Source organism: Oncorhynchus keta, chromosome 2 (assembly GCF_023373465.1).
Source record: "Oncorhynchus keta strain PuntledgeMale-10-30-2019 chromosome 2, Oket_V2, whole genome shotgun sequence".
Classification (NCBI taxonomy): Eukaryota; Metazoa; Chordata; class Actinopteri; order Salmoniformes; family Salmonidae; genus Oncorhynchus; species Oncorhynchus keta.
Genome location: NC_068422.1, coordinates 78582789 through 78654877, shown reverse-complemented (window position 1 = coordinate 78654877; position 72089 = coordinate 78582789). Strand labels below are relative to the sequence as shown.

General features: G+C 45.3%; 1 protein-coding gene across 1 annotated transcript; it reads right to left on the bottom strand.

Moving 5' to 3' along the window:
• Nucleotides 1–17651: 17651 nt before the first annotated feature.
• LOC118362659 (protein naked cuticle homolog 1-like) lies at nucleotides 17652–58908 on the bottom strand. Its single transcript, XM_052484696.1, has 10 exons — nucleotides 58582–58908; nucleotides 58422–58454; nucleotides 58009–58142; nucleotides 33377–33434; nucleotides 28301–28407; nucleotides 28040–28135; nucleotides 26172–26319; nucleotides 23702–23783; nucleotides 23361–23521; nucleotides 17652–22834 (listed from the first exon to the last, which is right to left on the bottom strand). Exons 1-10 carry the CDS (start codon nucleotides 58604–58606, stop codon nucleotides 22296–22298), a joined length of 1383 nt encoding a protein of 460 aa, XP_052340656.1. The 5' UTR covers nucleotides 58607–58908; the 3' UTR covers nucleotides 17652–22295.
• Nucleotides 58909–72089: the final 13181 nt, after the last annotated feature.

The following is a 72089-nucleotide window of genomic DNA, read 5'->3' as shown; positions in this document are numbered from 1 at the left end:
CAGTAGTCTAGTGTGAGGGGTTATGGCAGGAGAAACAGTATTGCAGTAGTCTCGTGTGAGGGTCATGGCAGGGAAACGGTGTTGCAGTAGTCTAGTGTGAGGGGTTATGGCAGAAACGGTGTTGCAGTAGTCTAGTGTGAGGGTTATGGCAGGAAACAGTATTGCAGTAGTCTAGTGTGAGGGGTCATGTCAGGAAACAGTATTACAGTTGTCTAGTGTGAGGGTTATGGCAGGAAACAGTGTTGCAGTAGTCTAGTGTGAGGGGTTATGGCAGGGGAAACAATGTGCAGTAGTCTAGTGTGAGGGGTTATGGCAGGGGAAACAGTGTGGCAGTCGTCTAGTGTGAGGGGTTATGGCAGGAAACGGTATTGCAGTAGTCTAGTGTGAGGGTTATGGCAGGGGAAACAGTGTGGCAGTCGTCTAGTGTGAGGGGTTATGGCAGGAAACGGTATTGCAGTAGTCTAGTGTGAGGGGGTCATGGCAGGGAAACGGTGTTGCAGTAGTCTAGTGTGAGGGGTTATGTCAGAAACAGTATTGCAGTTGTCTAGTGTGAGGGGTTATAGCAGGGGAAAAGGTATTACAGTTGTCTAGTGTGAGGGTTATGGCAGGAAACAGTATTGCAGTTGTCTAGTGTGAGGGTTATGGAAGGGGAAACAGTATTACAGTAGTCTAGTGTGAGGGTTATGGCAGGAGAAACAGTGTTACAGTAGTCTAGTGTGAGGGGTTATGGCAGGAGAAACAGTATTGCAGTAGTCTCGTGTGAGGGTTATGGCAGAAACAGTGTTGCAGTTGTCTAGTGTGAGGGTTATGTCAGAAACAGTGTTGCAGTAGTCTAGTGTGAGGGTTATGGCAGGAGAAACAGTATTGCAGTAGTCTCGTGTGAGGGTTATGGCAGAAACAGTGTTGCAGTAGTCTAGTGTGAGGGTTATGGCAGGTTGCAGTAGTCTAGTGTGAGGGGTTATGGCAGGGGAAACAGTGTTGCAGTAGTCTAGTGTGAGGGTTATGGCAGAAACAGTGTTGCAGTAGTCTAGTGTGAGGGGTTATGTCAGGGAAACAGTGTTGCAGTAGTCTAGTGTGAGGGTTATGGCAGGAGAAACAGTATTGCAGTAGTCTCGTGTGAGGGTTATGGCAGGGAAACAGTGTTGCAGTAGTCTAGTGTGAGGGGTTATGGCAGGGAAACAGTGTTGCAGTAGTCTAGTGTGAGGGTTATGGCAGAAACAGTGTTGCAGTAGTCTAGTGTGAGGGTTATGGCAGGAAACAGTATTGCAGTAGTCTAGTGTGAGGGTTATGTCAGGGAAACAGTGTTGCAGTAGTCTAGTGTGAGGGTTATGGCAGGGGAAACAGTATGGCAGTCGTCTAGTGTGAGGGGTTATGGCAGAAACGGTATTGCAGTAGTCTAGTGTGAGGGTTATGGCAGGGAAACAGTGTGGCAGTCGTCTAGTGTGAGGGTTATGGCAGGGAAACGGTATTGCAGTAGTCTAGTGTGAGGGTCATGGCAGGGGAAACAGTGTTGCAGTAGTCTAGTGTGAGGGGTTATGGCAGGGAAATGGTGTTGCAGTAGTCTAGTGTGAGGGTTATGGCAGGGGAAACAGTATTGCAGTAGTCTAGTGTGAGGGGTTATGTCAGGGGAAACAGTATTGCAGTTGTCTAGTGTGAGGGTTATAGCAGGGGAAAATGTATTGCAGTTGTCTAGTGTGAGGGGTTATGGCAGGGAAACAGGTATTGCAGTTGTCTAGTGTGAGGGGTTATGGAAGGGGAAACAGTATTGCAGTAGTCTAGTGTGAGGGTTATGTCAGGGAAACGATATTGCAGTTGTCTAGTGTGAGGGGTTATGGCAGGGAAAAGGTATTGCAGTAGTCTAGTGTGAGGGTTATGGCAGGGAAACAGTGTTGCAGTAGTCTAGTGTGAGGGTTATGGCAGAAACAGTATTGCAGTAGTCTAGTGTGAGGGGTCATGGCAGAAACAGTGTTGCAGTAGTCTAGTGTGAGGGTTATGGCAGGGGAAACAGTGTTGCAGTTGTCTAGTGTGAGGGTTATGGAAGGGAAACAGTATTGCAGTAGTCTAGTGTGAGGGGTTATGGCAGGAGAAACAGTGTTGCAGTAGTCTAGTGTGAGGGGTTATGGCAGGAGAAACAGTATTGCAGTAGTCTCGTGTGGGGTTATGGCAGGGGAAACAGTGTTGCAGTTGTCTAGTGTGAGGGGTTATGGCAGGGGAAACAGTGTTGCAGTAGTCTAGTGTGAGGGTTATGGCAGGAGAAACAGTATTGCAGTAGTCTCGTGTGAGGGTCATGGCAGGGGAAACGGTGTTGCAGTAGTCTAGTGTGAGGGGTTATGGCAGAAACAGTGTTGCAGTAGTCTAGTGTGAGGGGTTATGGCAGGGGAAACAGTATTGCAGTAGTCTAGTGTGAGGGGTCATGTCAGGGGAAACAGTATTGCAGTTGTCTAGTGTGAGGGGGCAGGGGAAACAGTGTTGCAGTAGTCTAGTGTGAGGGGTTATGGCAGGGGAAACAATGTGCAGTAGTCTAGTGTGAGGGGTTATGGCAGGGGAAACAGTGTGCAGTCGTCTAGTGTGAGGGTTATGGCAGGGGAAACGGTATTGCAGTAGTCTAGTGTGAGGGGGTTATGGCAGAAACAGTGTGGCAGTCGTCTAGTGTGAGGGGTTATGGCAGGGAAACGGTATTGCAGTAGTCTAGTGTGAGGGGTCATGGCAGGGGAAACGGTGTTGCAGTAGTCTAGTGTGAGGGGTTATGTCAGAAACAGTATTGCAGTTGTCTAGTGTGAGGGTTATGGCAGGGGAAAAGGTATTGCAGTTGTCTAGTGTGAGGGGTTATGGCAGGGGGAAACGGTATTGCAGTTGTCTAGTGTGAGGGTTATGGAAGGGGAAACGGTATTGCAGTAGTCTAGTGTGAGGGGTTATGGCAGGAGAAACAGTATTGCAGTAGTCTAGTGTGAGGGTTATGGCAGGAGAAACAGTATTGCAGTAGTCTCGTGTGAGGGTTATGGCAGGGGAAACAGTGTTGCAGTTGTCTAGTGTGAGGGTTATGTCAGGGGAAACAGTGTTGCAGTAGTCTAGTGTGAGGGGTTATGGCAGGAGAAACAGTATTGCAGTAGTCTCGTGTGAGGGTTATGGCAGGGGAAACAGTGTTGCAGTAGTCTAGTGTGAGGGTTATGGCAGGGGAAACAGTGTTGCAGTAGTCTAGTGTGAGGGGTTATGGCAGGGGAAACAGTGTTGCAGTAGTCTAGTGTGAGGGTTATGGCAGGGGAAACAGTATTGCAGTAGTCTAGTGTGAGGGGTTATGTCAGGGAAACAGTGTTGCAGTAGTCTAGTGTGAGGGTTATGGCAGGAGAAACAGTATTGCAGTAGTCTCGTGTGAGGGTTATGGCAGGGAAACAGTGTTGCAGTAGTCTAGTGTGAGGGTTATGGCAGGGGAAACAGTGTTGCAGTAGTCTAGTGTGAGGGGTTATGGCAGGGAAACAGTGTTGCAGTAGTCTAGTGTGAGGGTTATGGCAGGGGAAACAGTATTGCAGTAGTCTAGTGTGAGGGGTTATGTCAGGGGAAACAGTGTTGCAGTAGTCTAGTGTGAGGGGTTATGGCAGGGGAAACAGTATGGCAGTCGTCTAGTGTGAGGGGTTATGGCAGGGGAAACAGTATTGCAGTAGTCTAGTGTGAGGGGTTATGGCAGGGAAACAGTGTGGCAGTCGTCTAGTGTGAGGGGTTATGGCAGGGGAAACAGTATTGCAGTAGTCTAGTGTGAGGGTCATGGCAGGGGAACGGTGTTGCAGTAGTCTAGTGTGAGGGGTTATGGCAGGGGAAATGGTGTTGCAGTAGTCTAGTGTGAGGGGTTATGGCAGGGGAAACAGTATTGCAGTAGTCTAGTGTGAGGGGTTATGTCAGGGGAAACAGTATTGCAGTTGTCTAGTGTGAGGGGTTATGGCAGGGGAAAATGTATTGCAGTTGTCTAGTGTGAGGGGTTATGGCAGGGGAAACGGTATTGCAGTTGTCTAGTGTGAGGGGTTATGGAAGGGGAAACGGTATTGCAGTAGTCTAGTGTGAGGGGTTATGTCAGGGGAAACGATATTGCAGTTGTCTAGTGTGAGGGGTTATGGCAGGGAAAAGGTATTGCAGTTGTCTAGTGTGAGGGGTTATGGCAGGGGAAACAGTGTTGCAGTAGTCTAGTGTGAGGGGTTATGGCAGGGGAAACAGTATTGCAGTAGTCTAGTGTGAGGGGTTATGGCAGGGGAAACAGTGTTGCAGTAGTCTAGTGTGAGGGGTTATGGCAGGGGAAACAGTATTGCAGTAGTCTAGTGTGAGGGGTTATGGCAGGGGAAACAGTGTGGCAGTCGTCTAGTGTGAGGGGTTATGGCAGGGGAAACGGTATTGCAGTAGTCTAGTGTGAGGGGTTATGGCAGGGGAAACAGTGTGGCAGTCGTCTAGTGTGAGGGGTTATGGCAGGGGAAACGGTATTGCAGTAGTCTAGTGTGAGGGGTCATGGCAGGGGAAACAGTGTTGCAGTAGTCTAGTGTGAGGGGTTATGGCAGGGGAAACGGTGTTGCAGTAGTCTAGTGTGAGGGGTTATGGCAGGGGAAACGGTATTGCAGTAGTCTAGTGTGAGGGGTCATGTCAGGGGAAACGGTATTGCAGTTGTCTAGTGTGAGGGGTTATGGCAGGGAAACAGTGTTGCAGTAGTCTAGTGTGAGGGGTTATGGCAGGGAAACAATGTGCAGTAGTCTAGTGTGAGGGGTTATGGCAGGGGAAACAATGTGCAGTAGTCTAGTGTGAGGGGTTATGGCAGGAGAAACAGTATTGCAGTAGTCTCGTGTGAGGGGTTATGGCAGGGGAAACGGTATTGCAGTAGTCTAGTGTGAGGGGTTATGGCAGGGGAAACAGTGTGGCAGTCGTCTAGTGTGAGGGGTTATGGCAGGGGAAACGGTATTGCAGTAGTCTAGTGTGAGGGTCATGGCAGGGGAAACAGTGTTGCAGTAGTCTAGTGTGAGGGGTTATGTCAGGGGAACAGTATTGCAGTTGTCTAGTGTGAGGGGTTATGGCAGGGGAAAAGGTATTGCAGTTGTCTAGTGTGAGGGGTTATGGCAGGGGAAACGGTATTGCAGTTGTCTAGTGTGAGGGGTTATGGAAGGGGAAACGGTATTGCAGTAGTCTAGTGTGAGGGGTTATGGCAGGAGAAACAGTATTGCAGTAGTCTAGTGTGAGGGGTTATGGCAGGAGAAACAGTATTGCAGTAGTCTCGTGTGAGGGGTTATGGCAGGGGAAACAGTGTTGCAGTTGTCTAGTGTGAGGGGTTATGTCAGGGGAAACAGTGTTGCAGTAGTCTAGTGTGAGGGGTTATGGCAGGAGAAACAGTATTGCAGTAGTCTCGTGTGAGGGGTTATGGCAGGGGAAACAGTGTTGCAGTAGTCTAGTGTGAGGGGTTATGGCAGGGGAAACAGTGTTGCAGTAGTCTAGTGTGAGGGGTTATGGCAGGGGAAACAGTGTTGCAGTAGTCTAGTGTGAGGGGTTATGGCAGGGGAAACAGTATTGCAGTAGTCTAGTGTGAGGGGTTATGTCAGGGGAAACAGTGTTGCAGTAGTCTAGTGTGAGGGGTTATGGCAGGAGAAACAGTATTGCAGTAGTCTCGTGTGAGGGTTATGGCAGGGGAAACAGTGTTGCAGTAGTCTAGTGTGAGGGGTTATGGCAGGGGAAACAGTGTTGCAGTAGTCTAGTGTGAGGGGTTATGGCAGGGGAAACAGTGTTGCAGTAGTCTAGTGTGAGGGTTATGGCAGAAACAGTATTGCAGTAGTCTAGTGTGAGGGGTTATGTCAGGGAAACAGTGTTGCAGTAGTCTAGTGTGAGGGGTTATGGCAGGGGAAACAGTATGGCAGTCGTCTAGTGTGAGGGGTTATGGCAGGGGAAACAGTATTGCAGTAGTCTAGTGTGAGGGGTTATGGCAGGGGAAACAGTGTGGCAGTCGTCTAGTGTGAGGGGTTATGGCAGGGGAAACGGTATTGCAGTAGTCTAGTGTGAGGGTCATGGCAGGGGAAACGGTGTTGCAGTAGTCTAGTGTGAGGGTTATGGCAGGGGAAATGGTGTTGCAGTAGTCTAGTGTGAGGGGTTATGGCAGGGGAAACAGTATTGCAGTAGTCTAGTGTGAGGGTTATGTCAGGGAAACAGTATTGCAGTTGTCTAGTGTGAGGGGTTATGGCAGGGGAAAATGTATTGCAGTTGTCTAGTGTGAGGGGTTATGGCAGGGGAAACAGTATTGCAGTTGTCTAGTGTGAGGGGTTATGGAAGGGGAAACGGTATTGCAGTAGTCTAGTGTGAGGGGTTATGTCAGGGGAAACGATATTGCAGTTGTCTAGTGTGAGGGGTTATGGCAGGGGAAAAGGTATTGCAGTTGTCTAGTGTGAGGGTTATGGCAGGGGAAACAGTGTTGCAGTAGTCTAGTGTGAGGGGTTATGGCAGGGAAACAGTATTGCAGTAGTCTAGTGTGAGGGGTTATGGCAGGGAAACAGTGTTGCAGTAGTCTAGTGTGAGGGTTATGGCAGGGGAAACAGTATTGCAGTAGTCTAGTGTGAGGGTTATGGCAGGGGAAACAGTGTGGCAGTCGTCTAGTGTGAGGGGTTATGGCAGGGGAAACGGTATTGCAGTAGTCTAGTGTGAGGGGTTATGGCAGGGGAAACAGTGTGGCAGTCGTCTAGTGTGAGGGGTTATGGCAGGGGAAACGGTATTGCAGTAGTCTAGTGTGAGGGGTCATGGCAGGGGAAACGGTGTTGCAGTAGTCTAGTGTGAGGGGTTATGGCAGGGGAAACGGTGTTGCAGTAGTCTAGTGTGAGGGGTTATGGCAGGGGAAACAGTATTGCAGTAGTCTAGTGTGAGGGTCATGTCAGGGAAACAGTATTGCAGTTGTCTAGTGTGAGGGGTTATGGCAGGGAAACAGTGTTGCAGTAGTCTAGTGTGAGGGTTATGGCAGGGGAAACAATGTGCAGTAGTCTAGTGTGAGGGGTTATGGCAGGGGAAACAATGTGCAGTAGTCTAGTGTGAGGGTTATGGCAGGAGAAACAGTATTGCAGTAGTCTCGTGTGAGGGGTTATGGCAGGGGAAACAGTGTTGCAGTTGTCTAGTGTGAGGGGTTATGGCAGGGAAACAGTGTTGCAGTAGTCTAGTGTGAGGGGTTATGGCAGGGGAAACAATGTGCAGTAGTCTAGTGTGAGGGGTTATGGCAGGGAAACAGTGTGGCAGTCGTCTAGTGTGAGGGTTATGGCAGGGGAAACGTATTGCAGTAGTCTAGTGTGAGGGGTTATGGCAGGGAAACAGTGTGGCAGTCGTCTAGTGTGAGGGGTTATGGCAGGGGAAACGGTATTGCAGTAGTCTAGTGTGAGGGGTCATGGCAGGGGAAACGGTGTTGCAGTAGTCTAGTGTGAGGGTTATGTCAGGGGAAACAGTATTGCAGTTGTCTAGTGTGAGGGTTATGGCAGGGAAAAGGTATTGCAGTTGTCTAGTGTGAGGGGTTATGGCAGGGGAAACGGTATTGCAGTTGTCTAGTGTGAGGGTTATGGAAGGGGAAACGGTATTGCAGTAGTCTAGTGTGAGGGTTATGGCAGGAGAAACAGTATTGCAGTAGTCTAGTGTGAGGGGTTATGGCAGGAGAAACAGTATTGCAGTAGTCTCGTGTGAGGGTTATGGCAGGGGAACAGTGTTGCAGTTGTCTAGTGTGAGGGGTTATGTCAGGGGAAACAGTGTTGCAGTAGTCTAGTGTGAGGGTTATGGCAGGAGAAACAGTATTGCAGTAGTCTCGTGTGAGGGGTTATGGCAGGGGAAACAGTGTTGCAGTAGTCTAGTGTGAGGGGTTATGGCAGAAACAGTGTTGCAGTAGTCTAGTGTGAGGGTTATGGCAGGGGAAACAGTGTTGCAGTAGTCTAGTGTGAGGGGTTATGGCAGGGGAAACAGTATTGCAGTAGTCTAGTGTGAGGGGTTATGTCAGGGAAACAGTGTTGCAGTAGTCTAGTGTGAGGGTTATGGCAGGAGAAACAGTATTGCAGTAGTCTCGTGTGAGGGGTTATGGCAGGGGAAACAGTGTTGCAGTAGTCTAGTGTGAGGGGTTATGGCAGGGGAAACAGTGTTGCAGTAGTCTAGTGTGAGGGGTTATGGCAGGGGAAACAGTGTTGCAGTAGTCTAGTGTGAGGGGTTATGGCAGGGGAAACAGTATTGCAGTAGTCTAGTGTGAGGGGTTATGTCAGGGGAAACAGTGTTGCAGTAGTCTAGTGTGAGGGGTTATGGCAGGGGAAACAGTATGGCAGTCGTCTAGTGTGAGGGGTTATGGCAGGGGAAACGGTATTGCAGTAGTCTAGTGTGAGGGGTTATGGCAGGGGAAACAGTGTGGCAGTCGTCTAGTGTGAGGGGTTATGGCAGGGGAAACGGTATTGCAGTAGTCTAGTGTGAGGGGTCATGGCAGGGGAAACGGTGTTGCAGTAGTCTAGTGTGAGGGGTTATGGCAGGGGAAATGGTGTTGCAGTAGTCTAGTGTGAGGGGTTATGGCAGGGGAAACAGTATTGCAGTAGTCTAGTGTGAGGGGTTATGTCAGGGGAAACGGTATTGCAGTTGTCTAGTGTGAGGGGTTATGGCAGGGGAAAATGTATTGCAGTTGTCTAGTGTGAGGGGTTATGGCAGGGGAAACGGTATTGCAGTTGTCTAGTGTGAGGGTTATGGAAGGGAAACGGTATTGCAGTAGTCTAGTGTGAGGGGTTATGTCAGGGAAACGATATTGCAGTTGTCTAGTGTGAGGGGTTATGGCAGGGAAAAGGTATTGCAGTTGTCTAGTGTGAGGGGTTATGGCAGGGAAACAGTATTGCAGTAGTCTAGTGTGAGGGGTTATGGCAGGGGAAACAGTGTTGCAGTAGTCTAGTGTGAGGGGTTATGGCAGGGGAAACAGTGTTGCAGTAGTCTAGTGTGAGGGGTTATGGCAGGGGAAACAGTATTGCAGTAGTCTAGTGTGAGGGGTTATGGCAGGGGAAACAGTGTGGCAGTCGTCTAGTGTGAGGGGTTATGGCAGGGGAAACGGTATTGCAGTAGTCTAGTGTGAGGGGTTATGGCAGGGGAAACAGTGTGGCAGTCGTCTAGTGTGAGGGGTTATGGCAGGGGAAACGGTATTGCAGTAGTCTAGTGTGAGGGGTCATGGCAGGGGAAACAGTGTTGCAGTAGTCTAGTGTGAGGGTTATGGCAGGGAAAACGGTGTTGCAGTAGTCTAGTGTGAGGGTTATGGCAGGGGAAACGTATTGCAGTAGTCTAGTGTGAGGGGTCATGTCAGGGGAAACGGTATTGCAGTTGTCTAGTGTGAGGGTTATGGCAGGGGAAACAGTGTTGCAGTAGTCTAGTGTGAGGGGTTATGGCAGGGGAAACAATGTGCAGTAGTCTAGTGTGAGGGTTATGGCAGGGGAAACAATGTGCAGTAGTCTAGTGTGAGGGGTTATGGCAGGAGAAACAGTATTGCAGTAGTCTCGTGTGAGGGGTTATGGCAGGGGAAACAGTGTTGCAGTTGTCTAGTGTGAGGGGTTATGTCAGGGAAACAGTGTTGCAGTAGTCTAGTGTGAGGGGTTATGGCAGGAGAAACAGTATTGCAGTAGTCTCGTGTGAGGGTTATGGCAGGGGAAACAATGTTGCAGTTGTCTAGTGTGAGGGGTTATGTCAGGGGAAACAGTGTTGCAGTAGTCTAGTGTGAGGGGTTATGGCAGGAGAAACAGTATTGCAGTAGTCTCGTGTGAGGGTTATGGCAGGGGAAACAGTGTTGCAGTAGTCTAGTGTGAGGGGTTATGGCAGGGGAACAGTGTTGCAGTAGTCTAGTGTGAGGGGTTATGGCAGGGAAACAGTGTTGCAGTAGTCTAGTGTGAGGGGTTATGGCAGGGGAAACAGTATTGCAGTAGTCTAGTGTGAGGGGTTATGTCAGGGGAAACAGTGTTGCAGTAGTCTAGTGTGAGGGGTTATGGCAGGAGAAACAGTATTGCAGTAGTCTCGTGTGAGGGGTTATGGCAGGGGAAACAGTGTTGCAGTAGTCTAGTGTGAGGGGTTATGGCAGGGGAAACAGTGTTGCAGTAGTCTAGTGTGAGGGGTTATGGCAGGGGAAACAGTGTTGCAGTAGTCTAGTGTGAGGGGTTATGGCAGGGGAAACAGTATTGCAGTAGTCTAGTGTGAGGGGTTATGTCAGGGGAAACAGTGTTGCAGTAGTCTAGTGTGAGGGGTTATGGCAGGGGAAACAGTATGGCAGTCGTCTAGTGTGAGGGGTTATGGCAGGGGAAACGGTATTGCAGTAGTCTAGTGTGAGGGTTATGGCAGGGAAACAGTGTGGCAGTCGTCTAGTGTGAGGGGTTATGGCAGGGGAAACGGTATTGCAGTAGTCTAGTGTGAGGGTCATGGCAGGGAAACGGTGTTGCAGTAGTCTAGTGTGAGGGGTTATGGCAGGGGAAATGGTGTTGCAGTAGTCTAGTGTGAGGGGTTATGGCAGGGGAAACAGTATTGCAGTAGTCTAGTGTGAGGGGTTATGTCAGGGGAAACGGTATTGCAGTTGTCTAGTGTGAGGGGTTATGGCAGGGGAAAATGTATTGCAGTTGTCTAGTGTGAGGGGTTATGGCAGGGGAAACGGTATTGCAGTTGTCTAGTGTGAGGGGTTATGGAAGGGGAAACGGTATTGCAGTAGTCTAGTGTGAGGGGTTATGTCAGGGGAAACGATATTGCAGTTGTCTAGTGTGAGGGGTTATGGCAGGGGAAAAGGTATTGCAGTTGTCTAGTGTGAGGGGTTATGGCAGGGGAAACAGTGTTGCAGTAGTCTAGTGTGAGGGGTTATGGCAGGGGAAACAGTATTGCAGTAGTCTAGTGTGAGGGGTTATGGCAGGGGAAACAGTGTTGCAGTAGTCTAGTGTGAGGGGTTATGGCAGGGGAAACAGTATTGCAGTAGTCTAGTGTGAGGGGTTATGGCAGGGGAAACAGTGTGGCAGTCGTCTAGTGTGAGGGGTTATGGCAGGGGAAACGGTATTGCAGTAGTCTAGTGTGAGGGGTTATGGCAGGGGAAACAGTGTGGCAGTCGTCTAGTGTGAGGGGTTATGGCAGGGGAAACGGTATTGCAGTAGTCTAGTGTGAGGGGTCATGGCAGGGGAAACAGTGTTGCAGTAGTCTAGTGTGAGGGGTTATGGCAGGGGAAACGGTGTTGCAGTAGTCTAGTGTGAGGGGTTATGGCAGGGGAAACGGTATTGCAGTAGTCTAGTGTGAGGGGTCATGTCAGGGGAAACGGTATTGCAGTTGTCTAGTGTGAGGGGTTATGGCAGGGGAAACAGTGTTGCAGTAGTCTAGTGTGAGGGGTTATGGCAGGGGAAACAATGTGCAGTAGTCTAGTGTGAGGGGTTATGGCAGGGGAAACAGTGTGGCAGTCGTCTAGTGTGAGGGGCTATGGCAGGGGAAACGGTATTGCAGTAGTCTAGTGTGAGGGGTTATGGCAGGGGAAACAGTGTGGCAGTCGTCTAGTGTGAGGGGTTATGGCAGGGGAAACGGTATTGCAGTAGTCTAGTGTGAGGGGTCATGGCAGGGGAAACGGTGTTGCAGTAGTCTAGTGTGAGGGGTTATGTCAGGGGAAACGGTATTGCAGTTGTCTAGTGTGAGGGGTTATGGCAGGGGAAAAGGTATTGCAGTTGTCTAGTGTGAGGGGTTATGGCAGGGGAAACGGTATTGCAGTTGTCTAGTGTGAGGGGTTATGGAAGGGGAAACGGTATTGCAGTAGTCTAGTGTGAGGGGTTATGGCAGGAGAAACAGTATTGCAGTAGTCTAGTGTGAGGGGTTATGGCAGGAGAAACAGTATTGCAGTAGTCTCGTGTGAGGGGTTATGGCAGGGGAAACAGTGTTGCAGTTGTCTAGTGTGAGGGGTTATGTCAGGGGAAACAGTATTGCAGTAGTCTCGTGTGAGGGGTCATGGCAGGGGAAACAGTGTGGCAGTCGTCTAGTGTGAGGGGTTATGGCAGGGGAAACGGTATTGCAGTAGTCTAGTGTGAGGGGTCATGGCAGGGGAAACGGTGTTGCAGTAGTCTAGTGTGAGGGGTTATGGCAGGGGAAATGGTGTTGCAGTAGTCTAGTGTGAGGGGTTATGGCAGGGGAAACAGTATTGCAGTAGTCTAGTGTGAGGGGTTATGTCAGGGGAAACGGTATTGCAGTTGTCTAGTGTGAGGGGTTATGGCAGGGGAAAATGTATTGCAGTTGTCTAGTGTGAGGGGTTATGGCAGGGGAAACGGTATTGCAGTTGTCTAGTGTGAGGGGTTATGGAAGGGGAAACGGTATTGCAGTAGTCTAGTGTGAGGGGTTATGGCAGGAGAAACAGTATTGCAGTTGTCTAGTGTGAGGGGTTATGTCAGGGGAAACGGTATTGCAGTTGTCTAGTGTGAGGGGTTATGGCAGGGGAAAATGTATTGCAGTTGTCTAGTGTGAGGGGTTATGGCAGGGGAAACGGTATTGCAGTTGTCTAGTGTGAGGGGTTATGTCAGGGGAAACAGTGGTGCAGTAGTCTAGTGTGAGGGGTTATGGCAGGAGAAACAGTATTGCAGTTGTCTAGTGTGAGGGGTTATGGCAGGGGAAACGGTATTGCAGTTGTCTAGTGTGAGGGGTTATGGCAGGTGAAACGGTATTGCAGTTGTCTAGTGTGAGGGGTTATGTCAGGGGAAACAGTGTTGCAGTAGTCTAGTGTGAGGGGTTATATCAGGAGAAACAGTATTGCAGTAGTCTTGTGTGAGGGGTTATGGCAGGAGAAACAGTATTGCAGTAGTCTAGTGTGAGGGGTTATGTCAGGGGAAACAGTGTTGCAGTTGTCTAGTGTGAGGGGTTATGTGAGGGGAAACAGTGGTGCAGTAGTCTAGTGTGAGGGTTATGGCAGGAGAAACAGTATTGCAGTAGTCTCGTGTGAGGGATTATGGCAGGAGAAACAGTTTTGCAGTAGTCTAGTGTGAGGGGTTATGTCAGGAGAAACAGTATTGCAGTAGTCTAGTGTAAGGGGTTATGGGAGGGGAAATGGTGTAACAGTAGTCTAGTGTGAGGGGTTATGGCAGGAGAAACAGTATTGCAGTAGTCTCGTGTGAGGGGTTATGGCAGGGGAAAAAATGTTGCAGTTGTCTAGTGTGAGGGGTTATGGCAGGGGAAATGGTATTGCAGTAGTCTCGTGTGAGGGGTTATGGCAGGGGAATCGGTGTTGCAGTAGTCTAGTGTGAGGGGTTATGTCAGGGGAAACAGTATTGCAGTAGTCTAGTGTGAGGGGTTATGGCAGGGGAATCGGTGTTGCAGTAGTCTAGTGTGAGGGGTTATGGCAGGGGAAATGGTATTGCAGTAGTCTCGTGTGAGGGGTTATGGCAGGGGAAACAGTGTTGCAGTAGTCTAGTGTGAGGGGTTATGTCAGGGGAAACAGTGTTGCAGTAGTCTAGTGTGAGGGGTTATGTCAGGGGAAACAGTATTGCAGTAGTCTAGTGTGAGGGGTTATGGCAGGGGAAACAGTGTTGCAGTAGTCCAGTGTGAGGGGTTATGTCAGGGGAAACAGTATTGCAGTAATCTCGTGTGAGGGGTTATGTCAGGGGAAACAGTGTTGCAGTAGTCTAGTGTGAGGGGTTATGTCAGGGCAAACAGTGTTGCAGTAGTCTAGTGTGAGGGGTTATGGCAGGGGAAATGGTGTAACAGTCGTCTGTCTAGTGTGAGGGGTTATGGCAGGGGAAACTGTGTTGCAGTAGTCTAGTGTGAGGGGTTATGGCAGGGGAAATGGTGTAACAGTAGTCTAGTGTGAGGGGTTATGGGAGGGAAATGGTGTAACAGTAGTCTCGTGTGAGGGGTTATGGCAGGGGAAACTGTGTTGCAGTAGTCTAGTGTGAGGGGTTATGTCAGGGGAAACAGTGTTGCAGTAGTCTAGTGTGAGGGGTTATGGCAGGAGAAACAGTATTGCAGTAGTCTAGTGTGAGGGGTTATGTCAGGGGAAACAGTGTTGCAGTTGTCTAGTGTGAGGGGTTATGTCAGGGGAAACAGTGTTGCAGTAGTCTAGTGTGAGGGGTTATGGCAGGAGAAACAGTATTGCAGTAGTCTCGTGTGAGGGATTATGGCAGGAGAAACAGTTTTGCAGTAGTCTAGTGTGAGGGGTTATGTCAGGGGAAACAGTGTTGCAGTAGTCTAGTGTGAGGGGTTATGTCAGGGAAACAGTGTTGCAGTAGTCTAGTGTGAGGGGTTTTGGCAGGAGAAACAGTATTGCAGTAGTCTAGTGTGAGGGGTTATGGCAGGAGAAACAGTATTGCAGTAGTCTAGTGTGAGGGGTTATGTCAGGGGAAACAGTGTTGCAGTAGTCTAGTGTGAGGGGTTATGGGAGGGGAAATGGTGTAACAGTAGTCTAGTGTGAGGAGTTATGGCAGGGGAAACTGTGTTGCAGTAGTCTAGTGTGAGGGGTTATGGCAGGGGAAATGGTGTAACAGTAGTCTAGTGTGAGGGGTCATGGGAGGGAAATGGTGTAACAGTAGTCTCGTGTGAGGGGTTATGGCAGGGGAAATGGTGTAACAGTAGTCTAGTGTGAGGGGTTATGGGAGGGAAATGGTGTAACAGTAGTCTCGTGTGAGGGGTTATGGCAGGGGAAACTGTGTTGCAGTAGTCTAGTGTGAGGGGTTATGGCAGGGGAAATGGTGTAACAGTAGTCTAGTGTGTGGTAATAATGACAAGCGAACCTGGTGAGCTTTTTGTTCACATTGCCCTTTAAAGGGAACCGAACCTTGGAATTCAAGCGAACCAAACTCAGACCACCTCTCAAGATGGTCTCAGTTCGGTTAGTTTCTGGGCTCTTTTTAGGGGTTTTAGTTCCTTTGGAATGTTCACATTCCACAAGAAATTAAGCAAACTGCACTGAGTACACAAAAATATATTATAGGTCACAAAAATACATTATATCATATTTTTTCCATTAATTGGTATTTTGACAAATTACATCAGATCTTTTCTCCTCAGATCTTTTTCAAAGCTAATCTGATTGGTCAAAAAAATATTTGAATTGGGCTTCCTGTATAAATGCAGCCTTAGAGTAACCAGAGGTGTACATACAGTTGAAGTCGATAGTTTACATACACTCAGGTTGGAGTCATTAAAACCCCCTTTTCAACCACTCCACAAATTTCTTGTTTAAAAAGTTATAGTTTTGGCAAGTCGGTTAGGACATCTACTTTGTGCATGACACAAGTAATTTTTCCAACAATTGTTTACAGACAGATTATTGCATTTATAATTGACTGTATCACAATTCCAGTGGGTCAGAAATTTACACACACTAAGTTAAGCACGGGGGTGGCAGCATCATGTTGTGGGGGTGCTTTGCTAGAGGAGGGAGTGGTGCACTTCACAAAATAGAGGCCTTCATGAGGTGGGGAAAATTATGTGGATATATTGAAGCAACGTCACAAGACATCATTCAGGAAGTTAAAGCTTGGTCGCAAATGGGTCTTTGAAATGGACAATGACCCCAAGCATTACTTCCAAAGTTGTGGCAAAATGGCTTAAGGACAACAAAGTCAAAGTATTGTTGTGGCCATCACAAAGCCCTAACCTCAATCCTATAGAACATTTGAGGGCAGAACTGAACAAACGTGTGCGAGCAAGGAGGCCTACAAACCTGACTCAGTTACAGCTCTGTCAGGAGGAATGGGCCAAAATTCACCCAAATTATTGTGGGAAGCTTGTGGAAGGCTACCCAAAACGTTTGACCCAAGTTAAACAATTTAAAGGCAATGCTATCAAATACTAATTGAGTGTATGTAAACTTCAGACCCACTGGGAATGTGATGAAAGAAATAAAAGATGAAATAAAGCAATAATTCTCTCTATTATTATGCCAATTCACATTCTTAAAATAAAGTAATGATCTTAACTGACAGGGAATTTTTAATTCCCCTAAAACAGGGATTTTTTACTAGGATTAAATGTCAGGAATTGTGAAGCTCTTCCTTGGAGCTCTTCCTCAGCTGAATGAACAGAGCACCATCCTGCCTTCTTTCCAACGTGTTCTCCCCATGTCTCTCAGGGGCCATCACAGAGTAATGGCTGTATTACAGTGGTCTGTAAATGACCAGGGCTCTATAATAACCCTTTGACCTGGGTTCATCTGAATGCTCACACACGGAGCACCAAACACACACACATAGAGAGAGAGAGAGAGAGAGAGAGAGAGAGAGAGAGAGAGAGAGAGAGAGCAGAGAGAGAGAGAGGCAGAGAAAGGGGCCATCACAGAGTAATGGCTGTATTACAGTGGTCTGTAAATGACCAGGGCCCTATAATTACCCTTTGACCTGGGTTCAGCTGAATGCTCACACACAGAGCACCAAACACACACACATAGAGAGAGAGAGAGAGAGAGAGAGAGAGAGAGAGAGAGAGAGAGAGAGAGAGAGAGAGAGAGAGAGAGAGAGAGAGAGAGAGAGAGAGAGAGAGAGAGAGAGAGAGAGAGAGAGAGAGAGAGAGAGAGAGAGAGAGAGAGAGAGAGAGAGAGAGAGAGAGAGAGAGAGAGAGAGGCAGAGAAAGAGCCAAAGCAAGCAACTGAGCCAGATATTGATCTGAGGTCAGTCTAATTATTCCTGTGGTGATATCTCTCTTGTGCTCATCATGCTAAACCAACCTGCCTGCTCTACTCTGCTTTGCTCGGAGAGGATTAACAGGAGATGACACATACATTAGACGACAAAAAGGAGAACAGAAATTCAGCAGAGCAAATACTTACAGTACAGGGCAAATCAAACACCTTAGAAATTATAGCAGTGCAATTTCCAATTTGTGCGTTAGTTAATAAACATAATACCAGAGTTCAAAAAGACATGTCAAAGTCAAACAAGTCCAAGAATCCAAATAACTTGGAAAGACTGATCTTAGATATTGCTGTGTTTTCTATACCCACTCCTGGCTAACACATCTCCATGTAGACCCTGCAGTGGGCTGGGGATACGATTGATGTACTAAAAGATTAAATGAAGAAAGGGAGCTTTGGAAATGGTTTGATGTGTCAGTGTCGGAGGGATAGATACTGTTTATCATGATGCCGACTTCTCCAGACACATAAACTGGTTGATTTAAATGGGCTGTATTTGGGAGAGAATGGCAGGTCACGTTGCCGAGAGACACGTTGCCGTGGACACTCTGTGCTCGTCCCAATGAGAGATAAGAGCTTAAGCTGCATATCAAAGGGTGTGCATGTAGAGAGCGTGGCACGGAGGACAGCTGTTGCCAGCCAGATTTGGGAGCCCACCGAGGCTCCATGGGGTGGGATGGAAAGGATCATCCCCCCTCCTTCCCCAATCCCCTGTCCTCCGACTCCCTCATCCCCACATGTTCCCACATTCAGCCACATCAAACAAACGCATACATGGCACATCAAAACACACACTCACACAGACTAACGCACACACAAGCGGATAAAACAGCCCGAAATAAACACAAACGCACAAACACCACAATGAGGAAATGTATGCAGAAAAAACACCACGGGCACAGAGGTCCAGCAGAAACAGATTCCAAGACAGATAGGCGACCTGCGGTGGTTTAGATCACACATACACACTCCCTCCCTCATCCATATTCATCCAACACAAATACGCACAGTACAAAGCCACATAAAGGAGTCAGCAGACGTATTCTAGGGAACAGGTTCATACTTTAATGAAAGGGGTTCTCCCTTGGCACAGTTCTGTTATCAAATAAATAAAGCAATTAATCAAAAACCGTCTATATAAACTAAACAAAGTCATGAAAAAGCCATTAGGGAAAAGAGAGAAAGGGTCTGGTCTGCTATTGAGGAACTGAACAGCAAGTGTTAGACATGTTTCATTTACAACAATCACCAAGAAGAAGTGAAGGAAGTGAGAGAGAGAGAGACAACTACCCTTCCCTGATAGCACTGATTGGCACAGCGGATACTGTAGAGAAGTGACAATATAGTAGGCAAGTGTGATAGCTTGGCAAAAATACTGTATATCTGCTCAGTCATTCAATTATTATAAATACGTTTATTCCTTCTACACGATACTGGTATAACCTTTCTGCAGTCCATATACTATTTACATTAGTTTAACATGGAGATACATTAATTTTACAAAACTTAACTTAGTGGTGGAATACAGTGAGAAAATTAAATTCAGTCTTGTCTGTAAATACCAAAACTGAAATCATTTACAGATGGAGAAGTGGTGCAATACAGTGAGAAAATTCAATTCAGTCTTGTCTGTAAATACCAAAATTGAAATCATTTACAGAAGAAGAAGTTACAGTTTAGCATTCTGGAGCAGAACTTTAGATGCCGGTGAAGCTGGAGTGTCCCTTTAAAGAGGCACAGTGCACTACTTTTGACCAGACCCTGGGCCCTGTTCAGAAGTTGTACATCATATAGGGAATAGGGCTGCATTTCAAAAGCAAAACAGAGATATCTGTTCCAGCGGCTGCCCCACTAATACCACAGTACTCTAGAGGCACATGGCACCATTCATCTAGTGTCTGTAGTGTTGGGGGAAGATGGCGGAGGGATTGTAAGTTTAACTGAGGATGAGAACCCAAGCAGATCCCTGCCTATTAGCCATGGTGTCTGTCTGAGGGGATCACTGCAGACACCTTCACACACACACACACACACACACACACACACACACACACACACACACACACACACACACACACACACACACACACACACACACACACACACACACACACACACACACACACACACACACACACACACACACACCTAATGAGGACCCCCATGAAGGGAGACGCAAGCCCTCTGCCTCTCACTGGCTTGATATAGTCCCCAATGCAGCCACAAGCCATTTCCACCTGAAGCATGTCTATCCTATGGGCAGGTGCTAGTATCAACACCTGTACTGTTTAGCTGTGGTGTTGTCATGGTGTGAAGACAACAACATGAGTTACAGTAATGCGATGGGCCCTGTCAGGTGGGGTGCTGCCATGCTAATCCAGACAGATGCTAGTGCCAAGCAGATCGCAGAGCGGCAGCATTCTAGGGGAAAGAGGGGCTGTGGAATGGGGTGCAGCTGCGTTCCCCTTGGGGGTGACTGTGTCCCGTGGTGAGGCCAGCCTGACTGGTGCCTCTGCTAATGCACAGCCTGCAGCTGTGTGAGGGAGTGCAGCACTGGAGCTCAGGACAAGCCTGGAATGCACCAGATTCCCCCAAATGACCCAAAACACACACTAACGGAAACTTGTAGTAAAAGCTCTAAACCTAGACATGACCCAGAGTGGAAAGCTGGCTTTGATGTCCACACATCTGGTGTAGGGGAATTAGTGAACTCTTCACACCTACTCACAACGCATAGCCAGTAGCAAGGTCTATTAGCTCATACTGACTACCAATGTTCCCTCTCAGATGCGCGAGAGAGCAGGCATGCAGCTCCCCCAGGACTGCCGTGCAGAAGAAATATCAGCCCGCAAAGAGAAGCAAACTGTCTAGAGTTTTCCCCCATTAGTTAACACGATCAACCTTTCCGTTTACTGTGGGAATTGTGATCGAATCAATGCAATATTAGGCACTTTCAATGCAACATACCGAAACAAAACCATGCAAGAGATGTGTTGTAGGCAGAACGCATCGGAGTAGGATTTTATTGCATTGACAGGCACAACATAGGCCATACTCTACACAGACAGGTGGACCATAACCAATCAGAGCTGCAGTAAGCCTATATGCAAATAGACCATTGCCATATATGGATCTGTGCCATTTACTTTGAACTGTTTATACAGCATGAGTGGTGGTGAGTAGATGAATTTGTTATGAGATCAAAGCCAGAGCTGCATTTAGCAACATGTGTACCTGTGGTCATATCCTTCGCTAGTTAGTGAGTTATTAGCCCAGTTATAGATCATTTTTAGTCAGCAATGGGGGAGTGATTGCTTCCTACAAGAGCACAAAACATGTGCATTTCTAGACATCTTTGAAAAGCAAGTCAGGTAAATTGCTTATTTATCTTAAAGGGGCAGTGTAGCCAATAGGCAGAGGGTGGAATATTTTTGCCTGATTCTCTGTAATAATGGTATGTGAATAATGATGCTTTTCATTATATAAAGTAGATTCTTGCATCAAACACAACATTTTCAGTCACCTCCTTGTCTGAAGGACAAGTGGATAAACAGGTTAATGTCAAGCCCTGCATGTAGTATTCAATAGTCTCATAGAATGTAGCCTACATTGAACACCACACACTGTCTGCTACTGTAGGCTTAACGATAGAACAGCTATTCCATGTTAACATATTATGGGGTGAATTGTCTCCATTGTTTTTGATGGTTGGCCAGTCAAGTAGGCCTACATTATTATTAAAAAGCCACAGTAGCCTACTTGACCACTGTTAAAGGTGTACCCTGATCGGGTACAGCCTCAGTGTTCACATTAAACGTGCTTCGTAAGTTGCACCGAATTTTCACAATGTTCAAGTTTGCTCAGCAGGCCTGAAATTTGCTCAGGGATGAAAAAAAATAGAGGGAACATTGCTGATTACAGTATTTTCCTCTTTACCCTGACCAGATGATACTCAGTCAGGAGCTCCTGGACCCAGATGCAGGCATACCATAGTGACCTGTCCTAAACAGTGGTGTATGGCTCTGATGGTTCAACTAGGGTGGGAGAAGATCTGAGAGGTCCTGTGTGGTTGGAGCTGCCTACCCGACAGCAGGCCTTCAGCAGGGTGAGTTATGGTCCTGGTGGAGCCTGCGGGCAGACCCTGGTGTCACCTCGCACCAGAGGAATGAGACAGACAGCTGAGAGCCTCCATCCCAGTCCAGCCAGCATCATAAACAGAGCCTTGTTGCCTGAGTGCTGGGGACACATGGCGTGATGGCGGCCTGGTGAAACAGGTGCTGACAGCTGGGGACAGGGGGATGCCTCATGAGGGGACAGCGGTTAGGGTCATGTGTTATGATCAGACCTGGAGGATAATGGGACTGCTGTGGATTGTCAACCACTACATACTTATGATTCAGCTATTGAGAAAGAGCCTTACTGTAAATTGCTAACCACAACGATTAGACAGACACTGTTCAGAAGGCAGAGATGTACTTGAGAAGGTGTACACTGACCATTTGTGTGAAAGAACTGGGTGTGGTGATATTAGGTGGTGATATTAGGGGGAGTCAGAGTTGTATCTTTGATGGTCTAAATTGAATACATAGTGGTCTTTCAATAGGGTACATCGGGAAAATGGGGTTGAGTGAGAAATAAATGTAGATTGTTGATACAAACGTCACATTATAAATAAAGATTATAATGTTGATAATATATACAATATGTAGGTAAAAAATGTAGGAGCGTTTCAACACTACATTACTGCAGATTGTGTCATCTTTAAAAAATAAAACAAAATGTAACTGAAAAATAGCATCTGATTATTAACAATAATAATAACACCAACAATTCCATTAATAACACTAGAGGTAGCAGCTGATTACAGTCTTCTATTCTCACTGAACATTTCAACATCGTTCTCTCAGGGAGGGTCCTGTATTGCATGTGAGATTCAGGAGCTGGATGATCTTGTCTTCATCATATCCAGCCGATGCCTGTCAGCCCTCTGTTCTGACAGCCCAAAGTGTCTCCAATGCAACTGCACCCACAAGTGCTTTTCAAGTGGTTTTCAGTGGCGTCACAGCAGACAGGTAACACATGCTCTCACACACACTGTATATTCATACACACAAATCTCTCTCGCTCTCCAAACCAGACCCTCACCTCTCATTCCCCAAAACGTAGAGGTATGTGAGGATGGCAGTGCCAGTATGGCTTCGTAAAGTCACCTAGTCCATCAGAGTAGAGGCTTTCAGAGAAACAGACAGACAGAGAGGGATGAGAGGAGTCCTCTGAAGGATTTACAGCCAAGTCTCTTTTCTCCTTCTGTTCCTCTCAGGCTCCCCTGTTACATCCCTCTGCCGTGTCCTGCTCCTGGTTCCTGGCACACCTGAAGACCAAGACACTGTCCCGCTGCCTCACAGGGACTCTTCATGCCTGGACAGCCCCATAATAACCCTCTTCACCCTGCACCTCCCCCTGTCTGTCCAACTCCTCTTGATGTCCTGTCCTCTTAGCCCACAGGGCCATGCAAGACCCAACTCCCCCTAACAGTGACACAGTTCTGGCTGTGCTGTTGCTGTGCTGTGTGGGAGGGGCCTGTCTGTCTGTCTGTAGGGTCTACTGGCCTGGCAGTGGAGCCAGGTTGAGGTCGGGCTGTGAGAAGGTGCTCTGGTGCAGCAGGGCAGGGAGCTGGCAGGCTGCCTCAGGACTGGTAGAAGTGGTGGTAGTGGTGGTGGTGTTCATGGTGGTGATGATGCTCGTGCCTTTGAACCATCTGGGCCAGCCCTCCTTCATAGAGGAGCACACTGGGTAGGACCCTCACCTGCTCCTTCTCCACCACAGGCCCCACTGGAGCCCCCAGGGCCTGGTACTGCTGCTGGCCCTCCCTGGCCCTCTGCTTGTGCCTGCGGTAGGGGGCTGAGGACTGGTGAGGGGGGGCCTGGCTGGGTAGGGCCGGGGGAGGTGGGGCCCCTCTGCTCCTCATCACCCTGCCTGTGGTGGTCTGTGTGGGGTGTGTCCGGCTGTGGGTCTTGGGGGAGCGCAGGGCGTGTTTACCTGAGTCTTTACTCGGTCGTGGGGGACAAAGGGTGTCAGGGCCTGGGGCGGCGCTGCTCTCCATGGCCACCTGTGAGCGACGGTGGTGGGAGTAGGTGTGGCCGTTCTCTGGTTCATGAGAGCGAGACCTGGTCTGGTTCGATGGTCGGGTCTGTGGCTCTGCTTTCACAGGCTCTGTGGTGGGGGCTGGAGAGGAGAGAAATACAGGTCAGGATAAATAACCCATGATGGGTCAATTGATACATCACTAACTTCATTGAAAGACTGAGAACTCATAAACGTTAATATTACCAGTTCCAATACTATTTTACTTTTCGCATTTTTTCTGCTTTTTTTTTTTCACGGGACAAAGAGTATTTTCTTCTTTGAACTAGAGGGTGTCACACTAAAACAAAAACTCCCCGTCAACACAGACATTTAAACAAAAGCAGCCCCATATTAAACAACATTTAATTCACTTCATGATGAAGCCTGGCCCCTGAAGACATATCGTATTGTGCCCCGGTGGGTCCAGATGTTTTACTGGCCAGACCTGCCTGCCTGTCTCCCTCCAAGCAGGTGCTGGGGTAATGAAGGCCTCCCTCTATCTGGACACAGCTTCAAAGTACCCGGGTGCTGTGATCGGTCAGTGCCTCTAGTCTCCAATCTCTCCATCATCACCCCCCGCTGGCTTTCTAGTCCCCCCCCACCCACCCACCCCAGACCAGCTCACCTGCTCCAAAGCGGGATGTGTAATTCTCGATGCCGGCCAGGTCGAGGTAGTGGTTCCTGCGCTCCAGGTTCTCATCCACACAGTGGCGCTGGCAGCCCTGACTTTGACCCTGCTGGGTCAAAACCTGGTGCTGGATAGTGTGGTGGTCACTGTGATGGCGCCTGGAGGGTAGAGAGATGCACCTTTACAACAGCTTGAAGCAGTATTTTAGCTCTTTTAGATGCATTGCAAAACATACATTCTGTCGGTGTCAAAAGAAATGTTGTTATTGGTGTCAAAAATGCACAGATACACATTAATGTCTTGTAAAACCTTGATGCAGGCTGTAAAACATCTGTTACCTGAGGAGGGCTCGAGACTTCTTCTCTGCACTTTTAAGGTCTTCAATGCACTTGTCAGTCTTGGTTCTGGGGTGGGGCATGTCTGTGAGAGAGTGAGCAGGACATTATCAAAAAGAGCAGCCACACACACGCACACGCACGCACGCATGTCTATTTCTCTCAGAAGAAAGAAATCTTTGTTCACAGCCTTTTACTTTGAAGATCTATAAAAGAGAAAAAACAACAATGCTTCATTTATTTACTCCAGGCCTCATATAAGACAAAGAAAAAATATATACAGTACCAGTCAAAAGTTTGGACCCATCTACTCATTCAAAGGTTTTTCTTTATCTGTACTATTTTCTACATTGCAGAATAATAGTGAAGACATTAAAACTATGAAATAACACATATGGAATTATGTAGTAACCAAAAAAGTGTTAAAACGATCACAATATATTTGAGTACTTCAAAGTAGCAACCCTTTGCCTTGATGGCAGCTTTGCACATTCCTGGCATTCTCTCAACCAGCTTCACCTGGAATGCTTTTCCAACAGTCTTGAAGGAGTTCCCGCATATGTGGAGCACTTGTTGCTGCTTTTCCTTCACTCTGCAGTGCAACTCATCCCAAAACATCTCAATTGGGTTGAGGTCAGGTGATTGGGGTGGCCAGGTCATCTGATGCATCACTCCATCACTCTCCTCCTTGGTCAAATAGCCGTTACACAGCCTGGAAGTGTGCTGGGTCATTGTTCTGTTGAAAAACAAATGATATCACATCTGGTTTGCGCTTAGTGGGACTGGCGTAATGCTGCAGAATGCTGTGGTAGCCATGCTGTTTAAGTATGCCTTGAATTCTAAATAAATCACAGACTGTCACCAGCATAGCACCTCCACACCACCTCCTCCATGCTTCAGGGTGGGAACCACACACGCAGAGAACATCCGTTCACCTACTCTGTGTCTCACGGCGGTTGGAACCAAAAATCTCAAATTTGGACAGGTTTCCACCAGTCTAATGTCCATTGCTTGTGTTTCTTGGCCCAAGCAAGTCTCTTCTTATTATTGGTGTCCTTTAGTAGTGGTTTCTTTGCAGCAATTCAACCATGAAAGCCTGATTCACACAGTCTCTACTGAACAGTTGATGTTTCAATGTGTCTGTTTCTTGAATTCTGTGAAGCAATTTCTGAGGCTGGTAACTCTAATGAACGTATCCTCTGCAGCAGAGGTAACTCTTCCTTTCTTGTTCCGGTCCTCATGAGAGCTAGTTTCATCATAGCGCTTGATGTTTTTTGGGACTGCACTTAAAGCAACTTTCAAAGTTCTTCAAATTTTCCTGGATTGTCTGACCTTCATGTCTTAAAGTAATGATGGACTGTCGTTTCTCTTTGCTTATTTGAGCTGTTCTTTTACCAAATAGGGCTATCTTCTGCATACTCCACCTAACTTGTCACAACACAACTGATTGGCTCAAACGCATTAAGAAAGAAAGAAATTCCACAAATTAACTTTTAACAAGGCACACCTGTTAACTGAAAAGCATTCCAGGTGACTACCTCATGATGCTGGTTGAGAGAATGTGCAAAGCTGTCATCAAGGCAAAGGGTGGCTACTTTGAAGAATCTAAAATATGAAATATATTTTGATTTGTTTAACACTTCTTTGGTTACTACATGATTCCATATGTGTTATTTCATAGTCTTGATGTCTTCACTATTAAATAGTAAAAATAAAGAAAAACCCTGGAATGAGTAGTTGTGTCCAAACTTTTGACTGGTACTGTATATATAACCCAGAGTTTATTAATGAAGTGTGATATGTTGTGGTTTGAAATTAGCATGAAGACAGCTGAAATTAGCGTGAAGACTGACAGCTAATGTTTCGTTTTCAAAGCCTGCTTCTTTTGAATCCCTTGACGTTATAAATAGACACAACAACAGGAAGTAAACAAACAGGGCGTTATATTTTGTAGCAATTTAAAAGAAAATCTCAATACTTGCTTACCAAGTCGTCATTTAGAAATGTTACATGGAATGTAGCTATATTTTACCGACAGCTCTGAGAAGTGGGGGGTGAGGGAGAAGAAGAAACACTTTGGAGAAAAATAAAATGGTTGTGGTTATCAAAAGGAGTTGGTGCATCTCTTAAGGTTTCTTTCAGAGTATTTGAAGGCACTGGGGGGTTCTCAGCTCTGTCACTACTCCCATCATTAAAAATGAACCCCATTGTGCCGGAGAGATGGAGCAATGGATGAAGACACGGGCAGAGAGAGAGAGAGAGAGAGAGAGAGGAGTCTGACATGCCTGAAGCAGGTGCCTTTCCGCATGACAACAAACAAGACTCTGGATGTGCTGACAGCAGAACAGTCAAGTAGGGGAGCCCAAAGAACACCGCTCTCTCCCCTCCCCTACCTCTTCTTCCCCCTCTGTCTCCCCATCCTCCCTCCCTCCCCCTTCCCAGCCCTGTGATCCTCCCCCAGCCTGGTGGTTACCTGCGGCGCCCTGAGTGCAGCTCCGCCAGCGCTGGCTGGAGTCGGGGGCCACAGACAGCTTGACCCGCAGTGTCTTGCTGCTGCTGGGGGAATGGTTGACCGATGTGTCCACCACCTCATAGATGGTGTGGAGCAGGCTGGTGATGTCCTGAGGGGGAGGGAGAGCGCGAGATGGTCTTTGTTAGTGTACAGCCAACAACTCAGTTACTGTAGTCTGTCTAGCATGTTTACAGGCAAATAGGAGAGATGAAGAGAAGTACATGCTGTTGTCAGTTGTTTTATTTCAGTATTCTCCCTGTAAAGTGATCAGACAGAGAGTACAAATATAGGATAAATGCATGACAAGATATGTCTGGGAGGTGGGAGGAGAAGTGCTAAAAGATTAAATGATGCACAACCCACTCTATAGCAGCTCTGCTCTTAATAGAGCCTCCATTACCCTTTCTCTCTGTAGGCTTTCTGTGTAACTTTGGAAATGGTTCAATTAAGAGCTTTTAAAAGTATTTTCCCTCTCAATATCTCTCTCTTTCTCGCTCTTTGAATGAGTCGAGTAGCTGAGAGCCATAGCACAGACCTTTGCCTCAGGGCTAAGAGTCAGACATAGACAGAATAAGAAAGAGAGAACATAAGAGGGAACATCCTGTAGGGTGGGATTCCTGTAGAAAGGCTGAAAAACATCCACACACAAAGTCAGTGAGCATAGAGCAGACATCTGAAATCTGCACTCGCTTAAGTCTTTAAAAGCCTGTTCAGGAAGAGAGCAACATGAACATCCACAGATGGATCAATAGCATAGTATGTTTAATTATATATATTTCAAGTCTTGTTAGAATCTTCCCTCTGAAGGTAATTACTGCATTTCTACTAATGTTCCCTGGACTGTCACTGGCGAGAAAAGGGGCTTACAAAACCACTCAGAAATAGGGACCTTTTTGGGCCTGTTAGCCTAGCTTCTGCTCTCGCTCCTCTAAAACGTCCAAATGCCTGCATTCCTATTGCCTTGCCTCTCTCTCAATGCAACATAAAGGCCTATTATGAGCTCTTTGGGGACTGGCTCCAGATACCGTTTCAAACGCTAAGATGTAAAAAAAAAAAAAAAAAAAAAAAAAAGCTTCCTATGTCACTTTTAGTTTTCCATTTTTTTCATACGTCTGAAGAAATAAAGAAAGGGAGCTGGAGAAGAAAGCTATTTCCTTCTTCTTCTTTTTGTGTGAGCTGCCACCTGCCGTCTCATGTGCCGCGGGGCCATGGGCGATGCCAGAGAAACTGGAGATCCAACCATCCCACCACACATAGGACGGCTTCAGTCTCTTCACACCGTTTCAACTCAGCTCTCCAAAAATACAGGCCTCTCTGACTGCACTGCTCAGATCTTTACAAGGCAGCAGCCAGCCACTAGGTATCTATCGCAGGGAAGGAAAAAGTCTCTTTGGTTCCTAGTGGCTGTATTATTGAAATTGATGAATGTAACTTCATCTGGTTGTGTCTCCCTTAGTCTGTGTATGTGTGTGTGTGTGTATGTATGTATGTATGTATGTATGTATGTATGTATGTATGTATGTATGTATGTATGTATGTATGTATGTATGTATGTATGTATGTATGTATGTATGTATGTATGTATGTATGTATGTGTGTGTGTGTGTGTGTGTGTGTGTGTGTGTGTGTGTGTGTGTGTGTGTGTGTGTGTGTGTGTGTGTGTGTGTGTGTGTGTGTGTGTGTGTGTGTGTGTGTGTGTGTGTGTGTGTGTGTGTGTGTGTGTGTGTGTATGTGTTAGTTTGAAAGAGGAAAAGATCATGGCGGGTAAAGTAAAGTGCCCTGTTATGTGTTAGAGTCTGTTTGAATATAAAATGTGTTTGAACCCTCACCTCTCTGGTGACCTTGCCATTGTTGTCAAAATCATACAGCGTGAATGTCCACTCCTGTCTGTTGTCTTCCTCTACAGAGACGGCACACTCAAGCTCCTGAAACGAATCGCATTGCAATATAAGTATCAATACATTCACGACTGTGTGTGCATGTGTGCCTCCTTCCATCCCTGAAAGAGTATTATATTGTCGCTCTGGTTTTTCCCAGAAGCACTAATAAATGGTCCATGTTGGTGGTTCACAGTTCAACTTCACACTCACTTCCAACTGGAGCTGTTTCTGTGTTCCTGTGGGCGCCTGGTTCGCTCTCCCCTGCATCTTCTCCTCCACACAGCAACTGTCCACCGTCTTCTCCGGGGGCAGAGCCACTGTAAGAACAGACACGCAACCAAATGATCAAATACAAGTTTACTGGTCGCGTACACAGTTTAGCAGATGTTGTAGCAGGTGCAGTGAAATGTTAATGTTACTAGCTCCTAACAATGCAGTAAATTGTCAAATAAAATGTAAGGAAAGAAAATAGAAAAAAAAGACAAGAAATCAACAACGGTGGGACGAATCTGATTAACAACCCAAATAGCACTGTAGCAGTAATCAAATGCAAACTATAGGGATGTACACCGGGAGAATGTACACAAGATCAACTAAGAATGATATGTACAGCAGTAGATATGCACAGCAGTAGATATGCACAGCAGTAGATATGCACAGCAGTAGATATGCACAGCAGTAGATATGCACAGCAGTAGATATGTACAGCAGTAGATATGCACAGCAGTAGATATGCACAGCAGTAGATATGTACAGCAGTAGATATGTACAGCAGTAGATATGCACAGCAGTAGATATGTACAGCAGTAGATATGTACAGCAGTAGATATGCACAGCAGTAGATATGCACAGCAGTAGATATGTACAGCAGTAGATATGCACAGCAGTAGATATGCACAGCAGTAGATATGTACAGCAGTAGATATGTACAGCAGTAGATATGTACAGCAGTAGATATGTACAGCAGTAGATATGTACAGCAGTAGATATGATATGTACAGCAGTAGATATGTACAGCAGTAGATATGCACAGCAGTAGATATGTACAGCAGTAGATATGATATATGTACAGCAGTAGATATGCACAGCAGTAGATATGTACAGCAGTAGATATGTACAGCAGTAGATATGTACAGCAGTAGATATGCACAGTAGATATTAGATATAGTAGATATGTACAGCAGTAGATATATGTACAGCAGTAGATATGTACACAGCAGTAGATATGTACAGCAGTAGATAGATATGTACAGCAGTAGATATGCACAGCAGTAGATATGTACAGCAGTAGATATGTACAGCAGTAGATATGATATGTATGTACAGCAGTAGATATGCACAGCAGTAGATATGTACAGCAGTAGATATGTACAGCAGTAGATATGTACAGCAGTAGATATGTACAGTAGATATGTACAGCAGTAGATATGTACAGCAGTAGATATGTACAGCAGTAGATATGTACAACAGTAGATATGTACAGCAGTAGATATGTACAGCAGTAGATATGTACAGCAGTAGATATGTACAACAGTAGATATGTACAGCAGTAGATATGTACAGCAGTAGATATGTACAGCAGTAGATATGTACACAGTAGATATGTACAGTAGATATGTACAGCAGTAGATATGTACAGCAGTAGATATGTACAGCAGTAGATATGTACAGCAGTAGATATGTACAGCAGTAGATATAGATATGTACAGCAGTAGATATGTACAGCAGTAGATATGTACAGCAGTAGATATGTACAGCAGTAGATATGTACAGCAGTAGATATGTACAGCAGTAGATATGTACAGCAGTAGATATGTACAGCAGTAGATATGTACAGCAGTAGATATGTACAACAGTAGATATGTACAGCAGTAGATATGTACAACAGTAGATATGTACAACAGTAGATATGTACAGCAGTAGATATGTACAGCAGTAGATATGTACAGCAGTAGATATGTACAACAGTAGATATGTACAGCAGTAGATATGTACAGCAGTAGATATGTACAACAGTAGATATGTACAACAGTAGATATGTACAGCAGTAGATATGTACAACAGTAGATATGTACAGCAGTAGATATGTACAACAGTAGATATGCACAGCAGTAGATATGTACAGCAGTAGATATGTACAGCAGTAGATATGTACAACAGTAGATATGTACAGCAGTAGATATGTACAACAGTAGATATGTAGATATGTAACAGTAGATATGTACAACAGTAGATATGTACAACAGTAGATATGTAGATATGTACAGTAGATATGTACAGTAGATATGTACAACAGTAGATATGTAGATATGTACAACAGTAGATATGTACAACAGTAGATATGTACAACAGTAGATATGGACAACAGTAGATATGCACAACAGTAGATAGATAGATATGTACAACAGTAGATATGTACAACAGTAGATATGTAGATATGTACAGCAGTAGATATGTACACAAGATATGTACAGTAGATATGTACAACAGTAGATATGCACAACAGTAGATATGTACAACAGTAGATATGTACAGACAGTAGATATGTACAGCAGTAGATATGTACAAAAGAACCCTGTGGGAGTAGATATGTACAACAGTAGATATGTACAGCAGTATATATATTACAGTAAGCCCCAACTACATCAAGTAAGTAAGCCCACCAACATCTCCTACTGTAACATGTCACAGTCCTTTCATATCCTCTCATCACATCTGAATCCAACTAAAACCTCTGAGATGTTTCAGACCTGGGTACTACAAATAAAAAAGAGACTGATAGGCCAAGGGCAGAGGCCATGAATACACAGAGTCACTCCATGGGTCCAAGTAGTGCACTATTTACGGAATAGGGTGGCATTTCATTGGGACGCAGTTGGTGGCCATTTGGTTTTGCTTGTGCTCCTGCCTGACCAATCAAGAGATGGCTGGGTTACTGCGCATGCGCGCACACACACACACACACACACACACACACACACACACACACACACACACACACACACACACACACACACACACACACACACACACACACACACACACACACACACACACACACACACACACACACACACACACACACACACACACACACACACACACAGTCCCTCCCCCCTGTTGCACTTTGAAGTTCCATTCTGAAACCTTTTGGCCGAGGATCAGACCAGACGGCTGTAAAACAGAATCACTAATTAATTAAGCCAAGTCAAATCTGAAACAGCGTTTGTTGTGGTCGCCAAAGGAGCAGACAGACAGACACAACAGCCTCGTTCTCTTTCCTCTGTATCTAAGCAGATCGATCATGTCTGTCCCGTCTCCTGTCCTCTCGGCTGCAGGCACAATGAAAGGCTACATCCTGGGGAGCAAAAACTTTTTGGAGGAGGAAAATTGAACCCTGTCTTTGATCATCACAGATGCTCAAAGGTACCATTGTGCCATGCGAGGGGGCAAATCTGTAACAAGCCCAATGTGGAGATGGTGATGCTTATCTCCAGGCTAATGAAAAGACCCAGAGGAATACTGTTGGCTATGTCCAAGAGGGCACCCTATCCCCTATGTAGACATAATCTGCTATCTCCCTCTCAGACCTCTCAGACGTCACTGAAATACAGTAGGCCTGCTCTTCATGAGTGGAACTAAATGCTGGCAGAGGATTGGCTGGTGATCTGATGGGAGTGGAGGAGGGACTGGGCTGGCACTCTCAAAATGCCATCATGCCTGATCCAACAGAACCTGCCATTACACACACACACACACACACATAAGACCGCTGTCACTCACTCTCAGACCATCCACACAGAAGTGAAAGCTGAGAGTCACGCAAGTGTGACCAGACACAGAGATACAGGTTTATATAGCTGATTGAGTTATGTAAGCCTCAGTTAATGGCCTTGTGAAAACTACATTTGAAAAGGCACAGAGGAAGTAACTGCAAGATCCAAAGAGTCAAAACACACTACCATCTTGGATCCCTTTTGCTTCATCCCGCTTTGAAATTTTGCAAGGAAGTTATTTTTTAATCCTCACAAACTTTCTTTGAAAATGCTTACTGAAGCCCTGAGGAAAGACAAGCTTTCATATGTGCTTTGGCCTAACGATCATCCGTAACCTCTCTTTGGCTCTCTAAGTCTGTCCCTTTCCCCTTCAACAAACCACTTTCTTTCCAGGGTTATAAAGAATCAAGCCGGAATGCTCCATAAAGGCTTTCATTCATGTTTAAATGTGACTTAAGCAATGAACCCCGGGTCTAAAGAAGAATTGTACCAAATAGAAATCAAGAACTACTTTGATAATAAGATGTCTTTCATAAGTTCTTACTGAAATGTACAACAAATAGTACTTTTACAGAGTCTGTAAGAGAACCATGGTGTATCTACTCTTCTGAGAATGAGGGGAAGAGAAAGGGACCAAGATGGCTCCGAAACGGACACACGGAGGGATTTTGACATGGACAAGGTCTGGTGTGTGGTCATCTAACATTATCATAACTACATGTTCCATCATAGGTTGTATTTATAGTGCTTTTCACCAGGTCTTTAGGCACGTTTATGAGGAGAAGACAGTGATGAGGACCAAAGCATACCTGGCCCACCCCTTAAAATAAACAGCCTGAACTAGCTCAACTCAACGACAAAACTAGCCAGCCGAGACACCATGACCCACATATCTGGCCTGGACCCATCCCAGTCTCCCCTGCTGCCAGTTAAGTAGCACAACAGAGCTCTGGGCTGGTCCCATCCCAGTCTCCCCTGCTGCCAGTTAGGTAGCACAACAGAGCTCTGGGCTGGTCCCATCCCAGTCTCCCCTGCTGCCAGTTAAGTAGCACAACAGAGCTCTGGGCTGGTCCCATCCCAGTCTCCCCTGCTGCCAGTTAAGTAGCACAACAGAGCTCTGGGCTGGTCCCATCCCAGTCTCCCCTGCTGCCAGTTAGGTAGCACAACAGAGCTCTGGGCTGGTCCCCTTCCACTCTCCCCTGCTGCCAGTTAAGTAGCACAACAGAGCTCTGGGCTGGTCCCATCCCAGTCTCCCCTGCTGCCAGTTAGGTAGCACAACAGAGCTCTGGTACTCTTTTCAGATGAAGGGGGAGGCCTTCCACCCTGATTCTTTAATCCTAGATCACACCACACGGGGGGAAAACAGAATAGATGGAGGTGGGTTGCAAAGCACAGAGTGGGAGGGGAGGGCCAAGGAGAAGGTAGGTAAAGGGGGGAGAGAGGAGCTGGGGGAGGGGTTCCATACATCCACCTCATCAGCACATTTCAGGAGCTTTGGGGGGTGTCCTACCTTCTAAACGGTAATGTTCATCACTGATCCCCTCTGCACACGCCTTGTCCAACACATCCTGGAGAAAGAGAAACAGAAACACATTTATTTTTGTGTATTTGTCACGGACCAAGCACAACAAATATATATTCCACCAGAGTTAGCTACAGAGTTTATTTCCATGTTTGTTGTCATACATACAGTATAGAGGAAGAGTAGTCACCATATTAACAAACTATTCTAGATGGACACTGGAGATCTACATTAGAGCCGCCAATACATACTGACATGGCTAAATCCAAATGACAGTATTCAGCTCTATATACACTGTATATGTTTGACAACTGTGAGTTGAAGCTGAGCAGAACCATAAAGTTAGAGAAGACAGTACTGTAATTGAAGAATCTAAACAGAGTGAGCGTATGACTGAATGTCACTGACACACAGTACTGGAGTTGGTCAAAGAACGGCCTCAAATCACTGGTCACAATCACACTCTTCCTGTGGGGAATTGTGGGTTGTCTGTGAGGTTATTTCCGTGACGGGGTCTATCGTCATTGGGGGTAGCGATACGCTGGTGGGATTGTTTTTTCAGTCCACCCGACCCGAGCCCCTCCTGGCAGCCGTGTCTGTGAGTGCATACCAATGGGACTGCGTGATATGTGAGCACAGGGCTTCACCATGGAAAATGCCAACTCAGGTGTTTCTGTGGCATTACAGTCATCTGGCCCAATAACCATTACACACACACACCCCTGATCTGAGAGTTCTCTTTCACATACCCCTGATCTGAGAGTTCTCTTTCACATACCCCTGATCTGAGAGTTCTCTTTCACATACCCCTGATCTGAGAGTTCTCTTTCACATACCCCTGATCTGAGAGTTCTCTTTCACATACCCCTGATCTGAGAGTTCTCTTTCACATACCCCTGATCTGAGAGTTCTCTTTCACATACCCCTGATCTGAGAGTTCTCTTTCACACACACCCCTGATCTGAGAGTTCTCTTTCACATACCCCTGATCTGAGAGTTCTCTTTCATACACACCCCTGATCTGAGAGTTCTCTTTCACATACCCCTGATCTGAGAGTTCTCTTTCACACACACCCCTGATTTGAGAGTTCTCTTTCACACACACACCCCACACACCCTGATCTGAGAGTTCTCTTTCATACACACCCCTGATCTGAGAGTGCTCTTTCACACACACCCCTGATTTGAGAGTTCTCTTTCACACACACACCCCTGATCTGAGAGTTCTCTTTCATATACACCCCTGATCTGAGAGTTCTCTTTCACACACATCGGAAAAAGCTCTCTCTCTCTCGCTCTGGCATAGACATACATAATACTGAAAACACTCTCACACCATAAACCTACAGAGATATAAACCCAGAGACATACTAACTACATTATAAACACAGTACACCCTATCCCTTGTGTGAAGTACCTACTCCAGCAATCAAATCAAAAACCACTAAAACAACACCTGAGCTGTTTGATATAGTCTATGTGGAGCTACTAGCTCTCTCCCCTCTCCCCTCTCTGTGTTAAAGAGGTGGATTTATGACAGTGAGAACGTGTAGGAGAGATTTGGGTTTAATCCAGTAGAGAGGTAGAGTTCAGCTGGTGTGATCCTAGCCCAGTCAGCCTAGTAGAGCAGCTCTGCAGTGTACCCAGTGGGGTGGCACCTCAGGAGGAGTATACACCACATCACTGACTGACTGACTGACTAACTATAGTGCACTAAATATGGAGTAGGGTGCCATTTGGGACACAGCTTGACTGAGGCTGTCTGAATCATTAAAACCTCCTCAGGATGTAGCCAGGTTCCTCTCTCCCCCACGGAGCTGAAACCTTACCAGCCTGCTATTTAAACTAGGCCTAGACTAATATGGTCAGGCCCAAAAGAAGCCAGCCCAGGAGATAAAAATCAGACACTGACTATGTGGAAGAATTGAGAGTAGAGATGGAGATAGGAGGGAGTGGGCGGTGGGGCGGTGGGGAGAGAGTTATATGAAGTAGTGTTGTGTTGCTGCTTAGGCGCTCAGCCCCTGCTTTGCCTTTGCAAGGCAGCCAGCAGAGCAGTCTGCAGCAGACAGGGTAAGTAACAGGAGAGGCTCTCCATGTGTACGATGCTTTAAAAGATGTCCCTGGCCAACACAAGAACACACTCAGGACCTGAATGTCTCAACACTACTGAAATCCTGCTGCTAGCACACATCTGTAAAGCATTTCTGAATGCCTCGTATTTACAAGATCCTCAGCAGGGGCTCTGAATGTAGCACAGATTAAGCTGTCGTGTGTGTGTGTGTGTGTGTGTGTGTGTGTGTGTGTGTGTGTGTGTGTGTGTGTGTGTGTGTGTGTGTGTGTGTGTGTGTGTGTGTGTGTGTGTGTGTGTGTGTGTGTGTGTGTGTGTGTGTGTGTGTGTGTGTGTGTGTGTGTGTGTGTGTGTGTGTGTGTGTGTGTGTGTGTGTGAGAGAGAGAGAGAGAGAGAGAGAGAGAGAGAGAGACAGAGACAGAGACAGAGACAGAGACAGAGAGAGCTGCAGTCAGATGGCTGTCCATGAGTGGCGTCAGGACTGTCTCTGTAGGTCAGGCAGGCAGGCAGAGTTCTTCAGGTCAGAGGAGGAGGGCTCTGGAGCGCCAGCTGACAACTTAATTGTCAGTAGTACTGCAGCCAGCATTGGCACCACAGCCACAGAGCTCCAGGTCTACAGTACTCTTTACAATTAAGGTCCAGGCCTGTACAGTAACCCCAGCCACCCAGGACCCAGCCCAGGCCACAGCCTCCTTCCATAAACACCCAGATAAATCACCCCTCAATCAACATTCCTCCAGCCTCTCACACTCACACTCAGTATTGAGTCGAAAACATTTTCTGTTTTTGATGAATGACACAAAATGGAGGGATTAGCCAAGAACATGAGAACAGGGGAAAGAGGAATGTGCTAATTGGTTGTTGTCTGTGATGATGGATGGCAGCAGTATTATTAGTATGCTGGGGTTACTCCGGGATCTGCTCTTGGCATCTCTGCTTAATGTTGAAAATGTTTTTATACATTCGGTAAAAAAACCTCAACCCCTTTCTCGCCCCCTTCCCCTTTCTCTCTCACTCCCTCTCCCCTTCCCCTCTCGTTTCTCTCTCGTTCCTCTCTCACTCCCTCTCGTTTCTCTCTCTCACTCCCTTCTCGTTTCTCTCTCACTCCCTATGCCCTCTCTCCTGCCCCTCCCTCCCTCACCCCCATCTCATTTCGCTCTCACTCCCTCCTTTCTCTCACTCCTTTCCTCTCCTTCGCTCTCTCACTCCCCCTCCCCCTCTCGTTTCCCTCTCTCACCCCTTCTCGTTTCTCTCTTCCTCACTCCCTCCCCATCACTCCCTCCCTCTCTCCATCACTCCCTCCCCCTTTCCATCACTCACTCCCCCTCTCCTCTCTCACTCACTCTATCTTAATCACTAACTCACTCCCCCACTCTCTCCTCAATCACTCCCACTCTCCTCTCTCACTCACTACCCCTCTCCCTCACTCACTCCCACTCTCCTCTCACTCACTCACTCAATCCCCCTCTCCTCTCTCTCACTCACTCCCCCTATCCTCTCTCTCTCTCTCTCTCTCTCTCTCTCTCTCTCTCTCTCTCTCTCTCTCTCTCTCTCTCTCCCTCTCCCTCTCCTCTCTCACTCCCCTTCTCTTCTCTCACTCACCCTCTCTTTTCTCTCTCACTCACTCCCCCTCTCACTCACTCACTCACTCACTCACTCACTCACTCACTCATTCCCCCTCTCACTCACTCACTCCACCTCTCCCCTCACTCACTCACCCACTCCCCTCTCTCACTCCCTCCCCCTCTCCATCACTCACTCACTCCCCCTCTCCTCTCTCACTCACTCACTCACTCACTCACTCACTCACTCACTCACTCACTCACTCACTCACTCCTCTATCTCAATCACTAACTCACTCCCCCACTCTCTCCTCCATCACTCCCACTCTCCTCTCTCACTCACTACCCCTCTCCCTCACCACACTCCCACTCTCCTCTCACTCACTCACTCAATCCCCCTCTCCTCTCTCTCACTCACATCTCTCACTCCCCTTCTCTTCTCTCACTCACCCTCTCTTTTCTCTCTCACTCACTCACTCCCCCTCTCACTCACTCCCCCTCTCACTCACTCACTCCACCTCTCCCCTCACTCACTCACCCACTCCCCTCTCTCACTCCCTCCCCCTCTCCATCACTCACTCACTCACTCACTCCCCCTCTCCTCTCTCACTCACTCACTCACTCACTCACTCCTCACTCCCCCTCTCTCTCTCACTCATCTCTTCTCTCTCACTCGCTCCCCCTCTCCTCACTCACTCCTCCCCTCTCCTCACTCACTCGCTCCCCCTCACCTCTCTCTCACTCCCCCTCTCCTCTCTCTCTCACTCACTCACCCTCTCCTCTCTCACTCCCCCTTTCCTCTCACTCACTCCCCCTCTCCTCTCACTCACTCCCCCTCTCGACACACACTCAAAGTTTGAACTCCAGAACTGCCTAAAATTCCAGAACTGCCCAAAATTCCCCATCTTAAGATTCCTCTGGTCTTAGCAATGAAGTGACAATGTCTCTCGTTCTTTCTTTCAGGGCCTTGTCCCAAAGGAACACTAAGGCCACTCTCTTTGTTCAGCAGCTCCAGGGCCTGTTGTGGCCCAGTCAGCAGGCTTTAATGGAGCTACAATAACACTTTCAGTGAGGCTCAGGTCCTCATCTCCTCACCAGGCAGGCAGAGGGCTGGACCAGCTTTATTCAGCGCTATGAGAATTAAGTTTAATCCCCCGAACCTCACTTCAGACTCTGGTGGTGACACACTGAGCACTCCATTGTCTTCAGCCCCTCCCTGCCACCTCAACATCTCCATTTAGATCAATGGAGGACCTGGCCCAGGCCCGCACCCCTCAGGCCCGCACCCCTCAGGCCCGCACCCCTCAGGCCCGCACCCCTCAGGCCCGCACCCCTCAGGCCCTCACCCCTCAGGCCCGCACCCCTCAGGCCTGCACCCCTCTCTACTGTGGGACTGACTGCTCTTTTCTTCCTGGGGAGCTCACAGGGACCCCACAGCCCCCAGGTTTGAGGATTGGTGAATACTGACTAGTGACCTCTGTCCTCTTTTAGGGGGTTCTAAAAAAGGTTTAGGACTTGTTTTAGTTCATTGATGGATTCTTTGCTGGCTCAATAAATGGAAGATTTCACACAGGATGCTTACTGATTTTTTTTAAATTCCCACTTCAAAGTTGTTTCATCCTCTGCTTCAGCGTCAATGTGGGATCAAATACACAAGTGTCTATATTAAAGAATAATTTATACTATTGTTAAAATGTTTTTCAGTGATTGCATCTTTTGTTCATCCAACCTTTATTCTTCATCTTCATCCAATGACCGTGTTTTCCACTGGCTATAAGCATGGTAATCAGCTGACCTTAAAAGAGCCATCCATCTTGACCTGTCGTGTCAGGCCAATGAGCCAATCACAGGCCTGTCTGGTGACCTATGTGGGGTCAAGGGTCACAATAGGAGTTGCAGCTTAGGGCAAACAGAGTCAGGGACAAGGCCAAGAGCTGCACCACTTTGATCATCTCAAGTAGACCTCAATGAACACTGCCTCTTCCTGTATCGTTCATACCTTCAGTAAACGTCTTCCATACTATATATGCTTATCAAATGTGCTTCCCTGGTCTAACTCTATACAAAACAAAAAAGTGAAGGCCCAGCTGCTCAGTTAAGCACTGGTCGAGGAGAATGAATTGCTCAGATGATGAACATTGCGTGATACTGTACGTGTAAAGGTCTTTTGGCTTGTTTTCTGTGTTCACGACTGGTGTTATGGAGTGTTTATGAAGGTTTTACGAAGACTACAGTGAAGCGTCACTTTCCCAGCTCTGCAGAACGTATTTGGGCGCTACTCCAGAGCTTCAGAGTATCATGAAATGCTGTAAGCACATGAACAAGCCTCTTTCCTCCAATGCTTGGGACCACCAAAAACACTTTTCCAGACATGATGTTTAATGTTCTGTGGAATCCAAAGTTTAAAGCATTTTGCTTTCAACAGGAGCCAGACCCTTCAGAGCGTTTTCTCTTCTGGGCTTGGAGGATGGAGGATTGTATGGCCCCAGTGTGTTTTAAAGTTGTTAAAGCCCCTTCACAGAAAGTGATTTATTCCTAGAGCAGCACAAGACAGGAACACAGTGTGACTATGCTGCAGTACAGCATCCCACCTAGCTACATCAGTACTGGACAGGCTGCCCGCTCTGTCTACTAGGGTTGTTTGATTTGGCCTTTGAATCAAAATGGCGGACCCACAATGAGACACATAAATATGGATTTGAATAAGGGAAAATAAAGAAAAATAAAGGAAAACCCAGATTTGCATATTTACAAATAATAATATTTAAGAACTAACATTGGTTATATTGAGAGTTTAAGTGAGCCAAGAGAGCCACTGACTTCTGGGGTGAAGAGCAAATCATAGACTGACTGAAGTTTGGCAAGTTAGTGCATGAGGTTGCCATGGGGGCCCGCCAGCCTAACCCAGGCACTGTGTTCACAGACAGACTGGGCCGTGTGTGTGTACGTGCACGTGTGCATAAGTGCGTGTGTAATTACATGTGTGTGACTGTGTGGTTGTGAGTGCATTCAGTGTATGAGTGCGTGTGTAACTACCATGTGTGTGTTTACGTGTGTAAGTGTGGGGTTGTGGAAAGTCCTACAAGGTCCTGGTCTCAACGCTGTCTGCCTCCACCCAACACAGGCGGCTGACAATTTACTCGGGCGGCCGGCGACAGCTCCCCCTGATCGTGCGCCAGCCAGCCGGGGCGCAGGGTTCGGTGGAGGCAAACAGGAGGCCTCAGGAACAGCGTTGGGTTGGAGCAGTGTTACTAGCACTCCTTCAAAACCCAGGAAAAATCTCATTATGAGAGTGAAGCGTTGGGTTGGGAGTCTCCCGCTGCTCTCTGCTCTGCTCTCCCAGGCAGTGCTGGAACTGGAGAACACCTTCAGGTCTGACATTTAGGCTGGAGCAAGACAGGCCCAGGCAGGGAGGGAAACAACACATGGAAGGCCATTTAGGGAATGTGAGGAAGACGAGAGAGAGGGGAGAACGAGGGAATGGTTGGTGGCCATGTTTGTCTGGTTGTCTGTCTGTTAGGCCTGCTGGGTCCTTTTGACAGAGAGATAGAGGATCACAGCCCATAGGCCTTACCCGAAGCCAGAGGAAATGTAACCTTTATTTAACAAGGCAAGTCAGTTAAGAACACATTCTTATTTACAATGATGGCCTACCCCGGCCAAACACGGACGACACTGGGCAAATTGTGCACCGCCCTATGGGACTCCCAATCACGGCCGGTTGTGATACAGCCTGGATTCGAACCAGGATGTCTGTAGTGACACCTCTAACACTGGGATACGATGCTGTGCCTCAGACAGCTGTGCCACTAGGGAGCCCAGGTTTCAAAAAAGGAAAGGGTCATGAATACCCCAGAAAACCACACCACACCATTGCTAACATCTGAAATGTATATATACATTCAATTCATAATGAAAGAAATCAACTAAAACTGCTCGTTTTTAAAGCCAAGACATTTCCAAATGGCTTGATGACAATACTATAGGTTGCAGCACACAAATGGCTGACGTTGAAATCTTAGAACTAAAAGAACAAAAAGTATATTGGTTTTAGGAAATTAGCTTAAGGTGTAGTGTTAGTGGAACAGGACATCTTGAGAGCAAATGCCCATCCCCTCTCCGCCCCCAACAGAGTAAGCTGAGACTCTCCGGAGGCTGGTTCAAAGGTTTGGGTCTGGTGATGCGACTATATCCTTGAGAAGGAGGATCCGGATCAGAGAGTTAGAAGTGCAGTGACCCTTTTAATTGTGTGGTACTGTTTTCGAAAACAGACCGCATCAGCAGACACCAGAGAGCAGGTTGAAAACTGAGTCAAATGGGGTGGAACTACATGGATTTGTCCAATAAGAAATGCAAATGTGTTTTCTGTTGTCATAATGAACATGACCCAAGACTCAGCTTTAGTTCTTCATGTGAACCGCTCCTCCTCCTCACTCGTCTCTACCTGACATTTAACAGCCACAGTCAGACAAGGCGGCACGTACTGACAAAACACGACGCCTTGAGATCGTTCCAAGATAGAAAGTGTTGTTGTGAGGTAGTGAACGGAGCACTGCCTCTAAGCATGGCTTCAAAAGGATCGGTTTGCACACATGAAATTAAGATCTCAGAAAATCATATACTGTAGTGAACTTGGCAGGAAAGAGAAAGACACATCTACCAGGGTGGAGAAAGCAGACAGCCAATTATTGTGCAACACATCTGTTAAATCAACAGCCATCTCTGTGTGCATGTGCGCTGAGTAAACATAATGTAGGTGTCTGCATGTAGCATGTAGAACTATGAGCCAGAACCAGAGAGACCTGTTCTGTTGTTCAACTGTGAAGAGCCTATCCTCTCGGGCCAAAACATCTGATGCTACTTTGAGGTATTTCTTGGGTTCCCTCCAAAATCATAGATACTTGGACAGACTCCAACATCATAGATCTTTATTATGCACAACTGCATAAAAGCAGAGGAGAGGCCGTTTGACATGCCAAGAAAAGAGACATATCTGTTTTCTTTTACAATGCTATTTGATGCACATTTGATAATCAACTGAATGTTTTCGCTGAGATCAAAGCATGTCAAGGCAATCCAAGGTTTGATCTTGAGGTTCTTTTCAACTTGTAAGCCAAGTCCAGCCTGATCAGATAAAACCCTCTTCAAGGAAACAGAGAATGTTTCCTTGAACTCTAACTGGACCATAACAACTCACTGACTGAACTCCAGGTCGCCCGTTTGAAACACCATGCCAGATGGTCGGAGGATGACGGTGGCTAATTGGACACTTCTGAAGGAGCAGAGTGGACCAGACACCTTCATTGCAGTCGGCGAGGTTACGGTGCAGACTCTGCGGCCCCATGCCTGACACTGCTTACTCACAGCACACCCACGTGTCTTCCCTTCCTGCCTATGACCCAGGAAGGAAATTATTGCCACAGGCTGGGGATTCGTCAGCAGTCAGTCCGCCAGTCAGGTTGGAGGAAGCTGCCTTATGGTGTGTATGGTATGCAGTGAGCAGCACCAGGGCTCGGTGATGGCTACGCTTGGCTGGATAGGAGAGATGGAGAGGCCTGGAAGGATGCATGCCAGCGGGCTTACCATCTTATCTCTAGTTAACTGGATAGGTCACACACAGACAGCTCTCAACACTGGGAAGAAGTCCTGTGATTGGAGGTGTTGTGGTGTCCAACCTCGTGGATTAATGCTGGTATGTTTAGTGACATTTGGTGTGTCTGTGCCTTTGGATCCCAGATTTAACTCATGGGCCTGGAGAGAGAAAAGTGTGTGTGCGTGTGTGCATGACCGTGCCTGCTTGCATGTGGTCCCGTCTGCGTGAATCCAGCTCTGTTGACAGCCCCCCAGAAGACTCCTCCCCTAATGACTGGCTCTGGCTTTTATAGTCTGATTGGTGGACAGGCCGTGTGCAGTAATTTTAACCAAGTCAGATTAACATTGCAAACATTGCTGGTCACATGACCTCATCCACATCAAAGGCTTCCCCTTAAAAGGCTCAGTAGAATATTAGTGAAGATTTACAGCCCTCATTTCTGTGCTTCAGAAACATGCTGATTTGAGCTAATCTCCCTCCCTCCTTCCCTCTTCGTGGTTCATGTGGGAAGTTAGCCAACGCCTTAATGACCCATTTACAAAACTTTTACACCTGCAAAGATAATCTTTTACAGCTCTGCTAGCTTGCTAACCCCTTCAGTAACACACACCACTGTAACCTGCCTGTTTCTCAAGGCATAAAGCAAGGTATTTATGAGGGCTTTGAAAAATATGTAACCACAGCAATTAGCTTTTATCAGGCTGTTTATCAAACAAGTATCTCACAGAGAGGAGGAGAAAATGGCTGCTTGATCAAGGGTCTTTAAAGCTCATGTTATTCTGCAGTTGGTTCCCCCCAGCCCAGCAGCAGAGAAGGTGTTCATGGAGATACAGTAGATAGACCATATGATCTCCAGGTGGACTGCTCTCAATTCAATTCAATTCAATTCAAGGGGCTTTATTGGAATGGGAAACATGTTAACATTGCCAAAGCAAGTGAGGTAGATAATATACAAAAGTGAAACAAATAGTAAAAATGAAGAGTAAACTCTACACTCACAGAAGATCCAAAATAATAAAAACATTACAAGTGACATAAGTATATATACAGTGTTGTAACGATGTACAAATGGTTAAAGTACAAATGGTTAAAGTACAAAAGGGGAATAAATAAGCATAAATATGGGTTATATTTACAATGGTGTGTGTTCTTCACTGGTTGACCTTTTCTTGTGGCAACAGGTCACACATCTTGCTGCTGTGATGGCACACTGTGGTATTTCACCCAGTAGTTATGGGAGTTTATCAAAATTGGGTTTGTTTTTGAATTCTTTGTGGATCTGTGTAATCTGAGGGTAATATGTGTCTCTAATATGGTCATAAATTGGGCAGGAGGTTAGGAAGTGGTCCTTCTGTAGCTCAGTTGGTAGAGCATGGCGCTTGTAACGCCAGGGTAGTGGGTTCGATTCCCGGGACCACCCATACTTTGTATGCACACATGACTGTAAGTCGCTTTGGATAAAAGCGTCTGCTAAATGGCATATATAGGAAGTGCAACTCAGTTTCCACCTCATTTTGTGGGCAGTGTGCACATAGCCTGTCTTCTCTTGAGAGCCAGGTCTGCCTATGACAGCCTTTCAAGGCTATGCTCACTGAGTCTGTACATAGTCATACCACCTCTGGCCTGCTCGCCTCCCTACCACTGAGGAAGTACAGTTCCCGCTCAGCCCAGTCAAAACTGTTCGCTGCTCTGGCCCCCCAATGGTGGAACAAACTCCCTCACGACGCCAGGACAGCGGAGTCAATCACCACCTTCCGGAGACACCTGAAACCCCACCTCTTTAAGGAATACCTAGGATAGGATAAAGTAATCCTTCTCACCCCCTTAAAAGATTTAGATGCACTATTGTAAAGTGGCTGTTCCACTGGATGTCATAAGGTGAATGCACCAATTTGTAAGTCGCTCTGGATAAGAGCGTCTGCTAAATGACTTAAATGTAATGTAAATGTAATAGTCAAAGCTTTCCTTAAGTTTGGGTCAGTCACAGTGGTAAGGTATTCTGCCACGGTGTACTCTCTGTTTAGGGCCAAATAGCATTCTAGTTTGCTCAGTTTTTTTGTTTATTCTTTCCAATGTGTCAAGTAATTATCTTTTTGTTTTCTCATGGTTTGATTGGGTCTAATTGTGCTGCTGTCCTGGGGCTCTGTGGGGTGTGCTTGTGAACAGAGTCCCAGGACCAGCTTGCTTAGGGGACTCTTCTCCAGGTTCATCTCTCTGTAGGTGATGGCTTTGTTGGTGGTTATAGAATTTAACGTCTCTTTTCTGGATTTGGATAATTAGTGGGTATCGGCCTAATTCTGCTCTGCATGCATTATTTGGTGTTCTACGTTGTACACAGAGGATATTTTTGCAGAATTCTGCATGCAGAGTCTCAATTTGGTGTTTGTCCCATTTTGTGAATTCTTGGTTGGTGAGTGGACCCCAGACCTCACAACCATAAAGGGGTTCTATAAGTGATTCAAGTATTTTTAGCCAGATCCTAATTGGTATGTGAAATTTTATGTTCCTTTATGTTCCATGATGGCATGGAATGCCCTTCTTGCCTTGTCTCTCAGATCGTTCACAGCTTTGTGGAAGTTACCTGTGGGGTTGATGTTTAGGCCAAGGTATAGTTTTTGTGTGCTCTAGGCCAACAGTGTCTAGATGGAATTTGTATTTGTGGTCCTGGTGACTGGACCTTTTTTAGAACACCATTATTTTGGTCTTAATGAGATTTACTGACAGGCCCAGGTCTGACAGAATCTGTGCAGAAGATCTAGGTGCTGCTGTAGGCCCTCCTTGGTTGGTGACAGAAGCACCAGATCATCAGCAAACAGTATACATTCGACTTCAGATTCTAGTAGGGTGTGGCCGGGTGCTGCAGACTGTTGTAGTGCCCTCGCCAATTCTTTGATATATATGTTAAAAAGGGTGGGGCTTAAGCTCCATCCCTGAAATGTGTGTTTTTTGCCTATTTTAACCTCACACTTGTTGTTTGTGTACATCAATTTTATAATGTTGTATGTTTTCCCCCCAACACCACTTTCCATCAATTATAGCAGACATTCATGCCAAATTGAGTCGAAGGCTTTTTTGAAATCAACAAAGGATGAGAAGACTTTGCCTTTGTTTTGATTTGTTTGTTTGTCAGTTAGGTTGTGCAGGGTGAATACATGGTCTGTCGTATGATAATTTGGTAAAAAGCCAATTTGACATTTGCTCAGTACATTGTTTTCACTGAGGAAATGTACAAGTCTGCTATTAATGCAGAGGATTTTCCCAAGGTATGCTGTGATGCATACCCAACGGTAGTTATTGGGGTCAAATTTGTCTCCACTTTTGTGGATTGGGATGATCAGTCCTTGGTTCCAAATATTGGGGAAGATGCCAGAGCTAAGGATGATGTTAAAGAGTTTAAGTATAGCCAATAGTCAGTCTCAGTCATACACACCACCCCCCCCCCCCCCAAAGGGCTTGATTGGCACTGGAAACATATGGTTACATTGCCATAGCAAGTGAAATAGATGAACAGTAAACATTACACAAAAGTCTCAAAAGGAATAGAGACAATTCAAATGTCATAGTATGGCTATGTACAGTCTTGTAACGATGTGAAAATAGTTCAAGTACAAAAGGGAAAAAAATTCACATAAATATGGGTTGCGTTTGTTCTTCACTCTCGAACACATTCTCCGCCAGCCAGCCCAGCCATGATGAACCCTCGTTGGGAGAAAGCCTCCATTCCCAGGGGGATTGGAAAGGAATGGAGACTGCTTGTCACTTGGCCTTGATTTACAGGTGGCCCAGTCTGCCAAGAGTAGCAAATCACTATGTTATAGTCCTTGTCTTTGAATGTAGAGTGAAGTGAAGCACATTTCAAAAGAATGGAAGAGATGAGGGGAGAGGAGCAGTATAGGCAACAGAGACAGTGTTACACCTCATCTCTGTCTGAGGGCCTGGGGGTTAAAACTGCAATCACATACCTCTCACCTCCGCACAGGAAATGATGGAGTTCTTTGGAACCATCTAGCTATACTGCCAAGCTATTAGCCCAGTGCAAGAGCCGTATGCGTTCCAGAGGGCTTGACACAGTGTGTATAGGAAGTCTGGGTAATTAGTTGAAGTATCATGAGTTGGTTTAGGAGGCGGTGCTGTAGGGGTATGTGTGGGTTCAGACGCAGGTCTAACGTGCTTCAGAATGTGGGAGGGAGGAAGGGGGTCTATAGCCCTCAGGGGAAGTAGAAAGTGACAGGCACTTCAGCCTTACCACAGACAGAGCACTGGGGAGATATCCAGCTAAACACACCTCTGTTCTCTACCTTGTCAGGAAATGACATCTGGGCCTACATCTGCTCTGACTGCCCTTCTTTCAATGTCCCAAGCCATTATCTAAAGGGACCATTCACAGCCACTTCCAGATAGTTGTGTCTAGTTTTTAAACCTAGGACAAAGGTGGAATAAGGTTTAGGTGAACAATTTCTAAGGTTGACATGAGAAGGAACCCAGAGACCTGGAAGACAGAGTCACCACACCTTAGACCACACAGACTTTATTAGAGCCTATAGGAGGACTTTTTCAGCCCAGTCCAGACAGACACCCTCCCTAGTCCACGTCATATGTAACTCTCTCATGTTGAGCTTTAAACTTTACACAAACATTATGTCTAATTACAGACAACTTCTCAACTTAGCAAATAAACACAGGGGCAGAAATAAGCACTTCCAACTCCAGAGAGCACTCTGGTGCCAGTGGCAGGTTTAAGGGTTTCTATTCATAGCTCTAACCAGAACTAGTGGTCAGGGTTAGCTGTCAGTCATGATAATGAACTTTGGTGGAGCATGTTGTTCACGCTCGTGCTTGACTGAATCCTTTGCAAGCACACACACAAACAATTGCCTGTACAGCACGTGTGAGCACTACCGCACACGCACACACAGGAAAAGTTACCAGTGACAAACCAATCAGGAAACGGGAACTCAAACAGGAAGGACCAAAACAAATCTCTGAGCACCCCACTCACAGAATCTAGAACTCCATCATTGAACCTCTCACTTTTGTTGGTTTCAAAGATCTTGGGAAATGTGTAGCATTAGCAGCGGCCTCATAATCTCAAGTGAAAGTATCACACCGACGGCATACAGGCGGATTGGCTTTGAAGCATCAAATATGAAGCGGCACCGTCAGTTTGTTCCACTTCCACCCCCTTCAGGCAACCCCTGTATTTCACTCACAGATTTCAAAATCTGTGAGGTTCCACTGATACTGCAGCAGAAAGTTAAAGCAGAACCGTTTCACATAGATAGCTCACTCAGAAGGAGGAGGTGAACGACACACTGCATTTGAAACAGTATTTCCATCTGCCCCAGGTGCACCTCAGAAAGGGATGCAACATCAGCTAAGCCCACCACAGTTCGATGTCTGGGAACACCTAAGCTAGGCCCACCACAGTCCGATGTCGGGGAACACCTAAGCTAAGCCCACCACAGTCCAATGTCTGGGAACACCTAAGCTAAGCCCACCACAGTCCAATGTCTGGGAACACCTAAGCTAAGCCCACCACAGTCCAATGTCTGGGAACACCTAAGCTAGGCCCACCACAGTCCAATGTCTGGGAACACCTAAGCTAGGCCCACCACAGTCCAATGGCTGGGAACACCTAAGCTCGGCCCACCACAGTCCAATGGCTGGGAACACTTAAGCTAGAAGAACACTGAAGCTTCTGGAGTGGAAATGACCCATAGATGTTACAGTGTTTAGTAATTAAAGTTGTGCTATTAGAGTTGAATGGGGTAGCAGAGGCAAGACAGTGAGGCATGTGTTAACATCTGCCTGGTGGGGAGGCCTACAGCTCAGGGCCCTGGATGTTCCTACACACTCATCCCTGTCCCCTGAGCACTGGCATTAGCCCTCAGGAGATTCCCCCAGCTGTCCTCATCATCCACACAGTCACATGCAGACACAACCCAACAAAAACAACTCTGGACAATATAATCAGAGGTCACGGATGAAGAACCAACCAGCCACGTACCCCCACAAACCAGTAGCCACAGTTAAACGCTTGACAGCCTGTGGCCACTTTACTTTCAGTTCCATTCAGAGTTCACACAGACCAAGCACTCTTCCGGTTGAGGTTCCTCTATCTGTGTTTAGCATGAGTAATGGAGTTAAGGTTAACAGCAAGGCCAAATGGGCCTTCAGGGACTCCTGCCTGGTCGTCCTGACCCAGTGACAGGCTGTGACGTGGGGTAAAGTCCTCTCCTCTCTGGGCCTCACTCAGGCACCTGTGGAGCATAAACACACCGGAGAGCAGTGCCTTCCTTTACAGCTGGGCCTCCCGCTCCTGTCCTGTGTTTGGGCTTCACTCAACCGAAAACATCCCCTAACAGACAATCCAAAGAAACCTCCAGTCCATGCCAGCTCCCTCCAGCCCATGCCGAAAACATCCCCTAACAGACAATCCAGGCCCAGGTAGGCAACCTCTCTCCAGGCGCCATGGGTCCCAGGCACGATGGGAAGGGCCTACGTCCCACGCTGGATGTCAGGAGGAGGCCACAACGGTCCCAGAGCTGTTTAATGTTTATCTATGCCCCACTTCCTCTAGTGGTCATCCTGTGTCTGAAGCAGAGAGTAACTACTCCAAGAGTTGTAGACTGGAGACCATCATTGGTGTCATCCTACTAATGAAAACATACAAATGTGGAAGTAGACTAAATTGGTATTTGGCTGTTACTAATCCTAAATCAACAAGTAAATAAATATGTTGAGAGAGAGTGTGCCTGACTATGTGTGTAATTGCAGTTTTTTATATATATATATATATATATATACCTTTATTTAACTAGGCAAGTCAGTTAAGAACAAATTCTTATTTTCAATGACGGCCTAGGAACAGTGGGTTAACTGCCTTGTTCAGGGGCAGAACAACAGATTTTTACATTGTCAGCTTGGGGATTCGATCTTGCAACCTTTAGGTTACTGGTCCAACGCTCAACCACTTGGCTACCTGCCGCCCCATCTGATGATCTTGTCCTATTTATAAGAGCCATATACATGCAGCGACTTTGACTGCTCAGTCAAATTATTCAGTGCTTAATACATGGGCCGGAGCGTAACCCACTGGGGGACCACATAAACAAACAAGAGATAATTATTCAGGGTTTAAACGCTTAAACGCCCACTTCAGCAGAGCCTTTTAAGTGTGTGATTAACGGGCACTGAGCTTCACATGGAATGCTCAGCGGAACCCAACGCCACTACAGGAGTTTCTGTCCCTCTCAATCTCCCCCTCTCCTTCTCTCCCACTCAGCCTATACATGGTCCTGCCTCACACGCACCATCTTTACCAAGTCTTCCTGTCCCATATAACATCCATTACTACCAACACTCTCTGTGACAATCCCTTTTCAATCAGCCAGTGTAAAAAAAATAAAATGGGGACATAGTTTACCGATAGAGGATCTGAATTTGATCACTCTTTTGCAAAGCAGGAAGTGCAAACTTGTAGTGTATGAGTTTTTAAAATGCTTCTAAAGTTTGTCATTTCCAATTTGAAATTTCAGACTTGATTTTCCCTAATGAAAAATGTATCAACTCCTAAAAAAAATCCATTAATTATAATCCACATTTAATTTTGCTGCAGGATTATTTTCACGCTGTAGGAAACTGGCTCAAATTAAGATCCTACATCTGTATTTGCTTTCTAAATCTGTTGTTCTGTGTCTGATGCATCCACACATCAAAAGGATAAAGAGAAGCAAGCATCTCATCTCAGCGTGATGATGTCAGCGTGATTAGCTCTATATTTAGATGGTTAATCTGCAAATTAGGCCTTTCACTGATACTTAATATGCACACGCTCATCAATTCGATAAGCCATCTTAAAATCGGAAACTATAAACTCTGTCACAAAACAAATGCAAAGGGAGAGTCAAAGAGAATATATCAATCCGTGGTCCGTAGTGTTAAAATTACAACAACAAAAAGTAGCTCTTCTAGCATACAAACAACTCCTTCTGAAAGCCAAGCATCATAAAAGAAGAGAGAAGAGAAGAGAAACACTTCCAATTGATCCTGGGATATCTGTAGCTCCACAGTGAGCAGATATTTGGGGAAACAAAGCCCAAATCTCAGCTGCTAATCCCTGGGGATTCAGAGCACATTCCAGGGACTGCTTTGATCTCCTGAGTGCATCCGGACAGCCCATCCCAGACACACGGCATCCTCATACACACACGTCTCATGCCGTCCCCCTGCACACCCCCATACCTCACATGCTCAATCACTATTTTTACACATTCACAAATAAAAATAATCAGATCAAAACAACACACAGACATGGAACCCAACAATAAACTGAGACTAAATCAACAATGGAACAATATTGTGAAGATACTCAACCTAAAACGAATGCAGGAGAACCGTGTGAGATGTAGCACAGGAGTATCACAACTAGAGGTCGACCGAGTAATCGTAATGGCCAATTAATTAGGGCCGTTTTCAAGTTTTCATAACAATCGGAAATCTGTATTTTTGGGCGCCGATTTCCCGATTTAAAAAATAAATAAAAATTGTATACCTTTATTTAACTAGGATAGTCAGTTAAGAACACATTCTTATTTTCAATGACGGCCTAGGAACGGTGGGTTAACTGCCTTGTTCAGGGGCAGAATGACAGATTTTCACCTTGTCAGCTCGGGCCACCCAATCTTGCAACCTTACAGTTAACTAGTCCAATGCAACAATGACCTGCCTCTCTCTCGTTGCACTCCACAAGGAGACTGCCTGTTACGCGAATGCAGTAAGCCAAGGTAAATTGCTAGCTAGCATTAAACTTATCTTATAAAAAACAATCAATCATAATCACTAGTTAACTACACATGGTTGATGATATTACTAGATATTATCTAGCGTGTCCTGCGTTGCATATAATCTGACTGAGCATACAAGCATACAAGTATCTAAGTATCTGACTGAGCGGTGGTAGGCAGAAGCAGGCGCGTAAACATTCATTCAAACAGCACTTTTGTGCGTTTTGCCAGCAGCTTTCGTTGTGCGTCAAGCATTGCGCTGTTTATGACTTCAATCCTATCAACCCCCGAGATTAGGCTGGTGTAACCGAAGTGAAATGGCTAGCTAGTTAGTGTGCGCTAATAGCGTTTCAAACGTCACTCGCTCTGAGCCTTCTAGCCGTTGTTACCCTTGCTCTGCATGGGTAACGCTGCTTCGATGGTGGCTGTTGTCGTTGTGTTGCTGGTTCGAGCCCAGGGAGGAGCGAGGAGAGGGACGGAAGCTATACTGTTACACTGGCAATACTAAAGTGCCTATAAGAACATCCAATAGTAAAAGATTAATGAAATACAAATGGTATAGAGGGAAAGAGTCCTATAATTCCTATAATAACTACAACCTAAAACTTCTTACCTGGGAATATTGAAGACTCATGTTAAAAGGAACCACCAGCTTTCATATGTTCTCATGTTCTGAGCAAGGAACTGAAACGTTAGCTTTCTTACATAGCACATATTGCACTTTTACTTTCTTCTCCAACACTTTGTTTTTGCATTATTTAAACCAAATAGAACATGTTTCATTATTTACTTGAGGCTAAATTGATTTTATTGATGTATTAAATTAAGTTAAAATAAGTGTTCATTCAGTATTGTTGTAATTGTCATTATTAATATATATATATATATATATATATATATATATATATATATATATATATATATATATATATATATATATTTGTTTTTAAATCAGCCGATTAATCGGTATCGGCTTGTTTGGTCCTGCAATAATCGGTATCGGTATTGAAAAATCATAATCGGTCGACCTCTAATCACAACACACAACAGAAAGTTGTAAACAACAGGGCCAACAGATCTAATGTATGCGTATCAATACTTTTACCTCATTTAGTATATCATTATCATCTCCTTCTTTCACCAAAACCATTTCCGGCAGTCCCATTCACAACACCCAATGAGGGTTATCTGCTTCACATTGTCACATAGATTGCATAGCTGGAGAAATTTAACCCTATGTGACACACGATCCGGGAAGTGACATTAATGCCACCTGTGTCTCCTCTCCCTCCCAGTCTCCCAGATACGTAAAGGACAACCCAAGACTTCCTCTCCTCTCTTCTATTCTCATTGTAATAACAGAGCCAGGTGCATGTCCCCCTACTCCCCAGCCCTCTACCCAAAGGCAAACGCTTTCATTTCTGAGACAACAACTCCAAACTTCTCCCAGCCTCTTCAAAGACCAACAACAGGCCTGTACTCCCAGGGGGTTGTGGAGGGGTACGGCCTGGTGGGAGAGGGGCATATGACACACTGTCACGCACAGAGCATAGGGGGACAGCTGGTGGGAACAGCACAGGCATGTGGAGAGGACAGAAAGCGAGAGAGAGAAAGGAAGAGAGGAGTAAGCATTTGAAAGGTGCATTCAGCACTGAGACAAGGACCCTGTGCTTTTGTGAAGACAATAAAAAAAACAATACAGGAGAAGAAGTAAGAAAAGAAGCCCAGAACTGCCATGTCTTTTAACAGACTCAGAGGCTGAGGGTAGCACATTTAAAAGCTTTACTTCAAAAATCGGAGCGCTGGCAACCAGGGAGAAACACGGGGATGTGGGCAGAAATTCTACTCTGTGATTCATTTCGGAATGCTATTAGTTGTCAGATGTACCTTAAGATATTTTGTCCCAGTTTTGTATGGGTTTAGAACCTAAACCTTAGATGGAAGGTTTTGAAAAAATATGCTTTGGAATTGTCAGCCCAGAGCAGGAGTTTGGCGACTCCAGCAGTAGCATCACTGGGGGCCTCCTTTTACTACACAGAGGGTTAGGCCTCACGGAGGGGGCCTCTATATATTCACCTCACTGGCCCACTTCAAATGCAGTCTAATTTCATCAGCAACAACCAGGCAAGGCCACAGGGTAAACACAAGAAACAGATGGAGCCTGAGAGGGAAAATGGGAGAGGAGAGAGCTGAGATGGGGGGAGGGGGCTTAAGGGAGGATGGAAGTTACTGGCAAGGGTGTGGGGGAAAATGTGTTAACAAATCATCAAATTACATTTTTTAAATTTGCTTTCAGCACATTGCAAATTCCCTAGACAGACCACTGGTTTAGGGTACAACTCACAACCCTGCCTGAAGAGGACCGGAGAAGACAGGGGAGGGCAGGAGACCTTCAACACCTGGACTTAGAGACTTCTTAAGACCCAACAAACCAGACAGGCATTGGAACTGCCAAATCATATACTGTTGACTTCTCTACTTCTTCTTAATAATCTAGATTACAAAAATGTATAGGAGATATAAAAACAGCATAGTAAAAAACCAAAACTGTGCTTAGAGTCAGCATTAAAGATGGAATCCTTAGTGGTGAAACTGACACATCTGTTTGGGATAACACACCAACAAAGAAGTTACTGCGAAGAACAAACAGTTTTTTCCCCCTCAGACATTATTGCACGTGTGATAGAACTGCAGATTAAGTAGTGCAATTTTTTCCCCCAAACTGCTCATTTCATTTGGATGCTGCTCACCTCCGGTTGTCAACTAAACAAAAACAATAACAAAGGCACTGGGGCAAAAAGTGGCGCTGTTTCCCCTAATGTGGATTATATCTTTAAAGGGCCATAGTCTGGAGAGAACATGTACCCAGCTCACCTGTTGTGGACCTCACATGACAATTACCAGCGGTCCTTACTGCTCAGTTCCACTTATAATAACTGTTAACTTACTTACATTTTGATTTCGAATACATAAGAACAAGTGAGTTTCAAATCCTCTATATGCACTACATCTATATGCAAGAACACTTTTCTTAACACAACTCAATGCATATATACCTCAACCAATGATAACCTTGCTAATGTAAGCTCTACAAAACAAACATGTTCCATAAACGGGCATTTCATTTTAACGGAGGTAGGCTATGGCAGTAATCCCCTCTCTCCCTTAAAGAATATGATAGTTTGGTTTGGGAGGTTTCAGATCAAAAGGATTCCAGTCTCAGACTCCCCGCTGCTGCCACCATCTGACCCACATTCTCCGGGACCCCAGTTCAGCCGGGAGGCAAAAAGAACGGCCTAGAAAGTATATGTATCCTATACAACATGGGCTGCTTTTAAAAGGCTAAGAGGGTTGTTTGCATTGCATTCTCACCTAGCTAAGGTTTTAGCCCCTTTTCATTTGACAATGCTATGGGGTTAGGGTATTTACTATGACTTATTGAAAGCAGTAACTTCCACAAACTTCCTGTCAAGTTTTGTAATGCTAACACTTCATGATAAGGTTAAGTTATAGATCATTTATAAGACATTTGCTAGTTAATATCTCATTAATTTCAAGCCTTGTCATACTTAAGTGTTTTAAAATATTTTTAAAAATTGTGAATAAATCTAAAATGCCAGATGGTCCCTAAAATAACCCCTAAAATAAACACATGAAATGCCATGTCAGAGCAAACAAACAAAATATTAAAAACATTACAATGAAATATTCAAGTTCTAAAGACCACTTTGTTGAAGGGAAAAAACTAAGGGAAAAGCATCCAAATAAATATTGATGTCAGGAACACTTTTCGTCCTATTCTATTCATTTTCCCGCAGCACTGTGAAAGCCATTAGGCACATAGAATTAAATCATTTGTAAAACAGAAAACCCTGCTAGCCCAAATTGTTCAAAACCATCCTACTTTTTCAGTGGGGTGCCTTTTCCATCCAGGCCAAATATCACTTCACACCATCTGGCGAATAAAAAAAATTCCCCACAAAACAATCCCACCCTTTCACATGTATCCCACAATGCCCTCTGGTGAGTCTGCTGAACTGAAGAGGGCCAATGGATACCCTAACTGTGCCCAGAGAGCTGCTACACTACACGGAACAGAACGCCAAACCCCTTCCTACCCCGATGATGATGTCATAAGGAGGGTCCGATTACAATATGAAGATGTTTATTAGAGGCCTGACAGCATGTCAGGCTTTGTGGCTTTAACACCATGTGAATGCAACAAGCAGACCTGAGGCTGACCCCATCACGGCACTCAGTGCTACACTTGATCACTCGCACTTCAATACAAACTGGGCATAAGTCATAAAAATCTCAGCCCGCTGCTTTTCTCGTAGCCCTCCCTGGGCTAATAGAGCCTCACACCTTCACAGCCCGCCGACCAATGTGATGCTATTAAAAACACCTCACGGCAGGGTATAGAGAAAACAACTGTGTACTTTAGACACAGGTTGGACTTTGATCAAGATATGTTGCCAGCGTGCATGAGGCTGATTGTCACTCCCTGAAGGAGTCCTTGACTTGGCTCCTCACCAGCATATCCCTGTGTCTTCCTCATACCAGAGACATTTAAATGAAATGAACCAGACTGGTCTGGTATGCGCTGCTATCGGTCACTTCCTTATGATGATGACATGATAAATCAGAAGAAGCAAAGCAAAAAGAGGCATATGCAATCACATAAAAGATTCAGTTTAGATACATTCCTTTGTGTGCATTGCCAAAGTTGTAAAGTGCTGGGGTGATAAATGCTTGGGATAATCCAACCAGAGAAACAACAGCAAACGCCTATTATTCAGTTAACACAAGGCTTTTCATGCACACAAGCATGACAGTGTGACAGTGAATGCATGATTCTCATTGAACGCAACTGCAGCATGAAATGTAGCATGTAAACATCCTAATGGTGGTATGTCTGTGGTCACAACATGATGGCCACTTTGCTGGACAGAGTGTATTAGCTTCCCTCTGTTCCAGTGGGCTGAGTGAGCTCAGTAGCTGAGAAGTGGAAAAGTCCTGGTGGATTTTTTGATGAGCTCTCAATCCTCAAAAATGCTGCCTTTGTGAAGTGAGCATCCCTAACCAAAGAGGCTTACACCCGGCTCCTCTGAAGCTTTTCCAAGAAAGGATTTCTCCTCTCGACAACAACACAGGTTACGTCCCAAATGGCACACTATTCCCTATATAGTGCACTACATTTGATTAGAGCCATAGTCCCTATATAGTGCACTACTTTTGATTACAGCCCTAGTCCCTATATAGTGCACTACTTTTGACCAGCGGGCTCTGGTTAAAAGTAGTGCACTATATAGGATATCGGGTGCCATTTGGGATACACCCACTGTGTGTTTACCGGGATGACAAATCTGAAACAGACATGACCTCCACCACCTCTATCCTAGCCTTACAATGCAGCCCTGTCACCGGTCTGTCAGACTGCAATGCTTTCAACTCAGCCGTGATCTATTACCTAGAGTATAAACTTTAGCAGCATCTGTTCTTGGTGGTGTGACACATTTGTTCCCATGCACCAAAAGTGTCTGATGATTAGACAGTTACCAACGCAAGCAGTGTGTAGCAAGTCAGGGTTCCTTTTGTAAAAAGTTGTATTAACATATGCTGTTTGTACTGTATGTTGAAACAAACATGGCTGAAAGACTGAAATGTGTTGTGGGAAATAAATGTGTTAATAGAGAGAGGTTTCAACAAGCCTACAAAGTTTCCCCACTTAAATATTTGGTCTATCATGTATATGGGGCCAAGTGTGTACTGTCAACAGCCATGTCATTGTGATAACATGTCACACTTGTATTCTCCAGAATCACAAAACAGCCTTAACAGTTTACAATGGGAATGAAATGCGCACACTGATAAGAACGTCACAGGTAAAGAAGAGGATGAAGTTCGTGCACACGGAATTTGAAATAGCAGCTTTTATCTTGCCACACCTGCATGAGACTTCTAATGTGCCACTGCATTCAATCATTTCCATGTGTCTGGATGAGAGAGTCAAGAATGTCTATGTTGTCTAGCCAACAAAGCAAATAATGATTATGTAAACAAACAAAAAAAGACATGTGTATATGATCTATATGATGTCAGCTTTATATTATTATTTTCCATTTTTTTAACTGAGATTATTAGTCTGGCCTATAACTTTCCCCCAAAAAGCCTATAACTAAACACACTGCTACTTTCTTTTTACAACATTTCTGGTTTTCTTTTCAACTACTGCATAATGCACAGAATACATATAAATAATCTAAATTGTTTGAGAATGTCATTGAATAGGTCTACGTCAGAAGCTGACTTTTTGCTTTACGAGTGTTTGAAGATTTGAAGGCTATTCTCATTCCATTGGTGTACTGCAATAAGGTGACTGAGAATCTACTTTTGTACTATGGTATTTATTTTTAATGTACTTAATTCGAAACAACCCATAAATTCAGTCAAACTTTATCCCAGTAAAAATAAATTGCAGCCTTGGCTAAACCTCGAATGGGAAGCTAAGAAAGTTAGGACCGTACAGGCTTCATTGTATCAATATCAAACAGATTAACAATCTTGTTTTTGAAATCTTAATAATTTATTGAAACATGTATTTAACTTACCCGAGTAGACAAGCCGCATTTATTCGTGTGGTGACAGTCCTGTTGCTCAAGCCGTGAGCAATAGTATTTCTGTTTCACGAGCCAATCGTCAATTCCTTTCCTTGCCAAACAGGCATTAACTACAAAACTGTCGCCTGAAATCAACATAAAGGGTGTGTTATTACAATGTAAACAACATGTTACGGTTAGGTTACAATGTAACATATTTCTTCAGCATTGTATTTTTTTCTAACTTTTCTTGAATGATAGCAGACTTCGTCTGATGTTGTCAACGAGTTGGTCATTATTGGTGCATGGATAAATGGGATGATAGACTGGACATACTTTTAACAATGTATATTTTCAACAAATATAATAAAATATAGACAACAAATATATAGCCTGTCCTAAGTCTAGGCCTGTGGGCTACTCACCCTCCGGACTTTCCCTCGGTTTACAAATCGCAGCTTTTCGGGACAATTGTCGAGAGAAACAGAGAACATAAAGATAAGCATTACTCGAATGTATTACCGCAAGTGAGCATTCAAATCAACGATTATGGGTGACATGTTTCGGTAAAACATCATATCTTACCATGTTTCGAGTGAAGTTTACCCATTTCTCTGCATTGAGTTGTGATTGAAAACCATCAAATGTATTTATAATCCAGAAATCAGAGATATCCAGACGATACAAGAAGCGTCCGTAAAGAAAGCAGCAGGCTGCACTCTGCACATCCTACGGCAACAGCGCCACACCAGCCTTTGATCCGAAGAAAGCTCCCTCCTTCGTCTCCCTTCCAAGCGTAAAGGAGGCGGTTACCAAAACCCGCACTTCAACCGCTGAATGAACATGATTGACACCTCGCCCAAGATTAGTCGATTTGCAGGCAGGCCCTCTTCTGTTTTATTGGACGAAGGCGGCACACGAGAGCCAGCCGAGATTCTTTCGGAGTTTCCACATATAAAAAGAGCAGCGATGCAGCAGCCCCCGTCACCACTACCACCATTCCCAGCCAGCCAAGTAGGCGCAGTGGTCGAAGAGCAGCTCAATAGGGCTAAAAGGATATTTCGCAGGACGATTAAAAAAAATAATGATTAAAAACATGTCTTTGATTGATAGACATACAAACATAATATTTTATGACTCATACAAACTTTGGGTTAATTGCTTCCTATAATAACTTGTTTACAAAAAAAATCATAGTTCACATTTTGGGAGAGAGTCCTGAATAAACACAAACTAATATTTATAGAATACCATTTATAATATTTATGGCACTTATAGAACACTTTATGATCCCAGTTTTAAAACTAAAATAAACACAAGACAAACTCATTTGAGGCATACATTTGATAAACCATAAATCCCCTTCAGACATTTTACAACATACTGTATGAGCCTGTTGACAGCACAGTTTAGAGACACATCACCTTATTGTTGTATATATAATACTAGCTACATTTCAAATCTCATGAAGTCCCATACAGCTTTGAGACTTGTACAAGGTCTTACAAAAAAAGACAATTATTGCTTTAACAAAAAAAGTGCACAATTTCACAGGATGGCTCCCACGTGGCCCAAGTGTAATGGCCCCTAAATGATCCCGGGCCTCTATAACAGTCAAGGCTATGTTTAAGTTTACAGGCCTGGTCAGCTTCCTGCAGCAGTTTAGATCTACCAAGCCATGCAGCCACCTGCACCACCAACCCACATGCCTGGACAGTGTGCGAATTACAAGGGGGCTCAGACCCCGGCTCAGTTGGTAGAGCATGGCGCTTGTAACGCCAGGGTAGTGGGTTCGATTCCCGGGACCACCCATACGTAGAATGTATGCACACATGACTGTAAGTCGCTTTGGATAAAAGCGTCAGCTAAATGGCATATATATATACATGAGCTCCCTAAATGCAACAAAAGTCAAGCTTTGGGGCGTCTCTAATTTAACCGTTCTCCTCTTTATTTAAAATGCTATGTTGTACTGATACAGTGGTAAATATGAAGTTAAAAGTTTATTCCAAATGAAACCAACACCCCACACCTCTATTATGGTTTAAACAAGTGACAGTTGTTTCAGGTTCCTTCAAATCACATTCATCTTTCTACTCCCCCTGTCACAGTTTCCATGCAGATGAGCTCAGGACAGACACAGCTGTATTTGAATCCTGTATATCAGCCCCTTTTCAGGAGTCCAACTTTTTCTTTTTACAATAAAATATCCATTCGTCAGCAAGACACATTAATTCATTTAGGCTACAAGAGTGTAGATCTGATGACAATAACCGAAAGGTCATCATGCTACGAAGGTCATCATGCTACGAAGGTCATCATGCTACGAAGGCCATCATGCTATGAAGGTCATCATGCTACGAAGGTCATCATGCTACGAAGGTCATCATGCTACGAAGGTCATCATGCTACGAAGTTCATCATTCTACGAAGGTCATCATTCTACGAAGGTCATCATGCTACGAAGGTCATCATGCTACGAAGGTCATCATGCTACGAAGGTCATCATGCTACGAAGGTCATCATGCTACGAAGGTCATCATGCTACGAAGTTCATCATTCTACGAAGGTCATCATGCTACGAAGGTCATCATGCTACGAAGGTCATCATGCTACGAAGGTCATCATGCTACGAAGTTCATCATTCTACGAAGGTCATCATGCTACGAATGTCATCATGCTACACGTTATGGTGTTTTGAATATATGTCGCTTTCCATTCACCCAATGGCTGATGCACAGTGCACTGTTTGGAAGCTGGAATTATTTTGGAGTGGACGAATGTGCACAGGTAGCCTACTTTTTGAAATAATTTGTTTGACAATCAGATAAAAACCTCACGACTGGTTTTTGTTCATGCCACATTAAAAGATAATACATGTTTACTGTTCAAATATATGTCTTTACTATTAGGCCTATTACATTTTTAGTGCACGGCACAAATAGGAAGTCCCATGAAAAAAAGAGACCCCCGAATTTAACAGTATAATTTGCACTCTGTGCCTGGGTGTGCAGCTCCACAGCCTGCTCTCTGCTAGTCCTTCCCTGGGGCTCAAGACTCCAGGCCTGGCTTGCACTCTGCTGGTCCTACCCTGATTTTTTTTACATTTATTTAACCTTTATTTATAATGACAGCCTACCAGGGAACAGTGGGTTTACTGCCTTGTTCAGAGGAAGAATGACAGATTTTCTTTCAATCTGGGGATTTGATCCAGCCACCTGTCGGTTACTGGCCCAACGCTCTAACCACCAGGCTACTTCCGCCCCAAAGGCTCCAGGCCATGCTCCATTAGCAGTGTCTGCCTCTGACAGGCCCTGGGCCCTGCAGCAGCGGATAAAATCACTGGCACCAGGGCCTCCACTGAAATCATAACTGCTGGCAGTAGCCGCAAAACCACTCAGGTCGACTGCCTGCCTGCCTGCCTCTCAGACATGGTTCAGCAAGACCAAAGAGTGTAGTTTCTGAATCAGCCAGACCGGAGTCTCTAGATCTGGCTGGATAAGAGTTGGTAGAGTGAGTTATGACACTGTGGAGTACGTGTTAGAGGAAGGGGGCCTTCTGTCTCTCTCTCTCTCTCTCTCTCTCTCTCTCTCTCTCTCTCTCTCTCTCTCTCTCTCTCTCTCTCTCTCTCTCTCTCTCTTTCTCTCACCCTCCCCCTCCCCCTCTATCTGTATTCTGATGCAGTCAAGCCTGAAGACACTCGTGGGAGCAGGTCCATGTGGGAGGTCTGGTCTCAGAGTGTGTGGTGTGGTGGCGGTATGGTACTCTGAGCACTATACCAGCTACCTGCACAGGAAGTCTGCTAAAGTAGTGCACTAAGAGAAACATTACTGTGATTTCATTTAAGTTAAAGCAAGTGGGATGTTTTTTGAAGGGGAGGTCATGCTCAATAATCTAATCTCCTCCCACTTTTCTGGGGGATTTTCGCTTCTTGGAGGATTCAAATGTACATACAGTGGAAGCAGCAAGCTTGTCCCTGACACCAGCCACCACAGACCCCATCCAAGTGCATTTCCACTAAACAGCGGTTTTCCGCATCCTGAGTCTATCATCACGTTGTACCAGAGGAATCAGGCCTCTCTCTTTGAACTCCTCTGCCAAAGACACGCAGATGAGCTTGTTATTATAGCCGCTCGGCTCGCTTGCGTTCGCTGGGAACCAAGGTCTGTCCCTCTGACACACTTCCTGTTCTTTGAAGAGGCCAACGGAGAGATGGCTTGGCGTCCCGATTTCCGAGCCTGGCGCTTTGATGCCTGGGAGAGGAGGTGGACGGGGTTTCAAGCCAGAATTCCATCGCAAGGATGGATCTGAATCAAACTCCAACCACCCACACCCATTGATTCTGCTGTTGTGCACTGGGCTACTTTCAGCTCCATTACCCATCATCCCACTATGGAATGGACCAAAAATATATTTCAAAAGGGTCATCTTCTTATTCATGTGTCTCTAATTACAAACTTGGTATGCCATGTACAGAGCAGTGCAGTATTATCTGTCTGGCTTGGACTTCAGAGAGTAAACAAGATAACAACAGTCACATAGAGGTGAAAGGAAGGTGCTCTTTGAGGTATAAGTACACAGCGGAAGAGGAGTGTAGACTGAGGTCTTAAGATGGACGCCTGCCTGGCTGTCAACCTATTTACCAACCACCTTGGTGGCCAAGCCCAGTTGATTCCACCCTGTCCTCTCCCTGGCAACAGGAATAATAGGGGACATTCAGCTCCCTGGATTCGGGGGGATCTAATGCTTTGTCTGTGTTTATGTCCTTGTAACAATGTTAGGGAGGCTGCCTGGGGTGCACACTGGATGCCGCTTCAGTGAGGAGGGGGTGTGGAGGGAGCATATAGAGAAAGGGCCTAGATTCTAGCTGAGCAGCTGCTGGGCGCTTAGAGGACAAACATGTGACTGTTGCCTTTTTGTAGCGGGACAAAAGGAGGGGGATGTTGTAAAGGGCAGAAGACAATCGTGATTGAAGTACAGTGTTGGTTCCTGGAGCGGTGGTGACTCAGCTGATTGTGGTGAGCTCAGCGTGTGATGTGTCAGGCGAGGGGTCTTCGGGAAGGGAGCTCTGGCCTGTCGTGTGTATGCCATTCCATATGGAGAATAGAGAACGCTGCCTATAGTCATCCAGTGCTGAATTAATCTACAAAAAATGTATGGACTCAGTGTATTGTAACCAGGGCCCCAGTGTCTGGTCTGGAGCGTGAAGTCACGAGCTCTGATGGTAGCAACCTAGCAGTGCCAAAAGCCCCTGTCTGCACCTAGAAAGTATACTCTATGTAAATTACGATTGCCAGAATGGCAAAACATTTTTTTTAGACGACCGTATGGGGCTTTAAAATGTGTTTATTATGATCAAGTTCGGTCCTCACTGTGAATTATTAAGTTTGCTACAAATCAAGATATTTAATTAAATAGTTATTTAAATAGTCCTTTCTGACACAAACCAATCACAGACCGAGAGGCTACGAGCAGGCTCACACTCTCTTGCAAGTTCTTTGCAGACCTGGTGTGGTGTGCTACAGTACCAGATGAGAGCGCAGAGTTAACGAGCCTGTCAAGTGGAGATGGAGGGGCTGATCAATGGCTATAGGGCTGACAGAGGATGGACATGGAGGATTGACTCACACTATGTTTGAAATATGAATGTAATAAGCAATTATAATTTAGCACATTTTGAATTCCAAACTACATCATATGTCTAAGGTTATTTTTTACGATGACAAAATGATGCAGTTGCACAAATGATAGTCTACAATCATATAAAAATACAGAATTGAGATAAAATACATGTATAATTTATATATAGTCTCATGGGTTAATCCAATATTGCCTAACCGAGTTGTGATGCGATGGTAGCCCATTACCTTTTTATTTTTCAGGACGGATCATGGTCATATGATAGACTAGAAAGGGTACTCACACGCACTTAACTTTACTGCTATTTTCCTTAGATTTTACAAAGAGAGTCACCATGCCAACATGTTCTGTATTTAATTGTACTAATCGGTGGCCAAATGCTTACTGACTTACCTTCCATTCAATGCTACAGCTTCAGATAGATTGCCTACAGAGACAAAGCGCCACTGGCGCCATCGAGCATTTTCCATAGGGATACGTGGATGACATCAGCACTACTATCTAGTGGTTTTAATGTCTGAGTGTAACACTGCTATGTAGCATTTAGGCCTATCATTATTATGGAAAATAGCAGTAGACATGTACCAAATCAAGACAATGATATTTTGCATAATTCTAGGTGTGAGAAGTTTTTCCAAAACAATTCACCCACCGAAGAAATCCCATTGTGTACGGAAATACCCCATTGTCACACAAAGCCACACTGACATTTTCACATGTATTAGAAGATCACTACAGACCATACCTCCTCCTGCATATTACCACTTCCATTATCTCATATCATCTGCTTTATGTGTCTGGCTAGGCCAGATATCAACGCTTATAACAAGATACCACATTGTGTTAGATTAAAGTGACTGTGGATAATATAATGCATCTTCAAGTATTATATACAAATTCCCACTATGGCTGACCAAACATAGTAATACACATACCTAATTAAATGTCACGTTCTGACCTTAGCTCCTTTGTTTTGAGTTGGGTGGGTTGTCTATGTTAGTTTTTCTATGATTTTCTATTTCTTATTTTATTTTGTTATTCAGTGTTCAGTTTACTTTATTAAAAAGATGAACATGTACCACGCTGCGCATTGGTCCTCACCTTATTCCACCGCCGACGGCCGTTACATTAAATGTATATGTGTATGATTGAACTCTTCAAGGAGAGTATTGGGGTGTGTGAAGTGACCAGCTGCAGACCATTTTTCCAACTCGGACACTTTTATGCTTAAATGCAGTTTTCGCGATATCAATAAAAACTTAATGAAAGTAGAAGGCAAAATTAAAACTGAAGGTGCTGCTAAACTGGAATATATGCATACCTTACAAATAAAGAATCGTCCGGCTTATTTCTTTTAAGAGACTTATCTTAATTAGCTGCTGATCTAGTACTTTATGTTATTGGCTTGTAGTGTAAAAGAGTGGAAACTCTGGTGTCCCACTTAAAAATTCCTTTTTATCTAATAAAGGCAGCATGTAAAAACACTCTTAATAGGGCCTTAAGCCCTCAAAAGAAATTCTGCTAAATGTGTCTACAGTATAGAAGACAGTAATGGAGTAAATGATATGTAGTGTGTAATAACGAAGTTAACGTACGCTGTCTGCCACAGACTTTCAGTCACAGTTCCAGATGGTTGTATTCATTTTTCCTCTCTGGCACAAAACCTTGTACCAAATTTAGCTCTACTATAATCAATACCTCTTCTTTTTCACAATTTTCTGCACCCGGCACTGAGTTTGGTTCCTTTTTGAAGCGGTGGGGGTGTAGCCCCATCCAGAACGAGGACACAATTAGTGTATTCAGCCGAAAACAGTGGGGATCCCCCTTTGATGTGAGGATCAAATGAAGGAGCTGTGTGTTTTTGTCCAAAATGACAGGCTTGCCAGGTTTACTAATGGGTAGCTAATAGAAAGAGGTTTATGATGCTCATTAATTACATGGCCTGTCATGTGCTGGAAGGGGAGAAAAGCGGATAGGAAGAGAAAGGGAGTGGCACGCAACGGAGGAAGGGGAAGGGGATGAAGGCAGAGAGAGAGTGGGAAGGTGAGGAAAGAGGCGGGGTGTACTAGTCTGTGAAAGAGAAAATTGGGATTGGAGATGAGTGTAAAAAGAGTGAGGGGAAAATTGGGGACAGAGGGAGAGAAACAGACAGAACAGGCGGGACAGAGGAGTGTAATGGTCTTGGGGTGAAAGAGTGCTGGGGCAAAACCTGAGGGAGAGAGTGAGAGAGAATCAGAAAGTAAGAGAGAGAGGAACAGAGAGAGAGTAGAAGAAGAAAGCTGAATGGAGAAATAAAGGGAGAGAAGTAAAAAGGGAGGGGATAAAATAATCCTTTCCTGAGATAAGAGAAGCCACCAAGACAGGAGCTTCAAAGAGCAGAGAGCCACTCTCGTGGGAGCACGCCGTAAACCTTTCCACATCTTCAGAGGGAAATTCAGTCCCTGATCCAAACACGCCCTGGTTCTCAGCACCCACGACTCTGCAGGCGTCCGAGGCTCGGCACCTCCTGGGGTGGCTCGTACACTTCCAAAGCAACGCTTCCCTTTCAACTGCTTGGCCCCACGTTGAGCAGCGATGGTGATCTGCACACAAGGTGCAAATGTGAATGGTTAATGAGAAGCACTAAAAAACATCAGAGCAGCACTCTGCCACACCTACTAGTCAGGGGGAGAAAAATACAGAAATCTCTCTCATATCACCTCGAACCAGCACCAGCTCATCTCACACAAACCCTGTCTCTATAGACATTGATTTGTCATCTCAAACTGTGGCATTAACGATACCCTTTGTCCTACTAACGGAAACCTATTCTATCCTACATGACTGTGAGGTGTGAGTTGTGATGTAGTCACTAGTGAGTTTCACAGTTGATTCCACCATAGGTAAATGAGCAGTGTTGCCAGATTCTATTGACACTTTACTGCACAATCCGAGCCAAAATCCCACCAATTGAATCCACAAAAAGTAGCCAACTTTTACAGTGCATTATACAGCCTGATCACTAGAAATAGACTTCGATTTCAGACGTTTGAAATAGTCCTGAGAACGTTGATATATGCCTTCCTCAGCAAAAAAATAAATAAAGATTGCTCAGCATTGGGAACGAACTCGTGATGCTTGGAGATGAAGCGCACTGCTATGACCACCGCGCCACCTTGGAGATGAAGCGCACTGCCATGACCACAGCACCACCTTGGAGATGAAGCGCAATGCTATGACCACAGCACCACCTTGGAGATGAAGCGCACTGCTATGACCACAGCACCACCTTGGAGATGAAGCGCACTGCTATGACCACAGCGCCACCTTGGAGATGAAGCGCAATACTATCACCACAGCACCACCTTGGAGATGAAGCGCAATGCTATGACCACAGCACCACCTTGGAGATGAAGCGCACTGCTATGACCACAGCGCCACCTTGGAGATGAAGCGCAATACTATCACCACAGCACCACCTTGGAGATGAAGCGCACTGCTATGACCACAGCACCACCTTGAAGATGAAGCGCACTGCTATGACCACAGCACCACCTTGGAGATGAAGCGCACTGCTATGACCACAGCTCCACCTTGGAGATGAAGCGCAATACCATGACCACCGCGCCACTTTGGAGATGAAGCTCACTGCTATGACCACAGCGCCACCTTGGAGATGAGGCGCAATACCATGACCACCACGCCACTTTGGAGATGAAGCGCACTCATATGACCACTGCACCACCGCAGTTCAGAATGCTCTAGCAAGTCGTGAGAATACTTGATGGTAAAAGCGTGTCATTTATTATTATTTTATTTTAAGCCTTCACCAAACCATAGCCCTAACCTAAACCACTCAGAATTAATACCTAAACTGTTAACCTTTGAGTTGTTTTTGTTGTAACCATGTGGAATTAACAATGTACAATGTAACCACGCAGAATTCAAGCGTGAAAGAAGACGTTCATCCATAATAAGGATGAATATTTCCCGAAAATCTACCAAGTTTCAATACCGTGAGTAATTAATCATTGTCCCAAGAGTCCCTGGGAAATACGCAAAAATAGGAAGTGCCCATTTAAAGTGTTTACAACCAAGATAAGGTCACTATGCCTGGGTTCTCCCTGTTGCGTCATCGTACTGAAGGTAGTAAAGGAGTCAAGCGCAGGAGAGCAGAGATGTCAATGTAGTGTCTTTAATAGGCAAGTCCCAAAACGGTACAGGCACAATGTCCATAATCGCCCAAGACATGGGAATACACAGATACTCACGGAAGGAGAAAAAACAACGCTCCTTACTATACTTAACACACGGTACACGTGAATAAACTGAGGGAAAACACCTCAACAAGCAACATGAAAATAATCCCGCACAAACTTAAGCAGGGAAACGGGTAAATATACACACAGAAATTAAAACAAATTAAAACCAGGTGTGAATGAACCAAAGTCAAAACAAACAGAAAAGGAAAAATGGATGGGTGATGGCTAGTGGGCCGGCGACGCTGACCACCGAGTACCGCCTGAACAAGGAGAAGAACCACCTTCGGTGGAAGTCGTGACTCCCCAAATGAGAGGGGCGCTTGTCGGCTTGGTTGCTCCACTATGTAAAGATTTCAGAGTATATTAAACTGATATTTATGTAAAGATAGAGTAGGCTATCTTTGATCGCCAATTACATTGTTGTGAATTGCAAAACAGGCTGTTCATAAATTCTGAGCGTTATGATCTTCAACTAATTCAGAGCATTTCATCTCGGCACAGAGCGCACCCCGAGTATATCATTGTAAAATCATACAAACTTTGTAACGGCAGTCAAACAAAAGTCAAATGACCAAAGTCACTAAACTTGCTAGACAACCTCCATCCACATATAACATAATATCTCTTATATTTGGCAAAATCGGGTTGATGATTATACAGATAGCATATCAGCTCATGAAAAACGGGGAGATGAAGAGTGGAAATAGTTTAAATATCAAGGTATCTTAATGGGGACCAACTCCATTTAAAAAATATCCATATCTACTCATACCGTTTGTTGATCACACAAACGCTCTCATATGGACGGCAAGTACGAGATGTTATACTAGGGGTATTTTGACATGCATAGTTGATATGTTTTGATAATACAACCTATGGATTACAGAATAGTTAGGAATTTTCATGCGAGACAAAAGTTAGGATTTGGGTTCAGTGGGATTGGGACTGGAAAGGAAAATAGCCTCAGAGGCTCTAGGACAGGAGAAGATATCATTTTCCCTTATGCCTCTTGGGATTGTCAACAGACTTCATGTCTGTGACAGATATGCCCATGTAGTAAATTGTGCATAGGCCTATCACATTTGTGACTGTCTGAAGAGTCTCAATGACAGCTCAAAGAGGCACACATTCTATTATAGGCTATACTGTAGGGGTTTCCTGTAGGGTTTATTAACTACATTCAGGTCGTGTGTGCAGTCAATTATGTCAATTGCATTGTGCTTTGAATTTTTGTTGTCTTTGTGTGAAGAAAATATGCTAGGCTAAAAGGTTCTATGCTACGACCTGTTTGGACAATCTGCTATTTTTTTGCTAGTCTGATCCTGCACATGTTTTGTAATTTCCCTGGTCTTGTCATTTTATTTTTTGGAGAAATGTGAAGAGTGTTCCTGGGACAGTCCTGGGATCACGGTTACCCATGTTAATCCCTAATCCATAATACATTGACATTTGAAGGGAAACTATGAGATCTTGTTGGCATTTTGAGCCTGTCAGTAGCAGTGACTGGGCCTAGGCCATGCAGTGATCTGTGAGTGACCAGGCTTCTCTCTCCACCCTGCAGGGCTGGACACCAGCAGGGCTACAGTGGCTTGCGTAAGTATTCACCCCCCCCTTGACATTTTTCATATTTTGTTGCCTTACAACCTGGAATTAAAATTGATTTTGGGGGTGTTTGTATCATTTGATTTACACAACATGCCTACCACTTTGAAGATGCTAAATCTTTTTTATTGTGAAACAAACAAGAAATAAGACCAAAAAAATGAAAACTTAAGTGTGCATAACTAGTCCCCCCTTATCTCAGCTCGCTGGTCACCATAGCATCTCCCACCTGTAGCACACGCTCCAGCAGGTATATCTCTCTAGTCACCCCCAAAACCAATTCTTTCTTTGGCTGCCTCTCCTTCCAGTTCTCTGCTGCCAATGACTGGAACGAACTACAAAAATCTCTGAAACTGGAAACACTTATCTCCCTCACTAGCTTTAAGCACCAACTGTCAGAGCAGCTCACAGATTACTGCACCTGTACATAGCCCACCTATAATTTAGCCCAAACAACTACCTCTTTCCCAACTGTATTTAATGTATTTATTTATTTTGCTCCTTTACACCCCATTATTTTATTTCTACTTTGCACATTCTTCCATTGCAAAACTACCATTCCAGTGTTTTACTTGCTATATTGTATTTACAAAGTAAATACCACCATGGCCTTTTTTGCCTTTACCTCCCTTCTCACCTCATTTGCTCACATTGTATATAGACTTGTTTATACTGTATTATTGACTGTATGTTTGTTTTACTCCATGTGTAACTCTGTGTCGTTGTATCTGTCAAACTGCTTTGCTTTATCTTGGCCAGGTCGCAATTGTAAATGAGAACTTGTTCTCAACTTGCCTACCTGGTTAAATAAAGGTGAAATAAATAAATTCACCCCCCAAGTCAATACTTTCTAGATCCATCCTTTGCGTCAATTACAGCTGCAAGTCTCTTGGGGTATCTAGCCACTGGGATTTTTGCTTATTCTTCAAGGAAAAACTGCTCCAGCTCCATCAAGTTTGATGGGTTCCGCTGGTGTACAGCAATCTTTAAGTCATACCAGAAATTCTCAATTGGATTGAGGTCTGGGCTTTGACTTGATCATTCCAAGACATTTAAATGTTTCCCCTTAAACCACTCGAGTGTTGTTTTAGCAGTATGCTTAGGGTCATTGTCCTGCAGGAAGGTCCCAGCCTCCATCCCTCCGTCTCAAATCTCTGGAAAACTGAAACAGGTTTCCCTCAAGAAGAATTTCCCTGTATTTAGTGCCATCCATCATTCCTTCCATTCTGACCAGTTTCCCAGTCCCTGCCGATGAAAAACATCCCAACAGCATGATGCTGCCACCACCATGCTTCACTGTGAGGATGGTGTTCTTGGGGTGATGAGAGGTGTTGTGTTTGCACCAGACAAAGCGTTTTCCTTGATGGCCAAAAAGCTCAATTGTAGTCTCATCTGACTAGAGTACCTTCTTTCATATGTTTGGGGAGTCTCCCACATGCCTGTTGGTGAACACCGAACGTGTTTGCTTATTTTTTTTCTTTAAGCAATGGCTTAAGCAAACCCTGATTTGTATTTCTCCACAACTTTGTCTCGGACCTGTTTGGAGAGCTCCTTGGTCTTCATGGTGCCGCTTGCTTGGTGGTGCCCCTTTCTTAGTGGTGTTGCAGACTCTTGTTGGGGTTTTCAGAACAGGTTTATTTATACTGAGATCATGTGACAGATCATGCGATACTTATATTGCACACAGGTGGGCTTTATTTAACTAATTATGTGACTTCTGAAGGTAGTTGGTTGCACCGGATCTTATTTAGGGGCTTCATAGCAAATGGGGTGAATACATATGCACGCACCACTTTTCCGTTTTTTTTTTTTTTTAGAATTATTTGAAACAAGTTATTTTTCATATCACTTCACCAATTTGCACTATTTTGTGTATGTCCATTACATGAAATCATGAAAACTACATTTAAATTACAGGTTGTAATGCAACAAAATAGGAAAAACACCATGGGGGATGAATAATTTTGCAAGACACTGTACTCACTCCACCATCCTCCAGACTGGTTGGTTTCTTTAGCTAAGCTCTGAGTCTCCTAGACATAGAGGCCTGGATGGCCATGGAATTCATTATCCCAGGCCCGGAAATGAGCCGCCTGTGTTTTCTATAGTTTCATCAGGCTTTGAAAGTGCACTCTCTCTTTCTCTCTCTCTCTCTCTCTCTTTCTCTCCTCAGGTTCAATCGCTAGAGGACCACGTTTGAATTGCGGCCACAGTGTTATATCATCTTCAAGGTATTCGCCGTGAGCTGCTTTGCGGCCGTGGCTGTAGCCCACACAGAAAAACAAAGGGCTTTAACGTTTGTCGTCGGAAGGAGACCAAGGTGCATCGTGGTAATTGTTCATGATTCTTTAACCTCTTGAAACTAGGGGGCACTATTTTTATTTTTGGAAAAATAACGTTCCCAAAGTAAACCGCCTATTTCTCAGGACCAGATGCTAGAATATGCATATAATTGACATCTTAGGATAGAAAACACTCTTAAAGTTTCCAAAACTGTCAAAATATTGTCTGTGAGTATAACAAAACAGATATTGCAGGCGAAACCCTGAGGAAAATCCAATCAGGAAGTGCCTCTTATTTTGAAACCGTTGTCTTCCTATGCACCCCTAA

What these genes read in the sequence shown, in the direction of transcription:
- LOC118362659 (XM_052484696.1), bottom strand. Translation starts at nt 58,606, where the DNA reads ATGGGTAAACTTCACTCGAAACATG. An exon ending in ACCGAGGGAAAGTCCGGAGG is followed by an intron (nt 58,143 to 58,421) that starts GTGAGTAGCCCA and finishes TGTTGATTTCAG; the next exon opens with GCGACAGTTTTGTAGTTAAT. An exon ending in AAGTCTCGAGCCCTCCTCAG is followed by an intron (nt 23,522 to 23,701) that starts GTAACAGATGTT and finishes TCTACCCTCCAG; the next exon opens with GCGCCATCACAGTGACCACC.